Here is a 72,089-nt window from a genome sequence, read left to right as displayed (position 1 = left end):
TAGCAAAATCCTAAGTCCATGAAAACGGCAACATTGCGGAGGCTACTATGCATGCTTGTGCTGGTCACCACATAGATCACAAAAATGCAAGACAAGCACCCCTGTAAAGATGGCATGATGTAGTTCAAAACTCATGTGGACCTCAGCCTCATATGATCCACACATCAAATGTGACAAAAATGACAAATCACCATGATATGATAAGTAATAGCAGTTAACATTTTATAGCACTCTTGCATCAATGAAAATGGCATCATAATGAACATGAACATGCATGGAAATGCTTCTATCATGGAGAGCTCAACGAGACAAACGATTTGATATATCATATGTATGATTTGGAGCTACGGTCACCGAGATACGACATGATGAACATGGCATGAAAATTACAAAGACCTCCGGGACTTGGTGAAATTTCACCTCGCGAAAAGTCAACGCGGGACGAGGTGGAGCGGGATGGGGGATCCGGGTCGTGCGACGGTGTTTGGTTGGCGGGGGTGGTGGATCTCGTCCCGATCCGGGGAACCTCGCCGGAGTTAGCCGGGAAGGTGGCCGGACGGAGTGCTGCCGGGGTCGGGACGACGAACTCCGGCCGGATCCGGTGCGGCGGCGGCAGAAGACGGAGGCGGCGGAGGACGGAGGGCGGCACCGGCGGAGGCTCACAGACGGCGGCGGTGCGGGCGCGTGGTGGCGGCGGCGCGGGCGCATGGAGGCCGCGGAGCGGGCGGCGCGTGCGAGGCGCTTCGGGCAGCGATGGGCCGGCGCGGGTCCACAACAGGCCTGGCGGGCCAGCAGTGGGTGGCGGCGGAGCGGGACAGGTGGCGGCACGGGATTTGCCGGGCGGCGGCGGCGGATGTATCTGGCCGTCGCGGACGCGTTCGGTGGCGGCGGGGGAGGCTAGACTAGGGTTTTGGACTGCGAGATTTTCGGAGGGGATCACATATATATATAGGTAGAGGGAGTTTGGAGTGTCCAAATGGGGTGTAGTTTCCGCCCACACGATCGTGATCCGACAACGGAGGACATAGAGATGGTTTAGATGGGTTATTGGGCCGTTTTGGAGGGGTGTTGGGCTGCAACACACAAGAGGCTTTCCCGGTTACCCGGTTAACCGTTGGAGCATCAAACGGACTCCAAATGGAAAGAAATTTGACAGGCGGTCTACCGGTGGTGTACCAAGGCCACTTGTCAAATCTCGGTCCATTCCGAGAACGTTTAACACCCGCTCACGAAAAGAGACAAGAGGGGTGCGCCGGTGCATGTAGGAGTGTCGGATTGCGAAACGGACAACGGGGAAAATGCTCGGATGCATGAGACGAACACGTATGCAAATGCGATGCACATGATGACATTATATGAAATGCATGAAATGAACAAAAAGCAAAACAAAGAAAAAAACCCAACCACGAAGGGAATCTCATAACTTAAAGCCGAAAATGGCAAGAGTCGGAGTTACAAATATGGCAATTTACATCCGGGGTGTTACAAAAGCTGGATGCGATTTTGCTTTATGTATAAAGCATGGCAAAAGCCTGTTTCAAGGTAAAGTTGGATTCGATGAGTTATTAAAGAAATGAGCGCATGTTATTGTTGATCCTTTGGCACATGTTATTCTTGATTTTTAAAGAATTAGGTAACTAGAGTTTGCTTAGGCAAGTAGCTTTACTACTGGTCTTTAGAAGCTGGAAATGTCTTATGTCAGCTTACAAGTGTTTCTATTTTGTACTGTAGATACTTTCTTGAGAACCACTAGCTAGGATTTGCACTGCTGCAATATGAGCTTATCACTTAAGATGGATATGTAGTGAACTATGGAAAAACAACTTATATAGCCTGCCTCATGTCATGAATAAACATACAAAGAAAAGGATTTATCGTTTTGTCTGATGCTCTGCTTCAGGATTTCTTGCATTGCATTTCTTACTATTTCATGCTACCTCAAAGGAGTTGATGAATGCAGAAAATACTTCTCTGGATATTTGAACTTGACGTCGAACCTACTATGTTGTTTAGATTTGTGATCCATCTCATGTTGAACTAAACTTGACATTGACCCTACTATGTTGTTAGATTTGTAATCCATCTCATTCTAAACTTACGTGTACATATTCTCAACAATTTCTCCCTCCCTATGATTTGCAGGTACCTATGTTAAGCTAAATCTCCTATGAATGTACATTTTATTATCGACATAATATTGACATGCTTATATATGAACATACGCATGCATACTTACTCATCTATGTATTCGTCCTTTAAGATTGTTATTCATTTTGGTTTGCCCATCACTTCTATCGGCAACGCGTCGCAAGCCGCGCTTTCCTACTTTGTGGGATTGGAAAAGGTAACTTGTATTTGCGCTTATTTTGTTCAGATATTTCTTTTTGTTTCTTCGGCCTTTATTTGCATGAGAGCCTTAGATAAATCACAAAATCACAGTTATGGTCTGTCAAGTAAAGGACCATTCTTCACTTCCCCCCTTTCATATTTTTATCTATGAACCACAACATCACTTCTATAGACATAGTGCACACAAATAATTATCTCACACTTCTAATTTGGTTTTAGATCTAGCATCTCAATTCACACAATGTATTTTCTAAATGCTTACCTTTTTCCACGTGTAGCCTTTCTTGATTCACTTTCTACCATCTTATAAAAATAATGCATGTTGATGGCATCATATGGATTTCTTGTTCGCTTTTGTTACTTCAATATTAATAGTTATGTTTATTGCTCGGTTTTGTTACTTCAATCTCTTAAGATTATGGTCTGGAAGGCAGTTCTGGTTTTGACGAGTAGAAGAATGGTCGATATTAATATTTGGACATAGTTTCTGGGTGTGGTTACATTGGCTGATATGTATTTTTAAGCATACTGCTACTTGCGTAAATACAACCCATTCAAAGTATTGTTAGGTCACCTTCAGCTGTTTTCATTTTATCATATACATCGCTTTCAAATCAGGAGATACACCGACCTCCATTTTACATAAATAATCGTGATTATTCTTATACCATGTCCATGTGGCGTTTGTAGAGTGTCTCAACCACACAAGCTAAACGACGTTTATTTCTCGGTTTTCTTACTTTAATCTTGATAGTCATGTTTAAATTAATTGTTGTTCTCTAGAACCTTACACATGATGTTTTGGGTTTACAAGAAGTACTTTCTTATGGTTGGTAATATCAAGGAGCTCACAACAATTCAGGAGAAGATTCTAAATATTTAGTCAATACATTAGCACGCATGAAATCATTTTTGTGATTTTGCCTTCTAATTTAGTTGTCCCGACAATATATGTTTCAGTCAATATAATTCACTTTGCTTAATTTTCTAGTGGAGGTTACTGTGCTTGCTTCATTTTGATCCTATAAATTGCACTTGCCAGGCACAATGAATAACCAATTTGCAAATAGATGAGATTTATATAGTGTGGTGATCTGTCTTGCATATAACTTAAGAAAAAACACACCAAGTCAATTATTTTTCCAACCGTTTTTATCATTTCTTCTGGCTTGCTGTTTGGTGAGCAATGTGTGGCAAGTTGTGCCCCTTATTTGCTTACTGCTCTGCATCGAAGTTTCTTTACTTTCCTTGCTGCTCTGCATCGAAGTTTCTCAGATTTAGGATCCTTAACTTTTGTAACTCCACAAGACTTATAGCTGGCTCCATGTATATCTTGATCATGCCAACCTCCTTATGTATGCCAGGTAAACCAACTAATATATTACATACAAACTTTATTATCCTCTGAACAATCGTTGTTTTGATATATGTTTACAAGATGCTGATATCATGTCCATCGCAATCTCAATGTCCTGCTTATTTGGCCCGTTGTTCGGCGGGCAACACGCGGCAAGCCGCGCCCCCTATCTAGTGTTATGAAGTTGGTCCTGATATGATAGGTATTCAAGAGGGATATAATAAAACTTTCATGTAGATCACTGAATATGATAAGTTTGATTCCTTGCAATAGTTTTTTGATGTTAAGATGGTAATATGTGGGAGGTACTAGTAAATAATTGTGGTTTAGTAAGAATATTGTTGTTAATGTTTGTGATTACTGAAGCATGCACATATAGTCTCTGGTTATGATAAGAAGTGGGATCAGATTTATAATTGGGTGTCTTCCTTTGTGTGAGGGTCAGGGGTGCGTGATTAACTCCTACCAACCCCCCTAGGAGCATGTGTAGTAGTACTTTGCTTCAAGGGCTAATAAAATTTCGCAATAAGTATGTGAGTTCTTTATGACTAATGTGAGTCCATGGATTATACGCGCTCTTTCCTTTCAGCAATTTCTAGCCTCTTCGATGTCGTGCATAGCCCTTTCTCACCTCGAGAGTCGGTGCAAACTTCACAGGTGTATCCAAACCCCGTGATATGATACACTCTATCACACATAAGCCTCCTTGTATCTTCCTCAAAACAGCCACCATACCTACCTATAATGGCATTTCCACCGCTCGGTTATTCTGACATACACCTTCATTGTCATATTTCTTTGCGTGATCATATAGCTGACATAGTACTTGTGGCTCAGCCACCATTCATCATTATCATACATGTTACACTAGCATCATTGCATATCCCGGTACACTGCCAGAGGCATTCATATAGTCATATTCTTTCGGTTTTATCGAGTTGTAAGTAAATAGAAGTGTGATGATCATCATTATTAGAGAATTATCCTAGCGAGGAAACAAAAAAGAGGCCAAAAAGAGCCCAACGAAAGAAAATTGACAGAAAAAGAGAGAGGGGCAATGTTACTATCCTTTTCGACACTTGTGCTTCAAAGTAGCGCCATGTTTTTCATATAGAGAGTCTCCTATGTTGTCACTTTCATATACTAGTGAGAATTTTTCATTATAGAACTTGTCTTGTATATTCCAATGATGGGCTTCCTCAAAAGCCCAAGGTCTTCGTGAGCAAGCTAGTTGGATGCACACACACACTTAGTTTTCAGTTTAAGCTTTCATACACTTATAGCCGTTAGTGCATCCATTGCATGGCAATCTCTACTCCTCGCATTGACATCAATTGATTGGCATCTACATAGCCCGTTGATTAGTTGCGTCGATGTGAGACTATCTTCCTTTTTGGCCCTCCCCTTATTAATCTCTACCACTGCATTCTATTCCACCCATAGTGCTATATCCATGGCTCATGCTCATGTATTATGTGGGGGTTGAAAAAGCTGAAGTGTGTTAAAAAGTATGAGCCAATTGCCCGGCTTGTCATTGGGGTTGTACATGGTTTATATTTTTTATTAAGAAGATGAAGCATGACAAGACTATAGGATTTTGTAGGGATAGCGTTCTTTAGCATTTATATTTTGAAAGGCATGATTGTTTGTACACTACTGCAGGATGCTGCTAACGCGACACTACAATCAGAGACCCTTCGACAAAACTGTGTGTGATGCATTAATCGCGAACGGTGATGTAAAAAACCGTCAAAAAGATGCAAAACATTTGTGATGGTGGATACATCAAACATGGTTCATATTCTAATTTCGTGTGCGATGCGTGACATACAGTTAATCCATAAGAACTGTTAGCGATGAGACAGAACAACAGAAACGGGCAACTATATCATTGTGTGTGCAATACATGGCATACAGTTCGCTCGGATGAACTGTTTTCTATTAGGGAATGCAACAGAAACAGGCAGCCAGATCAGGGTGTGTGCGATATATGGCATACAGTTCACTCGGATGAACTTTTTTGGATTAGGAGCACAACAGAAACGGTTCAGTTTAACAAGATGTGTGTGATATGTGGCATGCAGTTCACATAGATGAACTGTTTTCTATGAGCCAAAAGAACACAAACGATTCGTGTAAACAAGATGTGTGTGATACACTGCAAACAGCCCACTTGGATGAACTGTTTGCGATGAGAAAATATAACACATACGGTTAGTAGAGTTAATTCGTGTGTGATTTTGTGTGTAGTAAAAACTTTGAAAATGCATACTAGTTGCTTGCGATGGCTAGGAGTATCACACATGATGCGTGTGCAAGTACTCGTGTGCGATGATTAGTAAGTTTCACATACATTTCCTTATGTTAACACATGTGTCATAACATGTGACACCGCATATGGTTGTCGGGTTGTGTGCTCCACTTAGTCTTCCCGCGCTCTAGTGAAGGCTTCTCGCCCTCCAGCGAAGGCTTCCCGCGCTCCACATGGGTGAATTGTAAAATCCCCAATCTCCTAGCCAGCTGCTAGCTATAAATAACCACAACAATGGTCGCCATCAGCGACTCACTACTGATCTACTTGCTAGATAGTTACCCACACATACCGGCATACCCCCCAACGGCCGACGATGGGGTGGATTTACGCGACGGGAACGAGCACCGGAGATCATAGTTTAGGTTAATTCATTATACCTCTAGAGCCGGATGATTCCGGCTCTAGAGGTATAGTTAATTAACATAATCTAAGATCAAATAACTAAAGCTTCCCCAACGTGATTGTGCATCGGCCCCAGCCGCTAGCAGAGCGCGCGCGGAGGGACACGACCCGAGCAAGCCTTGGCACCTAAACGACAAGCAGAGCGCGTAGAGGGCCGCGAACCGAGGGCACCTAAATGGCGAGTAGAGCGCGTGGAGGCACGCGAGCAGAGCGCGCCGCGGACGCTGTCGGTGCTCTAGGAACGGGGGTACCCAGACTTGCCTGCCTGCGGCCCGCGGCGTGGCCCTGTCGACGGCCCGGCATGGCCTAGCTTCAACATCAACAACTCAAGACCTTCGCGAGGGGCCAAGCCTCGCTAGGCGGACGACACCAAGACCTCCCTGGGGGCGGCTTCCCAAGCTGGCTCCCAAGGAGCGGAGATATCTATACAAGGTGCACCTTGTGAGGTTCGGATGACGTGATCCATGATGACCAAGGCCAGGCGCGCGCCAGCGGGTGTAGTGTACCAGTTTCCTTTTTGGTGCTAAGGAGGCAAGTGCAGGCGCGGAGTCCCGAGGAATCAGCTAAAGGTTTCCATTCTGGTGCAACAAGACCAAGACCGCCAGGACGGCAGGACGGAGGTCATCACGGAGCCCACCGTGGCGTCACGACCAGGAGCTTTTGTAGGTGAAGACTACTTTTGTCAGCATAGCATGTACTAGTTGTCTCCCTTCAAATTTGGCCATTGTGGGATCCCTTCCCGCCTGGCATTTGGGAAGAGGACCAAGGCCATTATAAATAGTACTTAGCCACCACCATAGAGGGGGATGGATCAGTGAGATCATCCTCTAACCCACCAGCTCATCGAGCACAAGAACACCTCCCCTCCTGAGGCTGTTCTACCCTTGTACTAGTTCTTCCACAGCCCCTCGAGGCCAATCCACCACAAAGCAGGAGTAGGGTTTTACACCGCAAGGTGGCCCGAACCTGGGTAAACTATTGTGTCTCTTGTTTGTTAGGTTCGTCGAGCTAGGCCATGGGATCGGTGGGCAGGCTGACTAGGGAGGACGAGTTCTTCGCACGCACCCCAGTGTTCGAACCTCTCAAGGGTCTACGGAACCCCAAATCCGACATTTGGCGCGCTAGGTAGGGGTGCGTCGGAGCCTCTCTTACGCCGACCGATTCGCCACCGCTTCCATGGCTGACGCTCGTCGAGCCCATGCTAAGCGTCGAGCCTCCCTCGCCACTCGCATTGCCTAGAAGGCGCCTACTGGTGGGCCTCCTCGTCGTTCCTCGTCACCCGCCGCCAATGCCGCCACCGGCTCGGTGGGGCACGAGCAGCAAGCTTCGTCACTGCACCCCTCTGTGCGGTGTGATGGGCGCACCGCCACCCCTTCGTTGACCCCGGCCGGTTCGTCGTCTCACGCTCGTCATGGCCCAGCAAATGCACAGACTGCGTTGCTCATGGTGCGCGAGGTCCTGCGCTATTGCCCCATCGACGACCTCTACGATGATTGGCTGGACCGCATTGCAGAGCTCGTCAGTGCCGCCAGGGGCTCTCCTACACCGTCTCTCCCGCTGCCTCGCCAGCCGCCTGCTGCGGGTGACGTAGCCCACGGAGCGCCTCCTTCGCCTCCCCGACAAGATGCCATCATTGAGCCAAGGCATGAGGCCCCAAGGTGTGACCCACCGCGCAGGGCGCCCGCGCGGGAAGAAGAAAGCTGCCAGGTGGTTCAGCAGTCGCAAGCAGAGGCGCGTGCGCTCCCAGCACCACCACGTCAGGATCGCGCGCCACACCCACGATGAGCACCCGTGACCACAGCGGGCTGCCGCGCCTTCACTCCAGAGCTACGCAGCAACGTCTGGCTGGGGAAGTTCAAGCCTGGCCTGCCTCCACGCTACGACGGCACCCCCGACCCTACTGAGTTCTTGCAGCTCTACGAGCTGAGCATCGAGGTGGCCAACGGCGATGAGAAGGTTATGGTGAACTGGTTTCCCATGGCCCTCAAGGATGGGGCACGTTCTTGGCTCCTGAACCTGCACGTGGGATCGATCTCCTCCTGGGGCAAGATGCGCGAGCATTTCATCGCCAACTTCCAGGGCACTCGTGACCGCCCGCTTGCCGCAGGTGACCTGCGGCGCATCAAGCAGCAGCCAGGGGAGACCCTGTAGAAGTACATCTAGTGCTTCAACAACATTTGTCTCAAGATCCCCAAGGTGTCTGAGGAGGCCATCATCTCCGCATTCACTAATGGTGTCTGTGACGTCAAGATGAAGGAAGAGCTCACCATACATGAGGACTTGTGCACGGCTCTGGAGATGTTCAATATGGCGACCAAGTGCGCGAGAGCTGAGGAAGGACGCATATCCCTCCTCGAGCTCCCAAAGACCGACCCGGAGGACAAGAAGTCCAAGGCCAAGGACGTGAAGCACAAGGGGGTGGCCGTGCTCGCGGCTGAACCAGAGATGAAGCGCAGCTGTGACCACCTGGAGTCATCCAAGAGCAGTCGCATGTTCTACATCTTCCACAATGTGCACATCCACAACACCAACGACTGTCAGGAGCTCAGGGCCATCCGTGACGGGCGCCTTGGTCGCCGCCCCGAGCGAAGTGACTGGGGCTACGACCGTGGAGGAGGCCGAAGCGGAGGATGCTGGGACGACCGCGGACCCCGCCAGGAGTGGCGCGACCAGCCTCGTGAGGAACGCTGGCAGGGCCACCCTCGCGAGGGAGCCTGGAGAGACTAGCCTCATGAGGATCATCCTCAGGGCAACGCTGGCCTCCCTCCACTGCCACCAGTGCCAAGAACGAACGACGGCCACCACCAGGACGAGGGGGCCAGGGGATTCCAGGAACCTCGTGCCATAGCCTGCATCCTGCGCGGCGCCCAGGCCCCAGCCTCTCATCCCATCTTCAAGCAGTTTGCCCACAAGGTGAATGTGGCCTTTCCCAAGCTTGAGGCTACACGTCCTCTCAGATGGTCCCAGTGCACCATCACCTTCAGCTCATCCGACCAGCTCAAGTGTGCGGCAACTGCTGGTGCCCTCCCGGTGCCCTGCTCACCCGTCATCAGCAATGTCCTCGTCACCAAAACCCTCATCGATGGCGGTGCAGGGCTCAATGTTCTGTCTATCCAAATATTCGACCAACTCCAGGTGCCCTATGACCAGCTGCAGCCCACTAAACCGTTCTCAGGAGTTACTAACAGCTCCACCACCCTGATAGGGCAGATCCGCCTCCCTGTCACCTTCGGCCAGTGCGACAAATACTGCACAGAGCTCATTGACTTCGATGTTGCCCACATCTGTCTTCCATACAACACCATCCTTGGGTACCCGGCCCTGGCCAAGTTCATGGCAGTGACTCATCATGGTTACAATGTCCTCAAGATGCCAGGGAGTCATGACGTCATCTCGGTCGCTTGTGAAGAGAAGGATGTTGTGTGCTCCCTCGAGCGGGCCTACCAGGCTGCGGCTGTCAAGAACCCCGACGACGAAGGCGCCATCTACCCTCCAGAGGCTCGAGTCCCCAAGAAGAAGAAGCCGCTGCTCCACCAGGAACCTCAGGGGAGCGAGGCGTCCGGCGGCACTACCTCACGACCTGCGCCCACGGATGGGGCGCCTCCCGCCCTCGCATAGGAAGGCGCGCCCGGCGCCCCCTCAGGCTGGGCTCGAGGGCTCTCTTCTAGAGGGCCTTTGACTTAGCCAATGTCATGAGGGAGGCGCTCGGGGCACCACGTGGAGACGTGCTTCAGCACGCGTTTCCGCCAGGAGGGCACAAGGCACGGGACGTCGAGTGCTCAGGAGTTCATCACCAAGGCAACCTAGGAGCTTCAGGAGGCAGGAGCCATGTGCGGTGACCATCGCCCGCCACCAGGCGTGGCTCCCTGCCCTGGCAAGGGCAGCGAGCTGCGTGTCTGCATCAATATCCCAGGACTCAGCAGGGTCGCCTCTCAGTGGCTCTACTGGTCGTCCCGTATTGGCCGGTGCGAGGGCCCCCCTCACAGCTACGTTTGCATGCCCTTGGGCTTGCCAAACGTGGTTGTTGCATCTCAGCGCTACATGCGAAGCGTCATGGAGGCTCAGGAGGCTAGGCACCAGGCGGTCCTGGCGGTGATGGCGAAAGTTCTTCACGAGCCCCCTAAGCCTCCAAAGCCCCCCGAGGTTCAGGATCCAGATGTCTCGTGAGGAGCGACTTCTTCAGCACGCGTCCTTAGCTACTCCAACATCTCTTCAGCAATGGTGCCAGGTGACATTTTCCGGTTTATTCTGTTGGGGGTGCTCCTTGGGCCACACTACCCCCAGATCGCATGGGTCTGTCCCTGCGGCATGTATCATTTTGCGTCTTTGGTTTACTCAGATGGGGGCGCCCCTCAGGCTGCATCATCCCCAGGCCGCATGGGTCTGTCCCTATGGCATGTACCATTCTTCGCATCTTTTAGAGCTGGTTTACCTCTTTTCATGAGATTATTTATGTTATCACCCGCTTGCCTGATGTTTTTGCCCTCTGCGGCCTCCCGCGTTGCTGACCGGCCTCCTGCTCATCCCGCAACGGGGGCTACATATGTTGGCATGGCGCTTGTGCTCGGGTTCGTCACTGCAACACTGACAAATCTAAGAGATTGAGCTCTAGCTCGTGGCCCATACCGCGCATGTCACCTCACCAGATCCTTAGTGCCTTCGTCTTCTTGCGGAAAGATCGGCGGCAGGACAGCAAGCGCACTCATGAGTTTCTCCCTCCTCTCAGACTAACTAGCAGGAATCCTTGGAGTATGGTAGCAGGCGGCCCCACTGGCTGCCCCTTTTCACGCAATTTGCTTGCATGTTAAAGGGAGGCTCCTGAGCACCGCGCCTCAGGAGCTCCTACTTACTGTCCAGCCCTCATCCCCTGGCCTTGACCACGGCATCACGACCTGGCATACCAGCGGCGGCTGAGTCCCGCTTGAGGGTCGGGACCCGAGGATGTAGAGCACTCAGATGAGCAAGGAAAGGGCAGACCAGCATGAGCCCTACCTGGAAGCATCACTGCTAAAGCACGATCAGGTGTCGTGCGAGGAAATCACCGTAGGCCTGTAAAGATAAGTGACCTACACATATCAGTGTGAACCCATCGCCTGGAATTTTGAATCTCGCAATCTCGCCTCGGCAATGCAATTTTCCTTTTCGACCTCTAGGAAGTTGCTTGCACACCAAAGGGGACCTCTTGAGCATCGGGCCATAGGAGCTCTCATCGGACCTCGGGCCGGTCACCTCCTGGCCTTGACCACGGCATCATGACCTGGCATACCAGCGATGGCTGAAGCCCGCCTGGGGACTGGGACCTGTCGATGTAGAACGCAAAGCTACCGCGAGAACAAAAATGGGGAGCAATGCCAAAGCGAGACACACAATTGCAAGCCTATACTAGGAATAATAAAATTCGAAGCAAGGCATTACAAGTTCTTTACATACCCCCACGGGGTTTGTCTCGATTCCTCGCAGGGAACAAAAGAAGAAGAAAAAACTTCAAGGAGCCCTGGCTGCTGGGCATCACCAACAACGCCGACCAGACGCCGCTACTGCGCTCCAAGCACGGCGAGGCTCGGTGGCACGTAGCTGTCGTCACTTGACTTCGGAGTGTCGCTAGGCTCGGGAGAGTCGCTTGACTCCCAGGAGTCGCCGCTATTTCTGGAGGAGTTGTTCACAAGGCCGGGGGCGGGCTCGATGCCTGCAGCCATGCCACAAAGGTTGCTTCCTCTGCGGCAGCACTCTAGTTGTTGGCCTTCCTCGTCGAAGACCTTGAAGAACAGCGTAGAGGCGCCATCGTACTCGAAGTGGATGGCAAGGGCTCCCTCCGTGCGGCAGGCGCGGGCGACCTCGCCCCATCCTTAGGTCATGAAGATGTCGCCCGGGGGGATGACCTCGACCTCCGCTCCCGTGGCCAGGTTGCAGCACCCGGTGTGCTGCAGCCACAGCTCAAGTGGCCCCCTCGGCGGCATCTCCTCGGTGAAGAACTGCGGGAACCGGATCCAAGTGCGTAGTGGCATTGCCGCCCATATCACGAACTCACGTGAGGAGCCCTCGGCGTGGGTTCACAAGCCGGCCGGCCGCACGGCCCTGGCCTGGGCACCGTGGTCGTGGCCCGTGCAGCGCTGGGCGCTGCCGCAATCTCTGGAGCCCAGCGCACGGGCGTGCAAAGGGAGCGGGAAGCCAGACGGTGGCCGCTCGTACCAAGGCCGCGTCACCTCCTGCCTTTCGCCAGCATCGCAAGGGCGGCTGAACCTCTTCTTCGGCGGAAGCGGTTCGGGCTCCTCCCGAGGGGCCTTCCCCTTTTCCGTCATGGAGAACCTCCTGATCGGCACCATGGGAGCTACATCAAGACGGCAAGGCAAGAAGGAATAAGGAGAAGCAAGTGGCGAGAAGACAGAGATGAGCAAAGGGGGCTCTGCCCCCCCCCCTCATTTATAGCCAGAGGAAGGCCAACCACCGACCTCCACAATCTCATGCAATGATGGTCTCTCTGCATGCAGCAGGGTCTCGTCAAGTCGGGCAGTTGCCAAGGCAGCATGGGGAAGCGGAGGCACCCACGTCCCATTAATCTCCACGCGTCGACCAAGGCCGCAGGCAGTTAGGGCCCGCGGAACTCCGCACTTGCCCTTTAGCTTCGCCTCGAAGCCAAGTTCGAGTGCACCTTGGGCCCGGGGTTACTGTCGGTGTTCTGGGAACGGGGGTACCCAGACTTGCCTGCCTGTGGCCCACGGCGTGGCCCTGTCGACGGCCCAGTACAGCCCAGCTTCAACATCAACAACTCAAGACCCTCGTGAGGCAGACGACACCTAGACCTCCCTCGGGGGTGGCTTCCCCAGGCTGGCTCCCGAGGAGCGGAGATATCTATGCAAGGTGCACCTCGCGAGGTTTGGATGATGTGAGCCATGACGACCAAGGCCAGGCGGGCGCAGTGCACTAGTTTCCTCTTTGGTGCTATGGAGGCAAGCGCAGGCGCGGAGTCCCGAGGAATTAGCTAAAGATTTCCATTCCAGTGCAACAAGACCAAGACTGCCAGGACGGCAGGACGGAGGTCATCATGGAGCCCACCGCAACGTCATGACTAGGAGCTTTTGCACGCGAAGACTACTTTTGTCAGGATAGCATGTAATAGTTGTCTCCCTTCAAATTTGGCCGTTGTAGGATCCCTTCCTGCCTGGCATTTGCGAAGAGGACCAAGGCCATTATAAATAGGACTTAGCCACCACCATAGAGGGGGACGGATCAGAGAGATCATCCTCTGACCCACCATCTCATCGAGCACAACAACACCTCCCCTCCTGAGGTTGTTCTACCCTGGTACTAGTTCTTCCACAGCCCCTCGAGGCCAATCCACCACAAAGCAGGAGTAGGGTTTTACACCGCAAGGTGGCCTGAACCTGGGTAAACTGTTGTATATCTTGTTCATTAGGTTCGTCGATCTAGGCCGTGGGATCGGTGGGTAGGCTGATTGGGGAGGATGAGTTCTTCGCACGCACCCCAGAGTTCGAACCTCTCAATGGTCCGCGGAACCCCGAGTCCGATAGAAGCCTAAACGATGAGCAAGCACATGCATAATTATTGCATATAGCAGATGAACATAGTCGGGAATAGCCATCCAACAATATTATTTTCGATGACATGCATTAATATATTCTTAGTTAAATCTGAGGTCAAAGTTTGGTACTACGAAATACGAAGGGAGCTGCCTCAACGACGAGCAGAGTGCGCCGCGGCCGCCTCAACGAATAGTAGAGCGCACGTCGGCCGCCTCAAGGGCGAGCAACCACACATGCATATTGCAATTCGGGTCAACCTTTTGGCACCCTGTGGGAGGCACGATGGTGCATCCATCGGACACGATGCTGATATGTTGACCATGTGTGATAGTGGGCAGACACGAACATCCGAGAACGCGGGCCATGTATGCCATCCGGGGACCGTTTCAGGCTTCCAATGCGTGGCATACGGTTGATCCATAAGAATTGTTTGCGATGAGACAGAACAACAGAAATGGGCTTCGAGCCTAGAACCATCAATACATTTTGACCTTGTTTCTCGTCACATTCCAGGTTACAACGCAATAAGTAATTGCAAATCTGTTCACACTGATCAAACCTAAATGCGTTCACCCTTAGCATCCGCCCACTCGAAAATTACTTCACAGTTCCTCTCCTCATCACCCACAAAACTGGTCTTTCCTGTCAAGTGGTTCCGCCATGATGGGTAGGAGTTTCAGTTGGACATATAACTAAGGAGCAAAGACCAAGGCCGCGAAAGCACTAGAGAGGTCCTGCCGCTACGCGGCAGCCACAACAGAGATGTCCCTGTGCACCGTGGGGTCCTCGAACAAGCTCTCACTGGCACGCGAGGGCTCTCACAAGCGCACTCGCCGCGTCGGCGATCGCGACGAGCTGGCGTTCATGAAGTCCTTGGCCAGCGACGATGACATTCTTGCTGGCCTAATTAAGCATGAGGAGCTGGTCGACGGCTTGATGAAGCTGCTCGAGATTAGTGATGGCTCGGTTGAGAAGGCGACCGGCCTCGTTGAGCAACTCATGGGTGATAATGCGAAGCTCCTCAATGTGCTCGCCGAGACGAAGGAGGAGGCCACCGGCTAGAATAAGCTGCATGAGCAGAGCAGTACCTCGAGGATGACGCTAAAAGTGGTCGTCGAGGGACTGATGGGTGACTTGAGGAAGCTCCAGATCGATTGCGAGCGGGAGGTGGAGAAATTCATGGCTGTTGTCAAGCAAAGTCGTAAGGAATTGAAGGAGCTAGAGGATGTCGTCGCCCGGCGATCCATCGAGGAGTAGAGACAATAGCAACCCAAATTGTTGTCTGTGATTTCTTTCTTCTCTTGCCCCCGTGTCTTCCGGGCTTTTCCGCATGTGGCATTTTAAAGTATCCGGAATATGTAAGACAATTATTATCCGCACCATTGTAAATTTGTCATTGTATTATCTGTTGCCATTTTATTTGTCATCATATTATCCGTTGCCCTATGTGGCATTTTAAATCATCCAGAATACGAGTTGAAAACATGAACAAAGCAAATGCTAATGTTGAGGGGGGCCATGGGATCACAAGCAAACACCCTCCGTCCAGGTGCTTTAATTAACCGCACGTTAAACAGCAGCTCGGCCGCCAATAATGGAGAAGTTGTGAGCGAGGCAGGCGGTTGGTGGATGGAGGTCAAAGAGCTCGCTTCTTGGTGAGCATGGGCGGCCTTGCTCCTCGCACATGTCCCATCGAGCCTGCGAGGTGGACAAGTCGCACACGTCCCATCGAGCCTGCGCGGTGGACTGCTCGCACATGTCCCGTCGAGCCTGCACAGCAGACTTCTCGTGCTCGTCCAGTCTAATCAAATAGCTGCACGCACGCCACCGAGTATGGTTAAATTTTGAAACAAAATACAAAGATGACCAATGAACAAGGACCGAGGTAGTACTATCCCATAAGAAAAGAGGGACGTGTGGCCGCACCTAAATGGTTACGAGAACACACATGGTTCATATAATACAATTGTTTGCGATATTAATGTGTCAGCTATTTGTTTCAAAAGGACTTCGTTGGCTATTAATGTGTGCACCTTGTCTTAGACTGGACGATTTTTTACCACGGCATATATGTGCCATGTCATGAAACCATGCCAAGTTTCATGTTTTTTGGATGAGTTTTCGATTTACTAGGATTTAAAAACCGAGATTCTCAATGTTGCAGGACGATGAAACGTTTGTAATTCATTCCCATTCCTTCAGTGAGACCTAAACATGCACCCAATGACACATGTACGATTTTCCACCCATTTTGCTTCACTGCAGCATGTGCTTGTAGTTCAAATTTGAATTATCGACTACATTAAAGGCCTAGAAAACTCAATTAATACATAAAATTGCCAAAAGAATGTTGGACAGTTTCACATTTCAGCACGACACTTCCGTTATTCTATGTTGCCTCTAGAAAACAAAATACAAGGCGAGAAGAGGCAGCGATTATCATTTTGCCCACAAGAGGGGCATGTTTACCTACCGGAACCATGAGGGTTGTGAGAAGCTTCGGTTTTTAAGAGGCTTGTAATATAGCTTGGCCCAAATTGGGAAAAAATACGACGACATATTTGTGCCATGTCGTGACACCATGCCAAGTTTCATGATTTTCTGGTGAGTTTTGGATTTACGGAGATTTAAAATCCGAGATTCACAATGTTTGAGGTCGAGCTAGGACGCCGAGATGGTTAAATTCATTAACATTCCTTCCATGGGAACTAAACATGCACCCCAAGGACACATGTATGATTTTTCTAGCCATTTTGGTGCACTGGAGCATGTATTTGTAGTTCGGATTTGAATTATGGACATTAAATTTCTAGGAAACTCAATTAATGAATAAAAAAGGTTAAATGAACCCTGAATAATTTCAAAGTTCAGCGTGAATCTCCCATTGTTCCATGTTGCGTGTAGAAGAAAATACAAGGCTAGAAAGGGAGCGATTATCATTTCGCCCACAAGCAGACACATTTCCCTATCGAAACCATGAGGGTTCTTGCGAGAGGCTCCGGTTTGTAAGAGGTTTGTAATAAATCTTGGCTCAAATTGGATAATGTTTTCACCACGACACATATGTGACATGATGTGACACCATGCCAACTTTCATGACTTTCTGGTGAGTTTTGGATTTATGGGGATTTAAAAAACCGAGATTCCAAATGTTTGAGGACGAGCCAGGACGCCGATACGGTTGTAATTCATTCCCATTCCTTGCATGGGACCTAAACATGCACCCAAGGAAACATGTATGATTTTTCTAGCTATTTTGGTGAACTGGAGCATGTATTTGTAGTTCAGATTTGAATTATGGACATTAAATGCCTAGGAAACACAATTAATGTATAAAAAGGCCAAATGAACCCTGAATAATTTTAAATTTCAGCACGGATATCCTATCATTCCATGTTGCCTGTAGAAAAAAATGCAAGGTGAAAAGAGGCAGTGATTATCGTTTCGCCCACAAGGAGGACATGTTTCCCTATCAGAACCACGAGGCTTCTTGAGAGAAGCTCCGGTTTGTAAGAGGCATGTAATAAAACTTGCCCCAAAATGGACAAATTTCTTTCCTCAACATATATGTGCCATGTCGTCACACCATGCAAGTTTCATGATTTTTGGGTGAGTTTTGGATTTATGGGGATTTAAAAACCGAGATTCTCAATGTCCGAGGTCGAGCCAGACACCGAGACAGCTGTAATTCATTCTCATTCTTTGCATGGGACCTAAACATGCATCCAAGGACACATGTATGATTTTTATAGCCATTGTGGTGCAATAATTTGAATTATGCACAATAAATTAATGCTTATAAAACTTAATTATAATGTATAAAAAAAGGCCAAATGAACCGTGAATATTTAAAGCAGTTTTGGTCAACCGCTTGTCACCCATGGGTAAGCACTGTGCGGATGCGTCGTGCTAGCTCACGCTTCCTTCTCCACTGAGTTTTCCATATTAATGTTGTTATATATCCAAACACACTACCGTTTCCCGCCACTCCTCCCATCGGTTCCCCGCCTCTTCTCCCATCAGTTTCCCGCTGCCAGTGTCAGTTCTCATAGAAGGCTAGGTGGCGACACAACGGCCATGTAAATATTGCACATAGTTTCTAAAAGCATAAAATTGTGTGTGATAGTAGGGAGTAGGTCCCACAGGGTGACCAATGTGAAATGCCTTAGAGGAAAGGAGGCAATTCTTATCAGCAAGGGGTGGCTTCCCATCCGCTAACCTAGTCGAATAGAACGCAGAAGTTAAGCGTGCTCGGGCTGGAGTAGCCTATGGATGGGTGACCCGGTGGGAAGTTGCATATCTCAAGCTTCATTTAAATGCCATGATACGATCATTATAGACATTTATCATCTAAATATCTCTATAGTGACCTATCATGATGATTATATAAACCTTGCGATCCTTGTTTTGCTAATTTGTAGAATATGTTTTATTGGCTATATTTTGTTCTCAAAAATCGAAGAATGATCGACATGTGTAGGCTCACACAAATTATCCCTTTGACCCAACGCATGAGAAGGGTTTACTCTTTGCTTCGTGTGCTATGTTAGAGCAAATCAAGTTTCAGCACATGCGTTGGACGACACCCCTACCCCCACCCACCTCAAAGTTGGGGAACCGATATCGTACGTCTTTAACCTGGCTGTGGGGGTACAATGTTTAGTTTGTAATGTTACTGATGTAGTTGGTGCCCATCGAACTTGTGCTTTCGGGATTTGAACAAATCACACACCAGACCCATATTTTTTTAGGTCGCATGCAGGGTATACGGGGCCGGGTGTTCTGATCAAGCATGTCTCCGTTGTGCGGTTTATAGACGCCGCACATATCTGTGGGCTCCCCGATATATATGTATATATATATATATCATCGTTGACCTATAATGAGGGGGCCCACACAATCTATCCCTTTGACCCAACATACGAGAAGGGTTTGACCATGATGGTTTCCATTGCTATGTGTGCCACGTTAGACCAAATAAAGTTTGAGCGCATGCGTTGGACAACACCCCCGCCGCCGCCGCCTCAAAGTTGGGGAACCGACATCGTATGTATTGAACCTAGCTTGGGGTCGGGTACAGTGTTCGGTTTGTAATGTAGTTGGTGCCCCATCAAAGTTGTGCATTGGGGATTTGAACACATCACACACCACTCATACATATTTTCGGGCCGCATGCAGTGTATAGGGTGTATTTTGATCGACCACCTCTCCCTTGTGAGGTTTTTTGTGACGACACGCATATCTGTGGGCTCCCCGAGTGTATATATATCATCCCTTTGACCGATAACGAGGGGTATGTGTTGGCCATGAATGGATTCCTCCTAGATCCTAGTTTGTGTTAGGGCCGGTCATCGTCACATGTCGTTCAACCAAAGTTCGATCACGTGCGTTGTCAGGATTCCCTCCCACACGCTCGGATTGGTGGGTTCGACCGACACCCTACCCTGCGTATCTCGTCCTTAATTACCTGGCTTTCATGGTTGTTGTCTATATCGAGAGGCAAGCGCCACATATAAATTGTACATTATTCGATATTGAAAACACACATCACCCCTTCCAACGTACATCATTTTGGGCCCCATGCAGGCGGTGTTGGTTTTGTGGTATCTCTCGTGTGATTTTTTATGATGGTTCAATCTATTTGCCCAAGCGGTTTATATATATATTCTATCCATTTTTTATCGACAACAATAGTTGTTGCTTGGCCAAGCGACAGATTCACTGGTCCGTCTTATGGTAGGTCATGGCGAGATGCATGTATGACCAAAGTATCATTTCATGCATCCGCCTCCCTGACACAAAGTGGAAGGTGGGTCAAGCACCATAGCTAGGTAGCTACGACATTATGTCATTATAGATATATCCAAGGGTGCTTTCCGGTTTGCGAGGCAGGTGCCACCAAAGTTGTGCATTGTGTATTTAAAGTTTTAAACATCACACCCTATATTCCTACATATATTTGGCCACTTCTAGGTGGTTGACTTCTTGCCCCTCTCATCGATCTTCGTCGACGCGCCCAACCGTGGGCCCGTGCGGTCAAAGTTGTGCATTGGAATTTTGATCACACACTACCCTTTTCACTCATACATATTTGGGCCACATGTTGGTGTGGCTGTCTTCTGACCCTCTCTCATGTTTTTGCTGCAAAGACTCGGATGACGCTCAACGGACACGGGTGTACTATCTTAACCATGTGGGATGCAAAGTGCGCTGTGAAATCACCACGACTGCGCAAGCGTGATCAAGGGTGTAGGTAGTGGATTAGCCATGTGCGATTCTAGTGGGCTGTGAAATCACCATGACTACGCAAGCGCGGGCAGGGATGGAGGTAGTGGTTTAAGCGTGTGCGATGCAAGTGCGTTGTGAATCACCACGACTGCGCAAGTGCAAGCAAAGGTGGAGGTACTGGCTTAACCGTGTGTCATGCTAGTGCAATATAAAATCACCACATGTGCAAGCTAAAGGCGGGTAGTTTATTTAGATTGAATTCCACGTCCGCATCTGAAAATTAGGATGAACTGTGTGCGGTAGATCAGATAGCTAGAAATCTAAAAACAAACTACCCACCTTGAGTGTTGCCAAAATCGGTGGTTCCGTCGCTTTTCCTTATTATCACACACGCATATTCTTATTGGACTGTGTGCGATCTTGGGTGCTCTCGCCCCGCATCAATTCCTTATCCAAATTTTAGTAGCCGCGGTACTTCAACCGTCGCCCCCACTCCTCCAGCACCGACCTTATAGTAAAATTGCAGTAGCCAAGGCATTTGAACCGCCGCCCTCCCTCGTCCACCACCATCTCTACCCACCATTCCTAAAATTTTCAGTAGTCGCAGCATATCCTCAAACACCACCCCGCCCTCCTTCCCCCTCAAACCCTAGCTCGCCGCCGCCACCAACCCCTGCCGGTCTTCCCGTTCCTCCTAGCATAGATAATAAAGTTCAGGTTACCCAGTGATTCCTTATACGCCATTGAGCCCATTTTGTCATTTCCGAAGGACACGTTCTACGGCGGCGGCTTGGGATACTCAATTGCCAAGTCAGATCTCATCGACAATGACCACGAGGAGGGCACCCACAGAGGTTCTTCCAAGGTGAAACAACCCATCTGTGACATCAGAGAGTGCACTGATAATCCACAAGTGCAAGGAATCATCGTAGCAATTTCCAAAGGTGGAAGTGATAAGTATGGAGTGTCGAACCCACAAGGAGCTAAAGGTAAGATCAATATTCTCTCAAGTCCTATCTGCCACTAATACGACTCTACGTACACCAAACATTTGCTTCCATCTAGAAACGAAAAATAAAACTACGTTGTGGGTATGTGTAACATCCCAATTTTCAATTTGGATGTTAATCATTAGGTCATCATATGCATCCATATTTTGAGCATTTTGAATTTGCTTTTTTTGGATATTTTGATCCTAGAAGACCTTAAGCAACTCAAGGACCATGTGAGAGAGTTGGAGGTTTTCATAAAATTCCATTTTGAATTTACAAAGTTGGTAATTTGGATTAAAGTGATTTTATTTGAAATTATTTTCCTAATTATTTCCAAATAAATAAAAATAGTGAGAGAGGATAATATGACTTCTTCAAAACAAAGGAAATAATGGAAATTTAATTTTGAATAAAAATATATTTTTATTTGATATTTATTCGATTAAATTAGGGAAAATTTCATTTTTGAAAATTGCATTTTAGCCCAGAAAAATGTTCACGTGGTCCTAAATATTAGAAAGGACCGTGAAATTTATTTTTGGAATTTTAGGGGTTTTATTTATTTTATTTTTGGATTTTTTTTCTCTGTGGTGAAATTATTTTAAAAAAGAGTTTCCGCGCGCCGACTGGGCCGGCCCAGCCGAAGCCAGGCCAAGGCCCAGCCCCGCCGACCGCCTTCCCCGCGTCGCTGCCGTGTCCTCGCCGGACTTCGGCTAGGAGTCCGGGTTGGACTCCACCCCGCCGTCATGGCCCCTTGCTCAAGCCGGTCACCGCCTCCCCTTTATATAGCCGCCGAGCCCCCCCCCCCCTCCTCCTCAAGCCGTCGCTGCCGTCGCCGCCGCATCCCATCGCGCCGCCGCCGCCAGCTCGCACCGCTGCCTAGGCACGCCGTTGCCTCGCTTCACCGCCGCCCGCGCCGCCTCCCGCCGCTGCCGACGCCGCCCGCGCCACACGCCGCCGCCCACCGTCACTGCCGCCACCCTCGCCGGAGTAGCCGCCGCCGCCGGGTTTTCTCCCCGAACCAGTATAGAACCGCTAAAAACTGTCCGGTTTTTTTTAAGTTCAGTTTTTTATTAGATAGGTTATGTTATTTAGTGAACGTTCACCCGATTCGTTCTTTTAACGAACGAATTCGTTCGTTAGTTTCTGTTAGCCAACGTTCGTTCGTTAGATTTTTCTTTTTAGTTTAATTTTCGTCCAGGGACCTATCTGTAATTATTTTCATCGCAGATTAGTCCCTATTCTTCAAACCCTCACTACTTTTTGCTCGTTTATCCAAATCCAGTGAAACTAACGCCAATTTCTTCGTCTTGATCCCCTTTGTCCAGATAAACAACTTGAACATGATTTTGAAAATTTAAAATTTGGTTTCAAGCATATTTGAATTTGAACTTTCTTTCATCGTAGTTTGAGTTTCGTAACTCTGATTCGAGTGATTCTTTTTGCAAATCGAAGCTCTTCACTTGAACTTTCTGTTTAGATCTTTTCTTTTGGTTTTACCTTTGCATCTTATGCTTGAGTGCTTATGTATGCTATTGTTTGTTCACGATAGAGTTTCCGGAGTGCGAGGCTTGGTACTACGAATCTCTAGGGTTTTCCGATCGTCAGCAAGGCAAGTAACACTTTGATCATATCCCTTATTTACCCGGTTTTTATGCATTAGTTTCTACCCTCAAACATTTCATAAGTAGGACTTTGATAACATGCGGGTATTGAGAAGTAGTTGATGAGGTAGGAACCTATTGTCTTATATCAAACCCCGGGTATTATTAGCGTTATGCTTGCACTACTTTGCTATGCTCGTAGACATGGATTGGTATGTGAGATTCGTGAAAGATGTGAGAGTTATTTATAACTAGGGGAAACTTAAGGTGGTTACTTTAATACACATCTGGATGGATTGGTTGCGGGCACCTGGGGAATCCAGTGTTGTCCTAAGAGATCCTGGGGTACCCGTGTGATCATCCTACGGAATGCCACCCAGGCTCAAAGGGATCATAAGATTATTCATGCTATAAACTTCCGTGTGCAGCCACAAGCCATTATGGGCTCTGGCATAGTTGAGTAAGTTGTGGGAATCCTTTTCATGATAGGCTAGCAGATGTAGGGGAATTGTAGGTGTACTAGCCTATCTATCGGTTAAGGGGACCTCTTCGAAAAGACTGTGTCACGATCATCCGTTTCTCAAACATCATGCAGTGCGAGAAATACAACGTAGGAGATCGAGTCTTGTGGGGAAAAGTGTGCAAACCTCTGTAGAGTGTATAAACTAATCATGGTTAGCCGTGTCCCCGGTTATGGACATCTTGAGTATCTGGTACTTGAATTATTGTTTTGATCTCATCACTTTACTTATTGAATTGTTGGGTTATAAATTTTAATTTGGGATTGAGTTGGGGGTACCTTCTCAATAATGTCATCAAACTCTGTAGTTAAATAAAATACATTCCTTTGTTGTAGGGAAAAATTTAGCTTTATGCAAATGATAACCGTAGAGCCTCCACCAGCCAAATATGCATGTAGTGATAGCTGTTATTTGTTCATTGCTCTATAGTGTTATCTTGCCAGCATATTCCATGTGCTGACCTAAACGGCTGCAACGTATCATGTTGCAGAGTTTTTAGACGAAGAGTAAGGTGCGATAGGTCGTTGTCATGCACTCAGTTCTGTCGTGGAGTTGGATGGACTCAGTTATCTTCGAAGCTTCCGTAATTATCTTATTTAGATGGCCTTCAGCCATTTTATTGTAATTATTTCTCTATTGAGACACTCGTTGTAATAAGTGTGTGATTGAACTCTGCAATAAATCCTCGAGTACTATGTGTGTCAGCAATACCGATCCAGGGATGACACTTAAGCACAGAGACTAAGGTCCATTGGGATCGGGTCCCTACAGTACGAAAAGGATAACTTTGCATGATAACGGAGAACTAAAATATAAAAGTAGGTGATGTTATCATAAAGTTAGAATATATTACTATATATTATAGATAGCGAGTGTGGAATAATTATGGATCGGTGTGCAGAATTATCCTATGCAATTGTGAACAAGATCGGTAGTCGTCATTGCAATTTCATATGAGGGAGAGGCATAAGCTAACATACTTTCTCTTCTTGGATCATATGCACTTATGATTGGAACTCCAGCAAGCATCCACTACTACTAAAGATCATTAAGGTAAAACCCAACCATAGCATGAAAGCATCAAGTCCCCTTTATCCCATACGCAACAACCCCCTTACTTGGGTTTATGATTCTGTCACTCAAGCAACCCACTATAAGCGAATCATGAACATATTGCAACACCCTTCAGCAGGAATCCTTCACGTGTGCATGGCACGGAAGGCACCATAGGACAGCACCAAAATAAAACATACAACACAAACCAATCTAGATCATCGATCAACCCAAAAGACAAAATAAATCTACACAAAACATTATAGATGGCAACACATCATTGGATCATAATATGTGGCATAAAGCACCATGTTCAAGTAGGGGATTACAGTGGGGTGCGGGAGAGTGGACCGCGTAAAAGAGATGAGGATGGTGATGAAGATGGTGATGTTGATGAAGACGATCACCGTGGCGATGATTCTCCCGGTGGCACTCCGGCGCCACCGAAAGAGAGGGGGGAGGTTCTCCCCCTTGTGCTTCCTCCTCCATGGCCTCCCCCTAGATTGGGAGAGGTTCTCCCTCTGGTCCTTGCCCTCCATCGTGATGATGGCCCCCTCCGGGATCCTCCTCCATGGCTTCCAGCGATGATGGCTCCCTCCGGCAGAGTGCTAGTGTAACGCCCCGGACACACCCACCGGTGGTCGTTACTCCTGGCGGGATCTAGACTGGCCCCACAGATCAATACTAGTCTTTTCTGCACACTTTGTCCTCACTCATGCGCACCCGGGAGCAACTTCCCGGTCGGTCACCCATCCTGACACTACTCCAAGCTAAACTTTGGAGTTCTGTCCGAATGGGCTACCGGAAAAGAAGGAATTCCTTATTGATATGAGTAGTCTATCATCCCTAATAAGCCAGGCCATCACATACACCCCCACTCAGAGGAACCAACGTCCTCGTCGGGCCACAGGAACGTTCCCTCTTGGCACATACGTCTGTGCTTCCAGTCTAGTACATGTGCCATGCCGTGTGCCATGACGGGTCACAACCGTCATGAACAACATGACCACGCACCTGTCCGCAACCATCTGTGTAACCGCGAGGGTCGGCTCTGATACCAACTTGTAACGCCCCGGACACACCCGCCGGTGGTCGTTACTCCTGGCGGGATCTAGACTGGCCCCACGGATCAATACTAGTATTTTATGCGCACTTTGTCCTCACTCATGCGCACCCGGGAGCAACTTCCCGGTCGGTCACCCATCCTGACACTACTCCAAGCTGAGCACGCTTAACTTTGGAGTTCTGTCCGAATGGGCTATCGGAAAAGAAGGAATTCCTTATTGATATAAGTAGTCTATCATCCCTAATAAGTCAGGCCATCACAGCTAGAGAGGGCCTAGATTGGTTTTTCATGGCTACACAGGCTTACGGCGGCGAAACTCCCAATGTAGGTTTCTTTTCTGGAGTTTCCTCAATATATAAGAGCTTTTGGCCTCAGGGGCAAGTCAAGAGGGTCCACGAGGTGGTGACAAGACCGGAGGGCGCGCCCCTCACCCTTGTGGTGGCCTCTGGACTCCCCTCTGGTATCTTTTTGCTCTAGTATATTTTATATTTTCCAAAAATATTCTCTATAAATTTTCAACCCATTCCAAGAACTTTATTTCTGCACAAAAACAAAACCATGGTAGTTCTACTGAAAAAGCATCAGTCTGGGTTAGTTCTAATCAAATCATACCAAAATCATATAGAATTGTTGTAAACATGGCATGAATACTTCATAAATTGTAGATACGTTAGAGACATATCAGCATCCCCAAGCTTAATTCCTGCTCATCCTCGAGTAGGTAAATGATAAAATAAATAATTTATGAAGTGTGAATGCTAGAACGTGCACAAGTTTGATAAATGATAATTTCAATCACTTTTTATAGCATCATTCTTTATCATAAACAGTAGCTCATCTCATAAAACTCCTCATGATCAAGTAGCAAGCTATTCACATGCTAAAGCATAGACCATAAACTTTCTCTAAAACTAACAAACTATGTTCTCGGTCATCAAACAATTGCAATTCATCTTATTTCTAGGAAGGGTCTATGTAAGAGCTTTGATTTAGCAGATCGCACATACTCAACTATCATATAGTCTTCCATGATTGCTACCACTCAAAGCATATTTTTAGAACAAATAGCATCCATTGAACCCAGAGAAAGATAGGGGCTTAATGTTTCGCCTCCCAATTTATTTATCATATAGATAATTGTCAACAATAAGAATTCATGATCAAATATATTTGAGTGGCCATATATGCTTAGATCTTTCCCCACCACATGATGCTTGCCAACCAAAGAGTAGGTTGGAATAGGGAGGGATACTATTGACTCTTGCATAAAAGTAAATACATGAAAGTAAAAGATAGGCCCTTCGTAGAGGGAAGCAGAGGTTGTCATGCGCTTTTAGATGTTGGATGTGCAAACCCTTAATGCAAAGGAACGTCACGTTGTATTGCCCTTTGCGATAGCAACCTTTATTATGCAGTCCGTCGCTTTTATTTCTTTACCACCACAAGTTCGTACAACGCTTATTTACCCTTACAATAAAAGATCGTACATATTTAGGAGCAATTTTTATTGCTTTTTGCACCGATGACAACTTACTTAAAGGATCTTATAAAATCCATAGGTAGATATGGTGGACACTCATGGCATGAAACGGGGTTTAAGGGTTTTTTACAGCAAGATCACATTAACTTTCACCCAAGTATTCCCAAAGGTTCTACTTGGCACTTCATTGAAACAAAAGCTATAAAACATGATTACTACAGTAGCTTAGTCATGTGGGCATGCAAAACAGTAGGGGTAAATATTGAGTTGTCTCCCAACAAGCGCTTTTCTTTAATGCATTTTTAGCTAGGCATGACGATTTCAATGATGCTCACATAAAAGATAAGAATTGAAACATAAAGAGAGCATCATGAAGAATATGACTAACACATTTAAGCCTAACCCACTTCCTATGCATAGGGATTTTGTGAGCAAACAATTTATGGGAACAAGAATCAACTAGCATAGGAAGACAAAACAAGCATAACTTCAAAACTTTTAACACGTAGAGAGGAAACTTGATATTATTGCAATTCCTACAAGCATATATTTCTCCCTCATAATAATTTTCAGTGGCATAATGAATAAATTCAACAATATAACCATCACATAAAGCATTCTTTTCATGATCTACAAGCATAGAAAATTTAGTACTCTCCACATAAGCAAAATTCTTCTCATTCGGAATAGTGGGAGTATCATAAGAAACTCGAATACTATAAATTGTTTCCACATTAAAAGAGTAATGTTCAGAAAAAGGGTAATCATAATCATGACAAGTTTTGTAAATATAATCATCACTACTTTTTATAACATAAGTATCATCACAATAATCATCATAAGTAGCAACTTTGTTCTCATCATAATCAATTGAAACCTCTTCCAAGATAGTGGAATCATTACTAAATAAAGTCATGACGAAATCCACTTTTATAATTATCACAATAAGATTCAACATCCTCCAAAATAGTGGGATCATTACTTCCTAAAGTTGACACTCTTCCAAACCCACTTTCATCAATATAATCATCATAAATAGGAAGCATGCTATCATCATAATAAATGTGCTCATCAAAACTTTGGAGACTAAAAATATCATCTTCATTAAACATAGCATCCCCAAGCTTGGGCCTTTTCATATCATTAGCATCATGGATATTCAAAGAATTAATACTAACAACATTGCAATCATGCTCATCATTCAAATACTTAGTGCCAAACATTTTAATGCATTCTTTTTCTAACACTTGAGCACAATTATCGGAATCCTTATTTTCACGGAAGATATTAAAAAGATGAAGCATATGAGGCGCCCTAAATTCCATTTTTGTAGTTTTCTTTTATAAACTAAACTAGTGATAAAACAAGAAACTAAAAGATTCGATTGCAAGATCTAAAGATATACCTTCAAGCACTAACCTCCCCGGCAACGGCGCCAGAAAAGAGCTTGATGTCTACTACACAACCTTCTTGTAGACGTTGTTGGGCCTCCAAGTGCAGAGGTTTGTAGGACAGTAGCAAATTTCCCTCAAGTGGATGACCTAAGGTTTATCAATCCGTGGGAGGCGTAGGATGAAGATGGTCTTTCTCAAACAACCCTGCAACCAAATAGCAAAGAGTCTCTTGTGTCCCCAACACACCCAATACAATGGTAAATTGTATATGTGCACTAGTTCGGCGAAGAGATGGTGATATAAGTGCAATATGGATGGTAGATATAGGTTTTTGTAATCTGAAAATATAAAAATAGCAAGGTAACTAATGATAAAAGTGAGCACAGACGGTATTGCAATGCTTTGAAACAAGGCCTAGGGTTCATACTTTCACTAGTGCAAGTTCTCTCAACATGGATAACATAATTAGATCACATAACTATCCCTCAACATGCAACAAAGAGTCACTCCAAAGTCACTAATAGCGGAGAACAAACGAAGAGATTATTGTACGGTACGAAACCACCTCAAAGTTATTCTTTCTGATCAATCCATTGGGCTATTCCTATAAGTGTCACAAACAGCCCTAGAGTTCGTAGTAAAATAACACCTTAAGACACAAATCAACCAAAACCCTAATGTCACCTAGATACTCCAATGTCACCTCAAGTATCCGCGGGTATGATTATACAATATGCATCACACAATCTCAGATTCATCTATTCAACCAACACAAAGAACTTCAAAGAGTGCCCCAAAGTTTCTATCGGAGAGTCAAGATGAAAACGTGTGCCAACCCCTATGCATAGATTCCCAAGGTCACGGAACTTGGCAAGTTGATCACCAAAACATACATCAAGTGAATCAATAGAATACCCCATTGTCACCATGGGTGTTCCACGTAAGACATACATCAAGTGTTCTCAAATACTTAAAGACTCAATCCGATAAGATAACTTTAAAGGGAAAACTCAATCCATTACAAGAAGGTAGAGGGGGGAGAAACATCATAAGATCCAACTATAGTAGCAAAGCTCGCGGTACATCAAGATCGTGCAAAATCAAGAACACGAGAGAGAGAGAGAGAGAGATCAAACACATAGCTACTGGTACATACCCTCGGCCCCGAGGGTGAACTACTCCCTCCTCGTCATGGAGAGCGTCGGGATGATGAAGATGGCCACCGGTGATGATTCCCCCCTTCGGTAGCGTGCCGGAACAGGGTCCCGATTGGTTTTTGGTGGCTACAGAGGCTTGCGGCGGCAGAACTCCCGATCTAGGTTTCTTTTCGGGGGGTTTCTATATTTATAGGAATTTTTGGCATCGATCTCACGTCAGGGGGGTCTCCGAGTCATCCACAATGTAGGGGGGCGCGCCCAGGGGGGTAGGGCGCGCCCTCCACCCTCGTGGATGGCTCGGGAACTCTTCTGGCCCAACTCTTTTACTTCGGGGGCTTCTTTTGGTCCATAAAAAAGCCATAAAAATCGGCAGGTCAATTGGACTCCGCTTGGTATTCCTTTTCTGTAAAACTCAAAAACAAGCAAAAAAACAGAAACTCGCACTGGGCTCTAGGTTAATAGGTTAGTCCCAAAAATCATATAAAATAGCATAAATGCATATAAAACATCCTAGATGGATAATATAATAGCATGGAACAATCAAAAATTATAGATACGTTGGAGACGTATCAACAGCTTATTTTTTACGAAATAGACACGATGTGTTTTCCAGGGTAGACACCTGTATCAAGTTTTTGAGGGACCATTAGAAAACCTCTATGTTGCGATTTCTCTTCATGGAAACTGTTTTGCACGTGAGTACCTTCATTGAGATTGGTTTTCTCATGCTGGGCCGCAAGGTTCAAACCCTCTTCTTCATGTACACCGCGTGCGTGGGTGAGAGGTTGCTACTGCTGGTGGTGGTCTGTCGTGAAAGGTTGGGCCGCAACAACAGATCGGATCTCGCCATGAGATTCGGTCCATATCAGGTGGTATCAGAGCATCAGGTTGTTCATGACACTATGAAGAAGATGGCGAGCACGTCGTTATTCAGTAAGTTAAGCTATGGATTTCAGTTGGAGGAGAAAGGCCGTTGGACTAGGTTTTTTCACACCCATGTGATGGTGAGAGAGAGATCATGTGCATTGACCATCGATCACAAGAATTTGATCAACGCCGCAAGCATCGAGATGGTGGAGAAGTTGGATCTATCGATGGCACCACGAGCACGACCGTACTTGTTTCGTTGGGGTCATGAAGAGCTCACTGTGACGCACCAAACAAAGGTACCGTTTTTGTTGGGAAATTATTTTTGCGAGGTTTTATGCGACGTGATTCCGACACCTATGACTTCATGTCACTTGTTATTGGGTGAGCCATGATATAAAGAGCATGATGTTACGTATGATTGCAAAACACATAGATATACTGTCAAGAAGGGTAAGAAGTGCAGCCTCGCACCAATGGGCGAGGAGCATTTTATTTCTTGGAGGAAAGAACATCTTGAGATGATAAAAGAGTGGGAAGAAGAAAAGAAGAAGGTTGAAGCTACTGGAATTTTTTATGGCTGTTGTTCAGTCCGTAGATAAAAATATTGCTGAAAAGATTAATTCAAAATCGGGGATGGTTTCGTTTCAAGGAGGAGAGGATGATACGACCGTGTGTTCTGTCACTACCAGTGTTACTGTTATTTCACCTTATCCTAAGGATGTATATGCACCATATATACCAAGGTACATGCCTATCATCTACGCTATGAGCTAGATTGCTAATTTGCATTGTACTGATGAGAGCAAGATTATGCACGTCAAGGAACGAGTTAGCCACATGTTACCAAGTTATGTATGCATGCAACCAATAACGTGTAGAACTAGGTCTGAGCAAACAAAAGAATCTGCATGCAACATTGATGCGCCATAGATAAGGAAGGTCACGTGCATGCATGGGAAATTAGTCCATTACGTAGCTACAATACAGGAAAGAGTCCTGACCAAATACAGGTTTCATCAGGTGCGCCCACCCAATCAGGAATTGTACTCCGTGGCGTACATGAAGATTCAAGATTTGCTTTCTTTGAAAGGAACCGGGTGGGGTCCACCTGCAGACTACATGAGAAGCCTCACCACCAACCAAACAAGTCACCGTTATTTTTGTTTCCTTAGATTAAATCAAGTCGGTTGTTATCTTTTGGTGGGACAAGTTTGTTTTTCCTTTGAATTAGAGGTGTGCCTAGCGTGTTGGTCAAACCATGGTAGGGTCGGCTATACTAGTCTAAATAGCCAGAGTATGGTCATTGTAAAGACATGTTATTTTTTTATGAAATAGACACGATGTGTTTTTCAGGGTAGACACCAGTATCATGTTTTGGAGGGACCTTTAGAAAACCACTGTGTTGTGATTTTTCTTCATGGAAATTGTTTTGCACGTGAGTACCTTCATTGAGATTGGTTTTCTCATGCTGGCCGCCAGGTTCAAACCCTCTACTTCATGTACATCGCGTGCGCGGGTGAGAGATTGCTACTGCTGGTGGTGGAGTGTTGTGAAAGGTCGGGCCGCAACAACGGATCATATCTCGCCACGAGGTTCGGTCCATATCACATCAACAACGTCTACATATGTCTTTAGCAAAGCTGCTGATGAAACATGCCCTTTTAGAAAGACAACACTGCTTTGCACCACCAACAGAGGCATCCTGACATAGGAAGATGCAAACTTGTATAAAGACCTTGCTTTTTCCCAATAAACAACAACATGGGAAAACACCCATCTATAAAAACAGGTATACTAAATCAATAGAAATTACTTGTTGAAAAACCCTAAAACAACTACACTCTATGTTGTCAAAATGTCATCTATATGAAGCCAAAGAATGAGCTGGACAGGCCATGGTAAACAAGGCATGAAATAAACACAACCCACTTTCTAATGGCAAAAAACTAACTTTTCACGGTTCAAATTAGGAAAATCAAATCAAATTGAAGCCATAATAATCAACGATATCTCATAATCCTTTTTTTACTGAAAATCCTAAAAGAACCAAAGCAATCATCTGAATTGAATGGTAGGATGAATGGACTCACAAACTAATACTAACCAGCATCCCTTGCACAGTGCGCATAGCGACCGCCATGTATCCCCACGCACCGGAGTCATTTACCTGTACAACAGCAATGATAAAAAAGAACTACAGAAATCACAAACCACCAAGCCGATAGAAGAAGGACGAAGGAAACACAAACCCACCATCAGACGCACCCCACAACATCCCTCCCAAGAAACTGATGCAGAGGAAGAAGAAACCGGCAATAGCAGATCTGCCGCCCACCCCCGGCGAAGAGGCAGGCATCGGACACCCTCCATCCAAAGAGGCAGGCACCGGACACGTAGCCGAAGACCACCAAACACCCCGCTCACCAAAAACACCGCCACCGCCAAGTACAAAGGATAAAAGGAAGGATGACGACCCTCATAGCAGTAAAAGGAAAAACGCCACCTACACGTGGGCGCGTACACAAGCGCCACGAATATATACAAGCCAACCGACAGAGTGAGACCAGCGAGCCAGCGAATACACTTACAAAGAAAATCCACCCTATAGGCCACACCCCTCGCTCAACTAGGAGCCTCCCCATCAAGGGAGCTTAGAGAGAAGATATTGGCCGATCTACCAGCGCCTACTACTCCCCAAAAAGAAAAGGATCGTACGCAGGGTCGCACAACCCCACGTGCAATTGTAAACAAAGCTCAGCCGGTACAATAGCTGAATCTTTTTTTGAACAGGGGAAAGGCCCAGAAGGGCCTAGTGTTGTCTTTCATTCATCGTCGGTGGAGTACAATACACAAACAAGATCCCGAAAGAACTAGAAGTTACACAATAGTCCTGGAAATTAACACAAAGGACCCTAAAAAGTAACACCGAAAAGCAATCAAGTCCTTCTCCACCACAACAACAGGGACTCCACCGCCGGTCGTCCTCCTTCTTGCCGGGGACGAAACCACTTGGGAGAGGAAGGCCGCTGCGCGCCGCTAGGAGTCCCCCAGAGGCCCTCTGCCTTGGAGGTTGAGATGACGCTCTCAACGGCGTCTGGAAAGGCTGCCTTCTCAGCCAAAGGTCATCGCGGCAGATCGTGGCCGTCGTGTGGTGATCTCCAACCCGCAGCAACAAATCCTCTGGGAGCTTCTGATGAGGACATCAATACCATTTTTACACCCACAGCCCCTACTGCTACATATACTGGACCAATTACTAGAGCTCGCGCACGCCAATTAAATTATCAGGTACTTTCATTCCTTGGTAATGATTCTAATGTTCATGAGAATATGATGTTGCCTAAATTGGACACATTTGTTTTGCTTACAAATGAAGGGCCTGGAATGGATAAGAGGGATGAACACTGGAGCAAGACCAAGCATGGAGATGATGGCATGCGCGAGGGGAACAAGAACGGGGTTGCAAGTGATGATTTCGGGACTTTGAAGCCACCATAAGGAGTGCATGAAGCCTTGGACAAAATATACAAGATGCCACTTCATAAATTTCGTCCAGAGGCTATTCTAGGTGCTGCGTCACCTTATTATTGGGCCAGGCCCATGTAATTTCGAAATACTTAAGTATAGGCTGTTTTTAGAGTCCGTATGTGTGGGGAAATAAGAGTTAGGGTTGGTTTCGGACCCCTCCTCCAAGGGCCACGAAATTCCCCCCTCTTCCTCCATATATACAGCCCTTAGGGCGTCGTTTAGACTTTGGGTTTTGTTTATATTAAAGTTCGCCATAGCTGCAACTTCGCATACTTCGTTTGTGTTCAACGACCAGACAAAGGCGTCACACAACCCCACCTTGATCAATAAAGCTTTCGTCTTATATTCGCAATATCCAGATTGCAATCTTAGTTTCTTGTTTGTTTTTCGTTTGCTCGCAGGAAATAGACCCTTGTGGTCAGGTTGATCAGGGGTGGCAGGTTGCACTATAGCCACGCCCGTCTCATCGCCATAATGTGGTGCAAATTTCAAGGGGCGGAGGGGGGCCGACTTCTAGGAGCCGGACTCTCTGGAGGCCGTCTGCTAGGAGTCGGCCCACCTCATGGCCGTCTTCTTGGACCAGCCGGCCCTGAGAAGGCAGCTCTTCCTCTTTGAGTCTTGAGGGCCGCAGCCGCAGCCGCCCCCGATGTCTTGAATCACCATGGGGAGCAAATGAAGCTACCCGTGGTTATTTACTCCGACAGTAGCCCCCGAAGCTGTGGGGTGATACGTCTCCAACGTATCTATAATTTTTGATTGCTCCATGCTATATTATCTACTGTTTTGGGCAATATTGGGCTTTATTATCCACTTTTATATTACTTCTGGGACTAACCTATTAACCGGAGGCCCAGCCCAGATTTGTTGTTTTATGCCTATTTCAGTGTTTCGAAGAAAAGGAATATCAAACGGAGTCGAAACGGAACGAAATCAACTGGGGAAGTTATTTTTGGAAGGAAACCTACCGGATAGACTTGGACCCTACGTCAGAAGATGAAGTAGGTGCTCATGAGAGTAGGGGGCGCGCCCACCCCCCTGGGGCGCGCCCCCTGCCTTGTGGCCCCCCTTCGGTCCACGACGTACTCCTTTCACCCATATATACCTACGTATCGTAAAACTTCCAGAGAAGACAATAGATTGGGAGTTCTGCCGCCATAAGCCTCTATAGCCACCGAAAACCAATCTAGACCCGTTCCGGCACCCTGCCGGAGGGGGCAATCCCTCTCTGGTGGCCATCTTCATCATCCCGGTGCTCTCCATGACGAGGAGGGAGTAGTTCTCCCTCGGGGCTGAGGGTATGTACCAGTAGCTATGTGTTTGATCTCTCTCTCTCTCTCGTGTTCTTGAGGTGACACGATCTTGATGTATCGTGAGCTTTGCTATTATAGTTGGATCTTATGTTTCTCCTCCCCCCTCTACTCTCTTGTAATGAATTGAGTTTCCCCTTTGAGGTTATCTTATCGGATTGAGTCTTTAAAGATTTTAGAACACCTGATGTATGTCTTGCCGTGGATATCTGTGGTGACAATGGGATATCACGTGATTCACTTGATGTATGTTTTGGTGACCAACTTGCGGGTTTCACCCATGAACCTATGCATAGGGGTTGGCACACGTTTTCGTCATGATTCTCCGGTAGAACTTTGGGGCACTCTTTGAGGTCCTTTGTGTTGGTTGAATAGATGAATCTGAGATTGTGTGATGCATATCGTATAATCATACCCACGGATACTTGAGGTGACATTGGAGTATCTAGGTGACATTAGGGTTTTGATTGATTTGTGTCTTAAGGTGTTATTCTAGTACGAATTCTAGGGCTGTTTGTGACACTTATAGGAATAGCCCAACGGATTGATTGGAAAGAATAACTTTGAGGTGGTTTTGTACCCTACCATGATCTCTTCATTCGTTCTCCGCTATTAGTGACTTTGGAGTGACTCTTTGTTGCATGTTGAGGGATAGTTTTATGGTCCAATTATGTTAGTATTGTTGAGGGAACTTACACTAGCGAAAGTATGAACCCTAGGCCTTATTTCCACGCATTGCAATCCCGTTTACGCTCACTTTTATCACTTTCTACCTTGCTGTTTTTATAATTTCAGATTACAAATACCTTTATCTACTATCCATATACCACTTGTATCACCATCTCTTCGCCGAACTAGTGCACCTATACAATTTACCATTGTATTGGGTGTGTTGGGGACACAAGAGACTCTTTGTTATTTGGTTGCAGGGTTGCTTGAGAGAGACCATCTTCATCCTACGCCTCCTATGGATTGATAAACCTTAGGTCATCCACTTGAGGGAAATTTGCTACTGTCCTACAAACCTCTGCACTTGGAGGCCCAACAACGTCTACAAGAAGAAGGTTGTGTAGTAGACATCAAGCTCTTTTCTGGCGCCGTTGCCGGGGAGGTGAGTGCTTGAAGGTATATCTTTAGATCTTGCAATCGAGTCTTTTAGTTTCTTGTTTTTATCACTAGTTTAGTTTATAAAAGAAAACTATAAAAAATGGAATTAAGTTTGTCTCATACGCTTCACCTTTTTTATATCTTTCGTGAGTATGATGGAAAGGATAATTGTGCTCAAGTGCTAGAAGAAGAAATCTATAAAATGTTTGGCACTAAATATTTGAATGATGAGCATGATTGCAATGTTGTTAGTATGAATTCCTTGAATATCCATGATGCTAATGATATGCAAAGCCACAAGCTTGGGGAAGCTATGTTTGATGAAGATAATATTTTTTGTCCCCCAAGTTTTGATGAGAAAATTTATTATGATGAAAGCATGCCTCCTATCTATGATGATTGTTGTGATGACATGTATGCTTTAAAGAATAATAATAACAATGAACCTTGTCATCTTGATCTTAATTTTCAATCACATGATAGTTATTTTATTGAGTTTGCTCCCACTATTATTCATGAGAAGAATTTTGCTTATGTGGAGAGTAGTAAATTTTCTATGCTTGTAGATCATGAAAAGAATGCTTTAAGTGCTGGTTATATTGTTGAATTCATTCATGATGCTACTGAAACTTATTATGAGGGAGGAATATATGCTTGTAGGAATTGCAATAATATCAAGTTTCCTCTCTATGTGCTTAAAGTTTCGAAGTTATGCTTGTTTTGCCCTCCTATGCTAGTTGATTATTGTTCCCACAAGTTGTTTGCTCACAAAATCCCAATGCATAGGAAGAGGGTTAGACTTAAATGTGCTAGTCATATTCTTCATGACGCTCTCTTTACGTTTCAAATCTTATCTTTTATGTGAGCATCATTGAAATCATCATGCCTAGCTAGGGGCGTCAAACGATAGCGCTTGTTGGGAGGCAACCCAACTTTATTTTTATTCCTTGATTTTTGTTCTTGTTTAGTAATAAATAATTCATCTAGCCTCTGTTTATATGTGGTTTTATGCTTTTAATTAGTGTTTGTGCCAAGTAGAACCTTTGGGAAGACTTGGGGAAAGTCTTGTTGATCATGCTGTCAAAAACAGAAACTTTAGCGCTCACGAGAATTGCTGCCATTTTTATTTGGAGAGTGATATTTAGTTAATTCTTTTTGAAGATGATTAATAGATAAATTCCTCAGTTCCAGCAATTTATTTTAGAATTTTCGGGGTTCCAGAAGTTTGTGTTAGTTACAGATTATTACAGACTGTTCTGTTTTTGACAGATTCTGTTTTTCGTGTGTTGTTTGCTTATTTTAATGCGTCTATGGCTAGTAAAATAGTTTATAAACCATATAGAAGTTGGAATACATTAGGTTTAACACCAATATAAATAAATAATGAGTTCATTATAGTACCTTGAAGTGGTGTTTTGTTTTCTTTCGCTAACGGAGCTCACGAGTTTTCTACTTTAAGTTTTGTGTTGTGAAGTTTTCAAGTTTTGGGTAAAGATTCGATGGACTATGGAATAAGGAGTGGCAATAGCCTAAGCTTGGGGATTCCCAAGGCACCCCAAGGTAATATTCAAGGACAACCAAGAGCCTAAGCTTGGGGATGCCCCGGAAGGCATCCCCTCTTTCGTCTTCGTTTATCGGTAACTTTACTTGGAGCTATATGTTTATTCGCCACATGATATGTGTTTTGCTTGGAGCGTCAATTTATTTTGTTAGTATTTTCTTGCTGTTATTTATAATAATGTTTTGCATCTTTTATTTCAATAAAAGTGGCATTGATAGCCTTTACTATGCCTATGTTACAAGTATACATGTTGCTGTTTGAAAACAGAAAGTTTACCGCTGTTGCAATAATTCCCTAGAAAAGTCAGAATGTGATAAAATGTTGAAACCTTTTGAATATTAATCTCTGATAAATTTACTACAGTGGGAATTTTCTTTCATAATTTTTGGAGCTAGGGAAGTATGGATGTTGCTGCATTCTTTACAGACTATCCTGTTTAGGCAGATTGCTGTTATGTTTGCATTGTTTGCATATGTTTGCTTCTTTAATGATTCTATTTGAGGATAGGACTATTAAATATGCAGAGGCATTTAGTATTAAATATTGAATAATAATTTTAGTGATTTGCTACAGTAGAGTATGATAAGGTTTTTGCAATGGTTTATACTAACTTATCTCACGAGTCCTTGTTGAGTTTTGTGTGGATGAAGCTTTTGAGATTTAGGGAGACCGTGATATGAGAGGAATTAAGGAGACACAAAAGCTCAATCTTGGGGATGCCCAAGGAATCCCAAGATATTATTTCAAGAAGTCTCAAGCGTCTAAGCTTGGGGATGCCCCGGTTGGCATCCCACCTTTCTTCTTCAACAATTATCGGTTAGTTTCGGTTGATCCTAAGTTTTTGCTTCTTCACATGATGTTTGCCATTCTTAGAATGTCATTTTATTTTGCTTTGCTTGCTGCTTGAATAGAATACCAAGATCTGAAATTACTAAATGTCATAGATTCTTCACATAGTTGCATAATTATTCGACTACTCATTGATCTTCACTTATATCTTTTGGAGTAGTTTGTCGTTTACTCTCATGCTTCACTTATATTATTTTGAGAGTCCTAATAGCATGGTAATTTACTAAAATCCTAATATGCTAGGTATTCAAGAATAATAAAATTTTCTTATGAGTGTGTTGAATACTATGAGAAGTTTGATACTTGATAATTGTTTTGAGATATGGAGATGGTGATATTAGAGTCATGCTAGTTGAGTAGTTGTGAATTTGAGAGATACTTGTGTTGAAGTTTGTGATTCCCGTAGCATGCACGTATGGTGAACCGTTATGTGATGAAGTCAGAGCATGATTTATTTATTGATTGTCTTCCTTATGAGTGGCGGTCGGGGATGAGCGATGGTCTTTTCCTACCAATCTATCCCCCTAGGAGCATGCGCGTAATACTTTGCTTTGATAACTTGTAGATTTTTGCAATAAGTATATGAGTTCTTTATGACTAATGTTGAGTCCATGGATTATACGCACTCTCACCCTTCCACCTTTGCTAGCCTCTCTAGTACCGCGCACCTTTCGCTGGTATCATACACCCACCATATACCTTCCTCAAAACAGCCACCATACCTACCTATTATGGCATTTCCATAGCCATTCCGAGATATATTGCCATGCAACTTTCCACCATTCCATTTATTATGACACGCTCCATCATTGGCATACTGCTTTGCATGATCATGTAGTTGATATCGTATTTGTGGCAAAGCCACCGTTCATAATTCTTTCATACATGTCACTCATGAGTCATTGCACATCCCGGTACACCGCCGGAGGCATTCATATAGAGTCATATCTTGTTCTAATATCAAGTTGTAATTCTTGAGTTGTAAGTAAATAAAAGTGTGATGATCATCATTATTAGAGCATTGTCCCATTGAGGAAAGGATGATGGAGACTATGATTCCCCCACAAGTCGGGATGAGACTCCGGACGAAAAATAAATAAAAGAGGCCAAAGATGCCCAAATAAAAAAGAAAGAAAGAAAGAAAGAAAAGAGGCCAAAGAAGCCCAAACAAAAAAAAGAGAAAAGAGGTCATAAAAAAAGAAAAAGAAAAGGCCCAAATAAAAAAATAAAATAATGAGAGAAAAAGAGAGAAGGGGCAATGCTACTATCCTTTTACCACACTTGTGCTTCAAAGTAGCACCATGATCTTCATGATAGAGAGTCTCCTATGTTGTCACTTTCATATACTAGTGGGAATCTTTCATTATAGAACTTGGCTTGTATATTCCAATGATGGGCTTCCTCAAAACGCCCTAGGTCTTCGTGAGCAAGCGAGTTGGATGCACACCCACTTAGTTTCTTTTTGAGCTTTCATACATTTATAGCTCTAGTGCATCCGTTGCATGGCAATCCCTACTCACTCACATTGATATCTATTGATGGGCATCTCCATAGGCCGTTGATACGCCTAGTCGATGTGAGACTATCTTCTCCCTTTTTGTCTTCTCCACAACCACCATTCTATTCCACCTATAGTGCTATGTCCATGGCTCACGCTCATATATTGCGTGAAGATTGAAAAAGTTTGAGAACATCAAAAGTATGAAACAATTGCTTGGCTTGTCATCGGGGTTGTGCATGATTTAAATACTTTGTGTGGTGAAGATAGAGCATAGCCAGACTATATGATTTTGTAGGGATAACTTTCTTTGGCCATGTTATTTTGAGAAGACATGATTGCTTAGTTAGTATGCTTGAAGTATTATTATTTTTATGTCAAAATGAACTTTTGTCTTGAATCTTTCGGATCTGAATATTCATATCACAAGTAGGAAGAATTACATTGAAATTATGCCAACTAGCATTCCACATCAAAAATTATCTTTTTTATCATTTACCTACTCGAGGACGAGCAGGAATTAAGCTTGGGGATGCTTGATACGTCTCCAACGTATCTATAATTTTTGATTGCTCCATGCTATATTATCTACTGTTTTAGGCAATATTGGGCTTTATTATCCACTTTTATATTACTTTTGGGACTAACCTATTAACCGGAGGCCCAGCCCAGATTTGTTGTTTTATGTCTATTTCAGTGTTTCGAAGAAAAGGAATATCAAACGGAGTCGAAACGGAACGAAATCAACTGGAGAAGTTATTTTTGGAAGGAAACCTATCGGATAGACTTGGACCCTACGTCAGAAGATGAAGTAGGTGCTCATGAGAGTAGGGGGCGCGCCCCCTGCCTTGTGGCCCCCCTTCGGTCCACCGACGTACTCCTTTCACCCATATATACCTACGTATCGTAAAACTTCCAGAGAAGACAATAGATTGGGAGTTCCGCCGCCATAAGCCTCTATAGCCACCGAAAACCAATCTAGACCCGTTTCGGCACCCTGCCGGAGGGGGCAATCCCTCTCTGGTGGCCATCTTCATCATCCCGGTGCTCTCCATGACGAGGAGGGAGTAGTTCTCCCTCGGGGCTAAGGGTATGTACCAGTAGCTATGTGTTTGATCTCTCTCTCTCTCGTGTTCTTGAGGTGACACGATCTTGATGTATCGCGAGCTTTGCTATTATAGTTGGATCTTATGTTTCTCCTCCCCCCTCTACTCTCTTGTAATGAATTGAGTTTCCCCTTTGAGGTTATCTTATCGGATTGAGTCTTTAAAGATTTTAGAACACTTGATGTATGTCTTGCTGTGGATATTTGTGGTGACAATGGGATATCACGTGATTCACTTGATGTATGTTTTGGTGACCAACTTGCGGGTTCCGCCCATGAACCTATGCATAGGGGTTGGCACACGTTTTCGTCGTGATTCTCCGGTAGAACTTTGGGGCACTCTTTGAGGTCCTTTGTGTTGGTTGAATAGATGAATCTGAGATTGTGTGATGCATATCGTATAATCATACCCACGGATACTTGAGGTGACATTGGAGTATCTAGGTGACATTAGGGTTTTGATTGATTTGTATCTTACGGTGTTATTCTAGTACGAACTCTAGGGCTGTTTGTGACACTTATAGGAACTAGCAAAAGGGCCCGTGTGTTGCACCGGGTGAAAAAAACCACACTTCCCTAACCCAATTGCTCAAGACCCCCTCTCATTCCACGACACACCGCCAGCCATGATGACATGAACAAACTCTTTGAAATCCTCTATGTTGCCATGAAAATATGTACTGCAAAAAAAATATGAACGTATTTTAGAAGTGTACTAAAGGTGTGTGGAATTTAAATCATAGAAATATCAATCTAGTTGTGAGTATTTCTTCAAGCCTTTGTTGGAGTTGCTTAGTGATGCCCAAAACATATCGCATTATACCGTAAAAAGTAGAGTCCATTTTAGTATACAATGTTTTTTGCTTCACTACGGAGGTAACACAAATTTTCACGAACCAATGTTGGCTAGGTTGAGGGACTATGTAGCATAGCACTATTTGTGTCCAACTATCAAGCACCTGTTATTAACGGGTACTATCTTTTTCATTATAATTCTCAAAAAAATTATTGTGCATGAACAATTAATAAACAATTTTTCTATTATGATTTAGACATAGTAATATTTTTGTAGGTGTTAAACAATTCTAACATAACTAACAATTGCACGTGCCTTGCAACGGGAGTATAAACATTCTAGTAGATTAGCCCCTGACTGCACGTCTATTATTGTATTATTGTTTTTTAGAATCCACGTATATTATTATATTGATACGCTAAAATCTTACCAAATCTTTGTATGCAATCACCGTGATTTATCTGTCATTTTATTGTTAAGCACTTATTTGATAAGAATTTAATGACATGCCAGCAAAATATGTGTTTATTTTGGTAAGGTAATAAACATGAGACAAATGAATAGATGGGAGAAAAATCAAATATGGGAGGAAAAATCAAAGAGGATAAGGAAAGAGTGGGACGTATATATGGAAGGTTAGATGAAAGAGAGGTGAAATGGGAACTTTACATTCTTTTTAAGTAGTAGAGATTTTCTCTCGAGTTATGGACGGGGTAAAACTGCGTTCGTGGGATGATAGCTAGTGGCAGAGGATGATTTTTTTAGGGGGACGACTTTTGATTGATTTCTAGCTGGTTTACTTTGTTCCCACAATCTTTTAAATATCAATCAAGTCATTATGGGACAAAACAAATGACAAAAAATCACCAGGCTATTTTTTATCAATCCCAAAAATCCCTCTCTTTCCTTCTTTATTATCAGTTCCCAAAATCCCTCCTTTTCTTCTTTGTTCTCTCCATTCTTCCTTATTAGGACACTTTGTTCTTACTATTACGGGACAGCTGGCTTCTCACTTTTTTCCCCCAAATCCCTCCTTTCCTTGTTATTACGGGACAACTTTCCACTTTCCTATTTTTTGCTTTCAATCCCCGAAATCCCTCCTTTCCTTCTTATAGCACAAATGCCCGTGGGTTGCAATGGGCAATTCTTTTTTAGAACGTGCTCCATACCATTACGCGCCATTTATTATATCCAACTAGTAGAGTGCCCGTGCATTGCCATGGGCTATTAAAAAGTTTGCAAGAGTTACATGTTAAATTTCACATATACAAACAATATAACACAAACACAATTATTAAATAATTGAAATCCATTTTTGCAATGTAAATTGATAACAAAAAGAAAGATTAACAACATGTCCATGTAACAAACTGAGCAATGTTCCAACTAAACATCTATTACAAAACTATCAATATCTGGATGATGTGTTTAAGAAATTCTTTCACAATATCAAGAAAGTTGTCTTTAGCTTCATTCCCACGATGTTTTAGCAAGTATAATAAAAACTGCTTCCTCAACTCATACACATCCTGCACAAACAATATATGTAGTTAGTATGAAAATTTCACGCCGAAAGTCTTAAAACATGTAAAGACAATACTCGTCGCGCAAACCGGCTTGACCAATTCTTTAGCATTCCACCAAAGCATAAAATGGAAAACAAAATAGCCAGACACGTTCCTGCAATTTTTTAAATTGATAATATAAAGAATGTAGTGATAACAAAAATAAATGTTTTTATTATGAATTCATGCACCGGTCTATACACGTTGGAATACGAAATGGAAATAAACGTCGCCATTTAGATATATTGGAATTCCAACCAAGCAGCTTTATTTCGAGTGCTTCTTTGAAATCCCTTGCAAAACTTTTTAATTTCAATGCATGCCTCAAATTCTAGTAGATTGCATGTGCGTTGTCACGGGCTTTTAAAATATTTTGGTGGAGTTAAATTTCACATGTAGAGACAATATAACACACACACACAATTGCATAATAATTGAAGTCCACTTCACTTGCAATGTAACAAAAGGGAAAATTGACTATGTATACATATAGAGCAACGATCCAACTAAATTTGTTACCCCTATATGCTTGTTGGAATACAAATGTTACCATCTGGAATTCTAGCCGGGTTGCTTTATTTCGAGTGCTTCTTTGAATTCCCTCACAAAACCTTTTAATTTCACTAAATGCCTTCGAGTTTTACACTCTGGCGACTATGATGTATGAATAGGGACCGGAATATATAGAAGAGTGCATCTTTGTCGGTGACGTACAAGATGTATCATCCGATGAATGCATACAAAAAATGAATGTACAAGTGATAGCTATTTGAAACAACAATAAACCATGACAACAACGGACAAAAGACCATACTTACCATCATGCACGGTGAGATATTGTCTATCCCAGGCCAACTATCAAACAAAGTTGCCAATATTTGAACAGTTTCCTTCACATGAAACTTTTGATCTCATGTTGAATCTACCATCATGGTGCGAGTAAAAAAACTAAAAGGCATAGGACAGAAAATAGATCCTAATCAACCCAAAAGGCACATGATGAAAATAGATCCCTCTCAAGTGCATACCACAATTGCGTAGGACAAAAATTGATCTTAATCAACCTAACAAAAAGGCCCAGGACGAAAATAGATCCTAATCAACCTAAAAAGGAATATGTCTTATCCCACACGCACCCTTCTCTTTTTCTGTCAAACCCTCCCCTTTCTGCTCGGTTTCATGTCGTAGTGGGACACTTCTTGCTAGAGCCCCCTCCTTTGGAACTGGTTAGATATGCCGACCTCACCCTCACCACACCTTACTTCCCCATAGACCTCACCCTCTAATAAAATGCCCGTGCGTTGCTATGGGCTTTTGAAATATTTTACAGAAGTTATATGAACATAATGCATGTGAAATTTTCATCTATTGAAAAAGATAGCTAGTAACAATCGGATAATAATTGAAGTCCACTTCCCTTGTAATGTAATTTGATAAAAAAAGGTAACTAAATGATGTATGCATAGAAATCAATGATCCAACTATTAATCTGTTACAAATTAAGATCTGATTGATGGGCTTAAGATATTCTTGCACAATGTCAATGTTGTCTTTAGCTTCATTCGCACGATATTGAGCAAATATAATAATAACTTCTTACTCAACTCATAACCACCTGCACAAGCAATATATCTAGCTAGTACAAATATTTTATGTGAAAGGTCTAAAAATATGCAAGGAGAATACTCAACGTGCAAACCAGATGAACCAATTCTTTATTATTTCATGAGAGCATAAAATTAAAAACAAAAATAGCCAAACACATCCCTGTAATTTCCAAATTAATGTTATCTTGAATACTGTGATAACAATTATAAATGCGTGTATCTTGAATGTTATGGTAATGAAATATATAAATGTATCCATCCATGCTCATTGGAATACTAACCAGAAATATACTTTGTCATCTAGATATGTCAGAATTTCAGCCGAGTTGCGCAATTTTGAGTGCGTCGTCGAATTACCTCGCAAATCTTTATAATTTCACTAAATGCTTCAGAGTTTTAATCTCTGGCGACTATGATGTATGGATAGGGTCTAAAACATACACACACCATGCATGTTTGTTGCTGAATGTACAATATATTTCGGTTGATGGATGCATATAGAAGATATAGAAAATAAATCTACAAGTGATAGCTATTAGAAACCATAAATCATGACAGCAATGGACAAGAGACCGTACTTACCAAGTCGCCCCAAGCATGCTATCAAACAGTGTTGCCAACATCTGAATATTTGGCTTCACGCGGAACTCTCTCCCCTCGCATCCACGCGTTTCCCTGCCGCCGCCCTTCCATCGACGGTGTAGCGCATCCTCCTCTCCGCTTCACGGCGTCGACCGACCCCCTCCTCCCCCACCATCTCTCCTCCCCCTCTTATCAAGCCCGTCCCATGTTGTCCCCATAGCCTACCTTCTCTCAATAGTGTCACCCACATCCTCCTCTCCCTGCCACGACATAGTTGGCCTCCTTCTCTGATGACAACCCCTACCGTCGCCACATCAGCACCGAACCCATGCGCCCTCGTCATCTACAACGGGCACAAAGGTGTGACGCGGCGAGGGAGAGGGGATGGCGCCCTCGTCGTATACATAGTCAGATCATTAATCCCATAAAAGGTATACATAGTCAGATCATTACAAGTCCAAACTATATCATCAACAGGGCTTGGATTGGTACAAACATGTGTGTTGACCGATACTGAATTTATCATAGGCAGAGATAGAGAGACTCCATAGAATTAAAAGCTAGCAGCATGATCAACCTCATTGAGCAGCAAGAGAAGGGGAGAAAACGACAATTGGGAGGGCTGAGGCAACAACGACAATAGAGCATCATCCAGCGGAAGCAATACACATACGGGGAGAAGCAGCATAGTTCACATCTTCAGGTTGAGGGGAACATCTGGTTTTGTGGCTTTCCCAAGCTTCAAAGCTTTCGATGAGTGCAGGCCACTGCACCGCTGCGGATGCACCCACGGCAAGCACCGACCCGCACCTCGGTCAGGGTCGTCCATGGGGCGGCGTGGGTGTGACAGTTAGTGTTGATGCTAGAGCAAACAATGACTAAACGTAGAAGATCAAAACAAAATTGAGCTATTCAACACACATCAGAACTGGCCTGCATGAAAATTATTTGTTTACTCATTAAAGTTATCTCTACACCTATGTTGATAAAACATGATCATCACTTAATTTTTCGTTTTGAAAAACTAACACGGCAATCCCACAACTAAGTTTGTCTCTAAAATAAAAATAGAAAACCTAGATGTATGCATTGCTCACAACTATCCCCCTTATGAAACACAAACCTGCACTCCCTCTATCGACAGGTCTCTGACGCATGCCCTCCTCACTACTCCAAGGAGATGATTGCATAATTATTAAGAGGTTGAAGAATTGTATAATTTTTTTAACCCACTCTGAATCTACTGCTGCAAAAACTTACACATTCATGCCTTTCCCTTTAATTAGTATTTTTTAAATGCATAAAGAACAACATGGACGACCTGCTAGTTGCATGAGAACATTGGGCAGATAAAGGTCCATCACCACCATGAATTCTACAGACAATCAACTAAATTAATTAGTCAATGGGCTTGGAGAGAACGAGCAAGCCAAAATTAGTGGTTTAATGGCGGGTCACCCAACTATTCAAGAAGAAGGCGTCGAGCAACTCGCGTGCATCCGCCTGTTTCCTCCCACATTGGGGCGGCTGGCACTGATGTTGATGCCCTTCTGCTTCCCTATAGGGCATGGGGCACCTGGATCAAGAAATTGTTGGTTGACGCATGGATAGGGCAAGAAACTTGCTCACATCAGACTGTCCAGGTTGAAAGCATTATTAGAAATCTGATGTTGGCGAATTAGACTGGTATGAACAACAGAACTCAAACGAAACAAAGTCGCGGGAAACCCAACGGTGCAGCCAGGAGCAAATCAAGAATCCCTAGAGTGGTCGTTTTGAACACATACACACAAATAATAATGGCAGATTGATGATAAGCTACAAGCACCACTACAATTTGTACGCACTGCTTGGGTATCCCGCAAATAAAACAGAGGTAATAAATTCCTCATAGCTAATCACATGAATATAGCAAATTGATTACCCGTGGTTTGATTCCATGTGCTCTATCCAAAATAGATCAAATCTGCAGGACATCCTAGGCTATGAGTGGTCAGCTGTAGATGCTGCTTGTGCTTTTGCACCAAAGGGGCCTGAAGAGCCCCATCTCCCTTCAACAACCTCTGAATAGTAAAGAACATCATATAACAAGTAATTAGGAAAAACATAGTCTAATGGAAATCAATTCGTTCGAATAACCATATGTGCATAGTGACAAGAGTATGTTTCACAGGGGGATTGCAAAGTATGTTGCAGCCTCAGAAGCAAGCTTCATGCGTTGCCGATGCTCAAAATTGATGTATATATATTAACCCCACCGTCCCAATAAGGTGAATAAATCTGCAAAAGAAATAAACTCGACTTAGACCCAAAAGTAAGCTAGCTTAAAAGAAATCCTTACTGATGGCGCCAGTCATATAGGATTGCCCATAGCTTTTGCACTTTCTCTCTGCAATCAAAATCAATCACCATGACATAAATCAACAATATATACACTCCATTGCGAACATACAGAATGGGGAGAACCAAAACACCTTGATGTATTCATATCATCCATAAGTTGTAAGGATGGAGCTCCCAATGCAATAGCAAACATGAATCGTATTTCTTAACTGTGGTAAGACAAAAAAATAGGATGATTAAAACGAATTAGGAGGACAAACCTGGTGGGGGAGGGTGTCGTCCAGAGTGGTGCAGAGTGGTCACTGGAGGTCAGCCTCCCTCCTCAGCTTCTTGGCGGACGAGAGCGGCTATGGATGGCGATGTATATGGTGAGCAGCCTCTGGCCTCCCCTGCTCCCCCATGATCCTGCTAGACGCCCACGCTGCCCATTCACCGCCGCCATCGCTTGCCAAGTTGAGATTGAGTGAGAGAGAGAAAGAGAGAGAGAGGAAAAAATAGTGGAGGGAAAGCTCAGAAACTACTGCTCACACAAAGAAAAGCAATCAGATTATAGGATACATGTGGTTTTAGAAAAAGCAAAAATGTAATACATACAACAGCCACTAATAACTGTAACAATGTTTGCTCGATTGATGCCAAACCTACTGTGAACTTCAAGCTAGGCACAACAGTATTCCCTCTTTTTTCAGTTCAGAGCAACACAAAATGAATTGTAAGGATGGAAACCTACTATGAACTCGTTTTCTGATAGCTAGCAGCAACATAAAACAACAACCACTTATATAAACTGAACCAAAAAAGAAAATGATCCAGAACTGAACCAAAACGTCATGTTTCCGATTTCTGATATTTTTTCCTCCAATCTCCTGCAGACATGAGAGCAGTATTGCACTAAAAATAAATAAACAAACTTGAGAATCTGAATACTACTGTAAGGCATAAGATGTCCTTGGCATAATTATAATAAAGAAGGGAAAAACTGAACCAAAATGTGGTGTGCACCTCACGTCCTCAATGGATGCATGCACAAGATGCTGCTGCAGGTGATAGATATTGTGAGCCACCTGGGGGTGGGGTAGATAAGATTGGATGGGGGAAGCTCACCTCACGTCCAGGCGATGGCTGCTCCACCTCCTCTCCTCTCATCTCCTCTCCTCTGGCCGCTGTACCACCTAGAGACAAGTGAAGAGAGAGACACGCGGGGGTCAGAGGAAGAAGAAGAAGCCTGCACATCACTCACTCACGCATCACAGGAACAAGGAAGAAAACCAGAGGAAGAAGAAGAAGGAAGGGGATCTGACCTAGGGTGCAATGGGTGGGGCTCGATTGCTAGGGTTTTGGGCGGCGGCTACGGGGTGGAAGGAGGTTGCTTCGTGGTGGAGGAGCCGAGCCGGCGGCGGTCCTTTGCTGGTCGACGCAGCCAAATCCATGAGATCCAAATCCTTTGCTTTTGCTCGACGCACTAGGGGCGACTACGTTGGCCTCCCCACCTTCAGATCCAAATCCATCCCGTCACCCCTATTCCTCCCAACTGCTCCATTAGGAGTAGAGATTGATGTGTAGCACAACTCCCGTCTCGCACCATCTGCCTTATTTCTGCCCCTCTGGTTTGGAGAGCGTGCGCTCTCAGCTCCGTCGGGCCGGCCGTGCTCTCTAGTTTTAATATAAATCGACTCTTAAGATTTATCTTTTACGAAATAGGATTTTTTTTACTGTTACATACTCAACTCTTACTTGAAATATTCAATTCAAGTGTAGACTTGAAAACTAAAATCATGTGTAAGGTATCATGTAACCATATTGATGACCCATAAATTCGTTCAGTTAATTGAAAGTTTTTGACTTTTGATCAAGATAGGTACCCAAGCTCTAATAATTTCAGCGCATCCGAACTTTGACACATCCTTTTATTTTAAAATTGTGATTATATTTGTCATCTAAAAACCAGACTCATGGGCAGGGATCTCCAAAGGGTTCTTTGTTATTTTTATTTTTATTAAAACGAATTAGGAGGATGAACCTGGTGGGGGAGGGTGTCGTCCAGAGCGGTGCAGAGTGGTCACTGGAGGTCAGCCTCCCTCCTCAGCTTCTTGGCGGACGAGAGCGGCTATGGATGGCGATGTATATGGTGAGCAGCCTCTGGCCTAGGGCTGGGCGTTCGGTATAAACCGAAAATTCGGTTTCTACTGTTCGGTGTTTATTAAATTTCGGTTTGTAAAACTGGAAACCGAAAATGTTAGCTAAAACTAGCTAACCGAATATTCGGTATGGTTTTCAGTTTTGTACCGATGTACCACGCCAAGTATTTGTGCTAGGATTTTAGAAGTGGTACCCTCTTATATAGGCAGCAGATCTGAATCATCCCATCCGTCTAGCGAGGTGGGACTAAAGGAGTTGATGCCTGGTCGGCTGTGCGTGCGTGACTATCAGGAGACGTTGCTGAGATGGGCCTTGCAACTTTGCATGCACTTTGGTCAGGTAGGCCCATGTGATGTGTACGATGCATTGGTGGCCGATGGTGGGCGCGTGTGCAACATAAAACAACAACCACTTATATAAACTGAACCAAAAAAGAAAATGATCCAGAACTAAACCAAAACGTCATGTTTCCGATATCTGATATTTTTTCCTCCAATCTCCTGCAGACAGGAGAGCAGTATTGCACTAAAAATAAATAAACAAACTTGAGAATCTGAATACTACTGTAAGGCATAAGATGTCCTTGGCATAATTATAATAAAGAAGGGAAAACTGAACCAAAATGTGGTGTGCACCTCACGTCCTCAATGGATGCATGCACAAGATGCTGCTGCAGGTGATAGATATTGTGAGCCACCTGGGGGTGGGGTAGATAAGATTGGATGGGGGAAGCTCACCTCACGTCCAGGCGATGGCTGCTCCACCTCCTCTCCTCTCCTCTCCTCTGGCCGCTGTACCACCTAGAGACAAGTGAAGAGAGAGACACGCAGGGGTCAGAGGAAGAAGAAGAAGCCTGCACATCACTCACTCACGCATCACAGGAACAAGGAAGAAAACCAGAGGAAGAAGAAGAAGGAAGGGGATCTGACCTAGGGCGCCATGGGTGGGGCTCGATTGCTAGGGTTTTGGGCGGCGGCTACGGGGTGGAAGGAGGTTGATTCGTGGTGGAGGAGCCGAGCCGGCGGCGGTCCTTTGCTGGTCGACGCAGCCAAATCCATGAGATCCAAATCCTTCGCTTTTGCTCGACGCGCTAGGGGCGACTACGTTGGCCTCCCCACCTTGAGATCCAAATCCATCCCGTCACCCCTATTCCTCCCTCATCTGGCCATGGAGATCAGATCATCCTCTCCCGCGGCGGTGGGATCGGCGGCGGCGAATGGGTAATGCGGGGATCGAGGATACTCTGGAGGCCTCGATCCTTGATGCGAGCGCGAGGGTGGCGGCGAAGGGATGGATTTGCGAGGGCGGCGGCGGATCCTGGACATGTTCAGCGCGGATGGAGGGCGGGGAGTGAAGCGCGGCGGTGAAGGGATGAAAGGTTTAGGTTTTTTTGTCGCTGGTTAACCTTCATGGGTCTTTTTTTGTTGGTTAATCTTCATAGGTCTTTTTTTGTCGTACATGCATGGGTGCGGGTTGGGGCCTTAGCACGAGGTTTTTTCGGTTTGTGATGGCTAAGTCAGAGATGGGAGGAGGTACCAAAAAACCATGGAAGGTGGGACTAAAAAAACCTGGAAGCGAGACTACCAACTGCTCCATTAGAAGTAGAGATAGCCCAACGGATTGATTGGAAAGAATAACTTTGAGGTGGTTTCATACCCTACCATAATCTCTTCGTTCGTTCTCCGCTATTAGTGACTTTGGAGTGACTCTTTGTTGCATGTTGAGGGATATTTTTATGATCCAATTATGTTAGTATTGTTGAGGGAACTTACACTAGCGAAAGTATGAACCCTAGGCCTTATTTCCACGCATTGCAATACCGTTTACGCTCATTTTTATCACTTGCTACCTTACTGTTTTTATAATTTCAGATTACAAATACATTTATCTACTATCTATATACCACTTGTATCACCATCTCTTCGCCGAACTAGTGCACCTATACAATTTACCATTGTATTGGGTGTGTTGGGGACACAAGAGACTCTTTGTTATTTGGTTGCAGGGTTGCTTCAGAGAGGCCATCTTCATCCTACGCCTCCTACAGATTGATAAACTTTAGGTCATCCACTTGAGGAAAATTTGCTACTGTCCTACAAACCTCTGTACTTGGAGGCCCAACAACGTCTACAAGAAAAAGGTTGTGTGATAGAGATCATGGAGCACCGCGACTGAAGAGGCGAGAAGCCCCGACAGCTTCCTACTCCGAGGGGTTTGATGGATCTTGCTTCGTCCGCCTTCTGAGGCGCCGACTGCTAGGAGTCGGCCGTGGCCAGGAAGGCCGCCTGATGATTTCGAAATGTCGCGGCAGGAGCCTGGTGGCGCACCAGCCAGGCGCCAAACTTGCCACCCGCTGCCAGCGCGCCACGCGGCGCCAGCCAGTCGGGCCGGCCAACCAGCCCACGCGCGCGACGGTACATCGCCATAGGCTGGGGCCCGCCACTACCAGGCCTTAGTGCGCACACGGATCCGGTGCGACCGAGGCGGGCGGTTGGGATTCTGTGGAGCAGTAACTACACGCCATTACTGCGTGGTTAAAGTGGGGACGTGGGGTCGTGGGCACAGTTAATCCCACGATCCCCACATTCTCGCCCCCTCGGCTTAGCCGCCTGGGGCTATAAGTAGGGGGAGGAGGGGTGGCAGACGCACGCGCGCCCTCCTCTCCCCTCTTCCTTCCTCTTCTCGCTGCCGCCACCGCACTCTCGCATCTTGCCGGAGTGCCGCCGCAGTTCACTATTGCCGAGCGCGTCTCCCCCGCAGCGTTGCTGCTCCACCACGGGTCCGCTCACTCGCCGTCGTTCTGCGCCTCCATCGAGCCCAAACCCTCATGGTGGTGGTCGGTGCTTGGGATGGCTCCAATGTCCACGAGGACCACATCACCTTCCTCCGCCAGACGCGGCGGCTGCCCGGTGAGAACTACGTATGGGCACGTCCTCCGCCCGAAATGGAGATCTCACCGGTGCCGCAGGATGGCGAGCGCGTCGTCTTCCAGTCGCACTTCATTCGCGGCCTCGGTCTGCCGGCGAGCGACTTCCTCTGCGCATTTCTTCAATTCTACCGGCTCCAGCCGCACCACCTCACGCCGAACATGGTGGTGCTGCTGTCGGCCTTCGTCACACTCTGCGAGGGTTACCTCGCCATCCTCCCCACCCTCGAGCTCTGGGGGGGGAGTTATTCTACACTAAACTCAGCACCGCCGTCAAGAATGAGGCGGCCCAGTGCGGAGCCTTCATCATGGTGCGACGTCCGGGTGCTGGGAACTGCTTCCCGGCCATCAACTTGACGCAGTCGGTCAAGTTGTGGCAAAGGTCTTATTTCTACGTGAAGAACGTCCATCTGGACCATGACTTTGTCAACCTGCCGACTTATAAAGCTGGCCCGCCGGCTAAGCCCCGCACCAACTGGACCTTCAAGCCGAAGACGCTGTCGGCCGCCTCCACAATCGTCGTCGCCCGGCTCAGGGAGATGACGGAGTCGGAGGGCCTCAAGGCTTCAGACCTGCTGACCACCTTCGTGGTGCGCCGGGTGCTCCCCCTCCAAACCCGGCCTCACATGATCAGCCGGATGAGTGGGCATCAAGACCCGTGCCGGATGTGCACCAAGGAGATGCCGGACGCAGAGGTGGCCCGTCTAGTGAACTTCATCTCGAACTGCAAACTCTCGGAGGGGGAGTGGCAGTTCGGCAAGCGGTCATACTCCCGCGCAAACCCACCGCCCGCGGTAAGTCCTTAACTCTTTTTTCTCTTTATCTACCGGGTTCTGCTTTTGCCGCCTGATCAGTCAGTCACGGCGCGATCCTCATGTCCCAGCCGGCAGCCGACGCCCTGGAGGAGGGCCAAGAGTACCTGCCGGACCGGACCGCGAGTGACGCGGACGACCCCGACTTGGGGACGACCGCCTGGGAGGACGACGCCACAGGAGGTGGCGGCGGAGCAGGCGGCTCCGGAGGAGGCGACGTCGAGGCGTGGCCAGATGATGACGAGGAGGAAGACGAACCACACCGCCCGCATGGTGCCGATAAGGCGGGGCGAGCTCCTCAGTCGTGCCGGCTGGACCAGGCAGCACGCCAAAGCGTCGCGCCGACTCGCTGTTGTTTGGTAGTCGACCGAAGAAGCCGAAGAACCCGGCCGCCGCGACCAAGCGGCGAGAGGCTGCCGCGAAGGCGGCCCAGTTCAAGAGGGCCCCGAAGCAGCCGCCGACGGTGTCCGTGTAAGCGCTTGACTCTTCTTGTGTTTTTCCTTTTGTCTTACTTGTGAAACTTCTTCTGAATTTCTTCTTGTCTTGCTTGAACAGGGCCCCGCTCTCTCTTGAGCGGTCAGCCTCTGCTTCCATCATCGGGGGGCGGAGGGCTCCGCCAACACCCGCCGCATGGACCCGCACGCCGAGTGAGGGAGTCCTGGATTAGGGGGGTGTTCGGGTAGCCGGACTATACCTTCAGCCGGACTCCAGGACTATGAAGATACAAGATTGAAGACTTCGTCCCGTGTCCGGATGGGACTTTCCTTAGCGTGGAAGGCAAGCTTGGCGATGCGGATATTCAAGATCTCCTACCATTGTAACCGACTCTGTGTAACCCTAACCCTATCTGGTGTCTATATAAACCGTAGGGTTCTAGTCCGTAGGACGACTTCAATATACAACAATCATACCATAGGCTAGCTTCTAGGGTTTAGCCTCCTTGATCTCGTGGTAGATCTACTCTTGTACTACCCATATTATCAATATTAATCAAGCAGGAGTAGGGTTTTACCTCCATTGAGAGGGCCCGAACCTAGGTAAAAACATTGTGTCCCTTGTCTCCTGTTACCATCCGCCTAGACGCACAGTTCAGGACCCCATACCCGAGATCCGCCGGTTTTGACACCGACATTGGTGCTTTCATTGAGAGTTCCTCTGTGTCGTCACTTTTAGGCCCGATGGCTCCTTCGATCATCAACGACGATGCGGTCCAGGGTGAGACTTTTCTCCCTGGACAGATCTTCGTCTTCGGCGGCTTCGCACTACGGGCCAATTCGCTTGGCCACCTGGAGCAGATCGGAAGCTACGCCCCTGGCCATCAGGTCAGGTTTGGAAGCTTAAACTACACGGCAGACATCCGCGGGGATTTGATCTTCGACGGATTCGAGCCACAGCCAAGCGCGCCGCACTGTTTTGAGAGGCATGATCTTGCTCTGCCGCTGAACAGTGCCCTGGAGGCCGCACGCGCACCGGTTCCTACCCTTAATCCGGAGCCTATTGCGCTAATTGAGGATGAGCGACTGGACGTCACCTTAGGGGCTACGATCTCAAAGGCGATCGAGCCGAACGTCAGCCCCGCGTTCTGCGTGACCCGTGACTCCGAGGATCCGGATTCCTTTCCGGACTCCGAACCCCCCGCGCCCCTACCAATCGAATCCGATTGGGCGCCGATAATGGAGTTCACCGCAACGGACATCTTTCAACACTCGCCCTTCGACGACATCCTGAACTCACTAAAGTCTCTCTCTTTATCAGGAGAGGCATGGCCGGACTACGGTCAGCAAGGATGGGATGCGGACGACGAAGAAATTCGAAGCCCACCCACCACCCACTTTGTAGCCACTGTCGACGATTTAACCGACATGCTTGACTTCGACTCCGAAGACATCGACGGTATGGACGACGATGCAGGAGACGAACAGGAACCAGCACCTGTAGGGCGCTGGAAGGCCACCTCGTCATATGATATATACATGGTGGATACTCCAAAAGATGGAGATGGCGATGGAACAGCGGAGGATGACACCTCCAAGAAATAGCCAAAGCGCCGGTGTCAGCGGCGCCGGTCTAAATCCCGCCAAAGCAAAAACGGTGATTCCGGCACGGGAGAGAATACTACCCCGAATAGCGCCGAAGAACACCCCCTACAGCAAGATTCGGCACGGGAAGATGGAGAAGCCAGCCCTCATGAGAGAGCGGTAGACCGAGAGGTTGAGGATGATAACTATATGCCTCCCTCCGAAGACGAGGCAAGTCTCGACGACGACGAATTCGTCGTACCATCGGACCCCGCCGAACAAGAGCGTTTCAAACGCAGGCTTTTAGCCACGGCAAGCAGCCTCAAGAAAAAGCAGCAACAGCTTAGAGCTGATCATGATTTGCTAGCTGACAGATGGACCGAAGTCCTTGTAGCCGAAGAGTATGAACTCGAACGCCCCTCCAAGAGTTACCCAAAGCGCAGGCCGCTACCCCGATTAGAGGAGGAAGCACCTGCATCACCAGCGCACGACATGGCCGACCGGCCACCTCGCGGCCGCGACAGAGAGGCCTCTCGGCCCTCCACCCAAGCCATGCCCCGGCGTCGTTCAACCAAGGCACGGGAAAATGCGCCAGACCTACGAGACATACTGGAGGACAAGGCAAAACAAACAAGATCAACCTACGGATCGAGCAGGTGCCCCATGGCACGTGACGGTGATCTTCATTCCGGATACAACAAATCCGGCCGGGCCGAACACAACAGACATAGCCCCTTCGAGCTGCGTCGTGATATAGCCCAGTATAGAGGCGCCGCACACCCATTATGCTTCACAGACGAAGTAATGGATCATAAAATCCCAGAGGGTTTCAAACCCGTAAACATCGAATCATATGATGGAACAACAGATCCTACGGTATGGATTGAGGATTATCTCCTCCATATCCACATGGCCCGCGGCGATGATCTACACGCCATCAAATACCTCCCGCTCAAACTTAAGGGACCAGCCCGGCATTGGCTTAACAGCTTGCCAGCAGACTCAATCGGTCCTTGGGAGGACCTGGAAGCCGCATTCCTCGACAACTTCCAGGGCACTTATGTGCGACCACCGGATGCCGATGACTTAAGCCACATAATTCAACAGCCAGAGGAATCGGCCAGGCAATTTTGGACACGGTTCCTAACAAAGAAAAACTAGATAGTTGACTGTCCGGACGCAGAGGCCCTAGCAGCCTTCAAGCATAATATCCGCGATGAGTGGCTCGCCCGGCACCTGGGACAGGAAAAGCCGAAGTCCATGGCAGCCCTCACAACACTCATGACCCGCTTTTGCGCGGGAGAAGACAGCTGGCTAGCTCGCAGTAACAACTTAGCAAAGAACCCTGGTAATTCGGATACCAAGGACAAAAGTGGCAGTACACCTCGGAATAAGCAAAAGCGTTGCGTTAGCAGCGACAGCAACGAAGACACGGCAGTTAATGCCGGATTCAGAGGCTATAAATCCGGTCAGCGGAAAAAGCCATTCAAAAAGAATACTCAGGGCCCGTCCAGTTTGGACCGAATACTCGACCGCTTGTGCCAGATACATGGCACCCCCGAAAGGCCAGCCAATCACACCAACAGGGATTGTTGGGTGTTCAAGCAGGCAGGCAAGCTAAGAGCCGAAAATAAAGACAAGGGGCTGCATAGCGATGACGAGGAGGAGCCCAGGCCACCGAACAACAGTGGACAGAAGGGTTTTCCCCCACAAGTGCGGACGGTGAACATGATATACGCAACCCACATTCCCAAGAGGGAGCGGAAGCGTGCGCTACGGGACATATACGCGATGGAGCCAGTCGCTCCAAAGTTCAACCCATGGTCCTCCTGCCCGATCACTTTTGATCGAAGGGACCACCCCACTAGCATCCGTCACGGCGGCTTCGCCGCATTGGTTCTCGACCCAATTATCGACGGATTTCATCTCACAAGAGTCCTCATGGACGGCGGAAGTAGCCTGAACCTGCTTTACCAGGATACAGTGCGGAAAATGGGCATAGATCCCTCGAGGATTAAGCCCACAAAAACGACCTTTAAAGGCGTTATACCAGGTGTAGAGGCCAACTGTACAGGCTCAGTAACACTTGAAGTGGTCTTCGGGTCCCCGAACAATTTCCGAAGCGAAGAGTTAATCTTCGATATAGTCCCGTTTCGCAGTGGCTATCATACCCTGCTCGGGCGAACTGCATTTGCAAAGTTCAATGCGGTACCGCACTACGCATATCTCAAGCTCAAGATGCCAGGCCCTTGAGGAGTAATCACGGTCAACGGAAACACTGAACGCTCCCTCCGTACGGAGGAGCACACGGCGGCCCTCGCAGCGGAAGTACAAAGCAGCCTTCTTAGGCAATTCTCCAGTCCGGCCATTAAAAAGCCAGACACTGCCAAGCATGCCCGGAGTAACCTACAACAAGACCGCCTGGCACATTCTGAGCAGGCATAGCAATGCGGCCCCAACCCCAGCCCTCGCGACATAGCGAAACCAGTGCCTCACGTACATAACTACGCTCTTGAAATACCATGGGCGCAGGGGAAGGGGCACAATAACGGCAAACCCAAAATACAGCTTAAAACGTACTAGGGGCTGCCGAATTCTTTTTTTAATTTTCTCTTACTTTCAGGACTCCATACTTCGGATGACCTATTCGGCAATTCAACTGCCGCACAAACGATGCAAGATCCAGGGAAGCAGACAAGCCATGCCGCATTATGGAACTCCCAGGTGGTCTCTGTTACGAGCAGTATACCTATTTTGGCATACAATTCCGCGGCCTGCTCCTGGCCAGGACATGTTAAATAGCCCGATATCTTTTGCTTATCGCACTACTTGTATCGTTCTGCTTTGATAGCAGCCTTTCTATTAACAATGCATAGCTTTTTGTCTATTTTTTGCATTATCCTCCTTTCATATATATGTTTATTAAATGACATGTTGCACCCGTACACCATGGTACGGCAAACACGCCAGGGGCTTCAGTACCCCTCAATATGGTGTGAGAAGCCCGTACACTTTCACAAGTGCGGCACCCCGAACTTATAACACTATATGCATCGGCTCCGAATCATGATTTGGGTCAATAGTAGGGTTTGCCCGGCTCCTATGTTTTGGTGCCTTACGTTCCGCTATATCGGCTAAGGTAGCACTAGGAGAACCACTGCGATTGTGCCCCAGTTGAGCTGGGTTAAGCACCTCAGTGGAGAAAGCTAAAATTGACTATCATGATGAGACGAGAGACCGGTCGCTGTTCGAGAGGTTTTTCGAGTCCCTAAAGACTTATGCCGCTTCGAGCAAGGAGCCGGCTTTGTCCGGCCAAGGCGTGGATAGCGCCCCGAACTCGGTCTTCCGAACTAGGGGCTTCGCCGAAATTTAAAATTATAGAGTTCTATGGCTAAGTGAGAGTGTTCAAGCATTATAGTCCGATTGCCTGGTTCGTTGTGCTGAGCGCCTCCCTCGAAGGACCCAACTATGGGAAAAAGAGCGCTCAGGTTTATCCCGAACACCCCAGCACTAGTGGCATGGGGGCAGAAGCCGACGACTGGCCATCTCTCAATTCTTTGATAAACGGCCGCACAGAAAGTAATATTTTAAATTCAACAAGCATTGCTTAGCGCATATGAACAAGTTTTCAGCGCACAGGATAAACACGAGCGAGTTCATTCAAAAATTACATCCTTGGTACACTCATCCGCCACACCCGCAAGAACATCCTTATAGTAGTTCTCGGGCTTGCGATGCTCCTTCCCCAGCGGCGGCCCGTCCCTAACAAGCTTCTCACCGTCCATCTTACCCCAGTGCACCTTTGCACGGGCAAGGGCCCTACGGGCACCTTCGATGCAGACGGAGCGCTTGATGACCTCGAGCCTTGGACAAGCCTCCACCAGCCACCGCACCAGCCCGAAGTAGCTCCCAGGCAGGGCCTCTCCGGGCCACAGCCAAACTATGAAGCCCTTCATGGCCTGTTCGGCCACCTTGTGGAGCTCGACCAGCTATTTCAGCTGGTCGCTCAAGGGCACAGGGTGTCCGGCCTCAGCATACTGAGACCAGAACACCTTCTCCGTCGAGCTGCCCTCTTCAGCTCGGTAGAATGCGGTAGCGTCGGATACGCTGCGGGGAAGATCTGCGAATGCCCCTGGAGAGCTCCGGATTCGGGTAAGTAACAAGTAGTTTACTTTTATATTTCTGCTTTGCATAAAGAATGCCTTACCCGCTGCTATCTTTTTCATCTCCTCCAACTCTTGGAGGGCCTTTTGGGCTTCGGCCTTGGCAGACTTGGCAGTCTCAAGGGCCGTCGCGAGCTCGGACGCTTGCGTCTTTGACTCAAGCTCCAGACTCTCATGTTTTTTCATGAGAGCCTGAAGCTCTTGCTGCACCTCGCCGACCCGGGCCTCAAGTTTCTCTCGCTCGGTGCGCTCCGCGGCCGCTTTCTTTTCGGCCTCGGACAGCGCCTGCTTGAGGGTCGCCACCTCAGTCGTGGCCCCTACAATAAGCAGTACAATCCTGTTATTTTTTGCAATCGCGTCTTTTTATAGGCACTTTTTTCTGTAAGGTATTTCTTACCTTCTTTCTCCTCGAGCTGCCGCTTGGGAAGGCCGAGCTCTTGCTCGGTCCACTCGAGTCCCTGTTTCAGGGCACCCACCTCCGCAGTCAGTGCGGCGGTGGCTAGCAGTGAAGCCTGCATACGCATATTGACTCTTTGTTGTTAGACTCCTGCGAAATTTAATAGATCCTCTATTCGGCTTTTCTTTCCGAACACCAAACAGAGCATCAGGGGCTACTGTCTATGCGGTTATATTCTTACATATTTTTTACTTACCTCGAAGCCTGTTAGAAGGCTAGCGCAAGCTTCACTCAGTCCGCTCTTGGCGACTAAACCTTCTGGATCACCGTACTCATAATAGTACGGTGCTCCTCGTTGATGGAGGCGCCGTCAAGCACCTCTAGCAGATTGTCCGGCACCTCTGGTTGGACGGAGGCCGCCGGCTCAGAAGGCTTGCTCCTCTTGGAAGGAGTTCGCCTACCGCGGTCCGGAACTGTTGAAGATTCCGGTGCGGTGTCCGGCACAAAGCCGGACTTGGAGCCCTGGGGGGTCTTGTCCCCTTTACTCCTGGAGTCCGGGAGGTCGCCTTGCGGCTCCTCCAGGACCACCTCCTCCTGCCCCGGAGCTCGTTGCGACGCCACTTCGGCGTCATCCGCAGTGCAGGGGGAGACAGCGGGCGGAACTGAGTTCACGTCCGATGAATCCAGGGAGTCGCTCGATGACTCGTTGAGTTCGGCCCGGGGCGGGCTGCATAATTATGTTCGACATTAGGGAAGGCTGTGCAACAAAGGAACGTCATGAGTTACTCTGATATCCGAATACTTACGATTTCGCCGGACGCTTGGCCCTATCTGGTCACTCCTCTTCGTCCTCTTCGGCGTCAGGGGAGTAGTTCGGCGGAGGGGTCTTCCTCTTCCTGGACCCTTCGGCCTCCCCCGTTGGGGCGGCCTTCCTTTTCTTTCCTCCCCCCGCTGGAGGGGGAGAGTGTTCTTCTTCCTCCTCCTCGTTCTCACGGGAGGAGAGCGTCTCGGACTCGTCGGATGACGAGTCTGACACCACCACATTACGGGTACTCTTTCGAGTCCCCGTGGCCTTCTTCTTCTTGGCCTTCTTCTCTGGCACCACATAAGGTGCCGGAACCAGCAGCTTCACTAGGAGAGCAGGGGCTGGGTCTTCGGGCAAGGGAGCCGAGCAGTTAATCGATCCGGACTGCGCCTGCCAAGCCTGTCAAAGGTGAGGGAGTTTAGATCCCACATAGAGTCAAACTATGAAGAAACTTAACATCCTGTAAAAGGTGAAAATAGCTTACCTCGCTAGCGTGACGCTGCGAGCTGTATCCGCGGTCCTCGGAAGCGGATGTGGGAGCCTCGGCGCCTTTGGTTAGCACCTTCCAGACGTCTTCATACATCGTGTCAAAGAGCTGGTTAAGGGTTTGGTGCTGCGCCGGGTCAAACTCCCACAGATTAAAGCCCCGTTGTTGACACGGGAGGATCCCACGGACGAGGATAACCTGGACTACATTGACAAGCTTGATCGGCTTGCTCACCAGGGACTGGATGCATGTCTGCAATCCGGTCACCTCTTTTTCGTCGCCCCACGACAGGCCCGTCTCTTTCCAGGACATAAGCCGCGTGGGGGGTCCGGATCGGAACTTGGGGGCTGCGATCCATTTCGGATCGCGCGGCTCGGTGATGTAAAACCACCATGATTGCCACCCCTTCAGGGTCTCCATGAAGGAGCCCTTGAGCCATAGGACGTTGGCCATCTTGCCCGCCATGGCGCCTCCGCACTCCGCCTGGCTGCCGCGCACCACCTTGGGCTTGACGTTGAAGGTCTTGAGCCAGAGGCCAAAATGGGGGCGGATGCAGAGGAAAGCCTCGCACACGATGATAAACGCCGAGATGTTGAGGACGAAGTTCGGGGCCAGATCGTGGAAATCCAGGCCATAGTAGAACATGAGCCCCCGGACAAATGGGTGGAGTGGGAAACCCAGTCCGCGGAGGAAGTGGGGAAGGAATACTACCCTCTCATGGGGCCTTGGGGTTGGGATAAGCTGCCCTTCCTCGGGAAGCCGGTGCGCGATGTCCTTGGACAAGTATCCGGCCTTCCTTAGCTTTTTAACATGGCCCTCCGTGACGGTGGAGACCATCCACTTGCCTCCCGCTCCGGACATTGCTGGAGGAGGTTGAGGTAGGAAGCGCGGGCTTGGGCGCTGGAGCTCGAGTGCGCAGGAGATGGATAGGCAAAGGAGGAAGAAGGCGTAGGTAAAAAGGTGGATCCTTATCCCCTTATATGGGCGGATGCGGTTGTGCGTCCCCACCAGCCTAGTAAAACTCGCTTGCCTCCCAAGCGCCGTGATAAATGGCGCAGTTGGGTTACCCACGTCCGTATTGATGAGAATCCCGTAAAAGGGGGCACACGATCTCTGCTTTGACAAGACGTGCCAAGGAAACCGCCTCGCTAAACGTGCTGAGGTGGAAAAGTAAAAACGATTCGAGTAAAGGACTTGGCCGTAGTATGATGTCACGCTGCGGAATGCGTCAGCAGATTAGATTTGTGTTGATATTATTCTCTCTATGGAAATATGGGGAAACTTATTTTGCAGAGCCGGACACTATCCTTGGTGTTTAAAATCTTCTTGAAGGACTTGGAGGAGGAACCCGCCTTGCAATGCCGAAGACAATCTGCGCGTCGGACTCGTCGTCATTGAAGCCTGGTTCAGGGGCTACTGAGGGAGTCCTGGATTAGGGGGTGTTCGGGTAGCCGGACTATACCTTCAGCCGGACTCCAGGGCTATGAAGATACAAGATTGAAGACTTCGTCCCGTGTCCGGATGGGACTTTCCTTGGTGTGGAAGGCAATCTTGGCGATGCGGATATTCAAGATCTCTTACCATTGTAACCGACTCTGTGTAACCCTAACCCTATCCGGTGTCTATATAAACCGGAGGGTTCTAGTCCATAGGACGACTTCAATATACAACAATCATACCATAGGCTAGTTTCTAGGGTTTAGCCTCCTTGATCTCGTGGTAGATCTACTCTTGTACTACCCATATTATCAATATTAATCAAGCAAGAGTAGGGTTTTACCTGCATCGAGAGGGACCGAACCTGGGTAAAAACATCGTGTCCCTTGTCTCCTGTTACCATCCGCCTAGACGCATAGTTCGGGACCCCCTACCCGAGATCCGCCGGTTTTGACACCGACACCGAGCGCCAAGCGGCAATGGAGCGGAATGCGCGGGAGGAGTGGGAGGAGGCGGAGCGGCAGAAGGCGGCGGCAGCCAAGGCGGCGCAGGAAGAAGCCGACGCGGCCGCCAAGGCCCAGGCCGACGCCGCGGCCAAGGAGCGGGCGGACGCGGTCGCCAGGGCGCGGGCGGAGAAGGCCACACGCGGCCAAGTGCCGCAACTTGTCATTCCTCTACGCGCCGCTTCGCCAGTGCCAGGGACCCAGGCGCCGACTGGAGGAGCCGGCGACGAACAGCCGGTTGCGGAGGGCGGAGGAGGCGACTGCACCTGACCGACGGCTATGGAGAGATCGAGGACATGCTCGACGGTGAGTTGTTCTTTCCTTTCTTCTGCCTACCGACATGTCATATGAGCCGGCTTCTGACTTCATACTTCTTTTTTCTTCTTGTGCAAAGTATTTTCCTGATCACGCCATTGCCGCCAGCCAAGCCATCGAGGCTCGCCGCGATGAGCGAAGGCTGGCTGGTGCAGAAATCGCGCCTAACGCCCCACGGACCCTCGCCGAGCAGCTTCTCGCCGTTCAAGCTCGTCTCCAACCGGCCCATCAGGCGCTCCGCCGTCTGCAACGCACCGGAGCCCAGGTGGTCTCCTCCCTCTGGCCAGGTGCTCTGATTCTGCTCACCCCCATTCGGACCTCTGACTGGTTAGAGGTGGCTGTCGGCTGCCTCAAGGCGTGGAAGGGCTCCGCAGCCCGGGCAGGTGCACGACGGGCCTTGGAGTTCGTCAAGGGGTGGTACCCTGGGCTGAACCAAGCCCAGTTGGCCACTCTCCGTACTGAAGCCAGCGAAGAGTTGGCGACGGTGGCGCCCGAGCTCTATCATCGCGTCGCGGCGATAGCCGAGTACACGGACACCAGTGTCTTCCTCCCCAAGCTAAATGAGGAGGGCGCCGAGGCGCCGCCTAACTGGTTCGGGATGGACCCAGAAGACGGCGAGGACTCAGTGGAGGAGATCGCCTCCGGCGATGGAGGGTGTGGAGGACGAGGACGAGGACGGCGAAGACGATGCGCCGGATGATGGAGACGATAGCCGGCCTCAGCCTGACAAAGTCTCGACCAACGAGCAGCGCGCCGGTGAGCCCACTGTCGTCGGTGCTGACTAGGCCAAGACCAACCAAGCGGCCGTTCCACCACCCAGAGCCTCGACCTCCGCCGACCCCTGCGATCCGGCTTCTGCTCCTCTGGCCTAGGCAGCCAAGTTATCTTTCTTTCCTATTTTGTAATCTCTTTGAACAAACTTGCTAGATTTGCGCAGTTTCACCCGCTGGGGGTGTATTCAAACTCTGTTGAATGTTGGCCAAGGGCCTTTTGCTATGTAAATTATCTTTGTCGATTTCCAACTTGTCTTGCTTTTCTGCTCCTTTGGCTTTTTCCTTTGCCGCCTTCCCTTAGCTGCCGTCTTGCCAACCGGAACGTCGCTCTGCGGTCTGTGGCTGGGTCAAGTACTTGGCCATTTTGGGAAGGCAAGTACTTTAGCCGTTTGTAGAGCATGGCAAGTTAAGTTAGAAACCAGCCGGTCGACTACTCAACAGTCGGTCGGCGAGGCGAGGAACCGGCTTGGCCTATGCGAATGTTTTGGTACTTAGCCATTTTTCGTGTGGGCACCATTTCCTGCCTTTAACTCTTGCCAGCCGGACAGTCGCTCTACGAGCTACGGCTGATGGCAAGAGAGGGCTTAGGTGTCGGCACACTACTTGTCTGACTGTAGGTAGCATTGACATAGCACAAGGCGGCAAACCCCCGGGCTGACTGGTCGAACCCGGTGCCAGGCAGAATAACGAAATAACACATTCATAGGCATAGTACTTATCGTATAGATAAAAAAGGGGTAACCCCTGAGCACTCCTCGAGGGATCCGATGTCTTAACACTTAATACAAAAGGTAGCGTGGTACATACTGCATCAACTGTAAAATCTTCGGAGGCGATTTGCATTCCATGGGCATTCCGATTCCTTGCCGGAGTCGTCTCTCTTGCGTGCTCTGGGCTTCTGTGCATCGATGAGGTAGTAGGAGTCGTTGCCCAAAGCTTTGCTGATGATGAACGGCCTTCCCAAGGGGCCGAGAGCTTGTGCTGGCCGGCTGTTCACTAGATCAGCCAGAGCACAAGGTCTCCCTCTTAGAACGATCTTGGCTTGACCTTCCGACTATGGTAGCCGCGCAGACTCTGCTGGTAGATGGCGGACCGGTTAAGTGCTAATAGTCGGCCCTCTTCCAGCAGATCAACGCCGTCTTCTCTTGCTTCTTTCACCTCCGCCTCCATGTACATGGTGATGCGAGGTGAGTCGAACTCGACGTCAGTTGGGATGACGGCCCCAGCCCCGTACACGAGGAAGAATGGAGTGAAGCTGGTTGATTTGTTCGGAGTGGTGTGGAGGCTCCAGAGGACGGCCGGCAGCTCATCGATCCAGCAGCCAGTCGAGCGCCCCAGTGGCTTGGCCAGTCGGGGCTTGATGCTGGAGAGGATGAGGCCGTTTGCTCGCTCGACTTGGCCATTTGACTGCGGATGGGCAACAGACGCTAAGTCCGGTCGGATGCCCTGCGTCGCACAGAAACGGGCCAAGGCTCCCTTAGCAAAGTCCGTGCCATTGTCGGTGATGATGTTGTGTGGCACACCGTATCGGACGGTGATATCTGTAATGAAGGTCACAACAGTCGGACCGTTCAGTTTCTTGATTGGCTTCGCTTCAATCCATTTGGTGAATTTTTCCACAGTGACAAGTAGATGGGTCATGCCGCCGCGTGCTGTCTTGAATGGTCCCACCATGTCCAGCCCCCAAATGGCAAATGCCAAGTGAGAGGGTGGTCTTGAGTGCAGAGGCCAGCAGATGTTGCTTGGAGCTGAATTTCTGGCACCCCTTGTAATGCTTGATCAGATCCTTGGCGCCTTCCAAAGCAGTCGGCCAGAATAAACCATGGCGGAAGGCTTTGGCGACAAGGGATCTAGAGGCCGTGTGGTGGCCGCACTCGCCTTGGTGGATATCTTTGAGGATTGCTTGACCCTTCTCTGGTTCTATGCAGCGTTGGAAGACTCCAGTCACGTTGCGTTTGACAAGCTCTCTGTTTACTATTGTGTAGGCTCCTGCTCGGTGCTGCACTTGCCGGGCCAAGATCTCGTCTGCCGGCAGTTCTCTGGTCGCCAGAAACTTGAGGATGGGTTGTGCCCATGATGGTGCTTGAATTTCTTCTACTGCCACTACGGCCACTTGTACTAGGGCGGTTGGGTTGCGAGGTGGCGGGTTGGGGTCGGCCGCCGCTTGCTCCGTTGTTGAAGTCTCCGGGCCAACTGCTGCAGCCCCCGGGCCGGGTGCGACTGCTGCAGTCCCCGAGCCCCTTGCCGAAGTCCCCGGGCCGGCTGTTGAAGCTCTTGAGTCGGATCCGACTGCTTCAGGAGCAGCCGGCACGAAGATGGACTCGGATTCTGGAGAAGTCTTGATTGACGGCTCGCGGAGGCACTGAAGGGAGACACCGGCTGGTATTGCTTGACGGGTGAAGTCGATCCATGCCAGGGTATCAGCTGGCTCGTTTTCATTTCATGGCACGTGAAGGAACTGACACCCCTCGAAATATTTGCTGAGTTGTTGAACGAGGAAGCGGTAACTTGCCATGTTTGCATCCTTGGCGTCCCAGTCACCAGACGACTGTTGGACCACCAAGTCGGAGTCGCCGTAGCACAGGATCCGGCGGATGCCGATCTCTTTGGCCAGCCGAAGGCTATGTACTAGCGCCTCATACTCGGCCACATTGTTGGAGGCGGCGAAGTGAATTTGCAATGTGTATTTCAGCTTGTCGCCTTTGGGAGAGGTGAGGATAACGCCGGCTCCCAAGCCGGTGCGCATCTTCGAGCCATCAAAGTGCATCCGCCAATGGGTGGAGTCCAGAGCTAGCGGCAGGTACTAGGTCTCAGCCCAGTCAATGAGGAAGTCGGCTAGTGCTTGGGACTTGATGGCGGTGTGTGGCTGGTAGAAGATGGTGTAGGGGGCCAACTCGATGGCCCGTTTGGCCACCCGGCCAGATGCATCTCTATTGCCTATGATCTCGGCAAGTGGGGCAGTGTAGACAACCGTGATAGGGTGCTCTTGAAAATAAGGCTTCAACTTCTTGGCAGCAAAGTGCACGCCGTAACACATTTTTTGGTAGTGGGGGTAGTTCTGCTTTGAGGTTGACAGCACCTCGCTCAAATAATACATAGGCCTCTGGACCGGCTGTGCCCTGCCGGCCTCTGGGCGCTCTACTACCATGACAGTGCTGACCACCCGGCTAGTAGCGGCGATGTAGAGGTACATGGGCTCTTTAACAGCCGGGGCCACCAGGACAGATGGGGTGGTCAGCATCTTCTTTAGCTAGAGAAAGGCCTCGTCCGCCTTGTCGTTCCACTCGAAGTGAGTGGTTTTTCTTCATGAGTTGGTACAGGGGAAAAGCCTTCTCACCCAGCCGACTAATGAAGCGGCTGATGGATGCCAAGCAGCCGGTGAACTTCTGGATGTCTCGCAGTTGGGTGGGTTTCTCCATCCTCTCAATAGCTTTGATTTTCATAGGGTTGCACTGAATGTCGCGTTCTGAGACCAGGAAGCCAAGGAGTTGGCCGGCTGGTACCCCAAAGACGCACTTCTCTGGGTTGAGCCTGATTTGAAATTGGTGCAGGTTATCAAAGGTTTCCTTGAGATCTTCCAAGAGGGTACCGCGCTTCTCCGTCTTCACCACAATATCGTCTACATAGACGTGGGCATTTCTGCCGAGTTGCTTGAGGAGGCACTTCTGCATGCAACGCTGAAAGGTGGCACCGGCATTTCTCAAGCCGAATGTCATAGTCAAGTAGCAGAAGGCTCTGAATGGTGTGATGAAGGAGGTCTTCAGGCGGTCAACCAGGTTCAACTTGATCTGATGGTAACCTGAGTAGGCATCCAAGAAACTCAACAGCTCGCATTCGGCTGTGGAGTCTATCACTTGGTCAATCCGGGGCAAAGCAAACGGATCCTTGGGACAGGCTTTATTGAGACTGGTGTAATCAATGCACATGCGCCACTTGTTGTTCTTCTTCAGTACAAGGACTGGGTTGGCAAGACATTCTGGAAAAAATACTTCCATAATGAAGCCGGCTGCTAGAAGCCGGGCTATCTCTTCACCAACAATTCTTCTCTTCTCCTCCGAAAGTCGGCGGAGGGGTTGTTTGAATGGTTTTGCATCTGCTCTAACATGTAGCTTGTGCTCAGTGAAATCCGTCGGAACACCCGGCATGTCTTTGGGAGACCATGTGAAGATGTCTCGATTCTCGAGGAAATCAACGAGCTCGCTTTCCTATTTGCTATCGAGGTTGGTACCTACGATAGCATGCCTCTCCGGGTGCTCGGGGTCCAAGGGGACCTTCTTTGTTTCTTTAGCCGGCTGGAAGGAGCCCTGGGTCTCTGACTCTTTGGGTTCTGGTGATAGGTCCGGCTGCTTGCTGGCCATGGCCACCACCCGGTCTAGGAGCTTCTTCTCAACAGCAATTACAAGGGACTCGGCCAGCCGACTGCTAGCTGCAGCACAGGCGGCCAACTTCTCATAGTCTCTGGCAATTGTGATAATGCCCTTAGTTCCCGGCATCTTGATCTTGAGGTAGGCAAAGTGTGGCACTGCCATGAACTTGGCTAGAGCCGGCCGGCCTAGAAGTACATGATAAGGGCTCTCGAGGTCCACCACCTCAAACCAAATCGCCTCACGGCAGAAGTGATCTTTGTCTCCGAAGAGGACATCTATCTTGACCTTGCCGATTGGTGAGCAGGAAAGGTCAGGCACAATACCAGGGAAAACAGTCTGACTGGGCTGAAGCTGCCTCTCTTTGATGCATAACTTCTCCATGATATCATGGTAAAGGATGTTGATGTTGCTGCTGCCATCTATCAGAATCCGGGAGAAGCAAGCAGCTCGTCTCTCTGTTGCAAGTGTGGCATCCAACACCAAAGCATAGGAACCCGGAGAAGGCATCACCTCCAGTGGTCAGCACGGCTCCAGCTGATGGGCTTCTCGGACCAGTGCATGAATTCTGGGGCACTTGAAGCAACGGCATTCACCTCTAGGTGCCGCTAACGCCGGTTGCGCCGGTCGCCAGCCACACTGGTGAAGACGACATAGGCTCCGTGCTTGCAACACCCACAATGCGGCTATATCTCCCACGTGTCGGGGCACGACTTAGAGGCATAGCCGCATGGTAGGCTTGTCGCAAGAGGGGTAATCTTCACACATCCCATGTACTAAATAAGAGAGGGATAAAGAGTTGGCTTACAATCGCCACTTCACACAATACATAAATAATTCATACATCATCCAAGGTACAATCAAAGGTGCGACTACGGAACCAAAATAAAGGAAGACAACCCAAAATGCTAGATCTCCGATCGTCCCAACTGGGCTCCACTACTCATCATCCGGAAAAGAAACATAGTAACGTCCCGAATCCTCGTCGAACTCCCACCTGAGTTCGGTATCGTCACCTACACTGGTATCCTCAGCACCTGTAACTGTTTGGAAGTATCCGTGAGTCATGAGGACTCAACAATCTCACACCCGCGAGATCAAGACTATGTAAGCTTATGGGTAGAAAAGGGTAGTGAGGTGGAGCTGCAGCAAGCACTAAGCATATATGGTGGCCAACATACGCAAATAAGAGCGAGAAGAGAAGCAACGCACAGTCAAGAAGCTAGAAGTGATCAAGAAGTGATCCTGAAAATTACTTACGTTCAAGCATAACACGAGACCGTGTCCACTTCCCGGACTCCACCGGAAAGAGACCATCACGGCTACACACACGGTTGATTCATTTTAATTAAGTTAAGTGTCAAGTTCTCTACAACTGGGTATTAACAAATTCCCATCTGCAACATAACCGCGGGCATGGCTCTCGAAAGTTTATACCCTGCAGGGGTGTCCCAACTTAGCCCATCACAAGCTCTCACGGTCAACGAAGGATATTCCTTCTCCCAGGAAGACCCTATCAGTCTCGGAATCCTGGTTACAAGACATTTCGACAATGGTAAAACAAGACCAGCAATACCGCCCGGATGTGCTGACAAATCCGATAGGAGTTGCACATGTCTCGTTCTCAGGGCACACCGGATGAACACTATGTACAACTAAAACCAGCCCTCAAGTTTCCCCTAGGTGGCGCTGCAAGTGGCTCTGTTTTGGACTAACACCCAGAGGAGCACTGTCCCGGGGTTTGAAATAAAGATGACCCTTGAGTCCGCGGAACCCATGGGAAAAGGCTTAGGTGGCAAATGGTAAAACCAAGGTTGGGCCTTGCTGGAGGAGTTTTATTCAAAGCAAACTGCCAAGGGGTTCCCATAACACCCAACTGCGTAAGGAACGCAAAGTCAAGGAACATAACACCGGTATGACGGAAACTAGGGCGGCAAGAGTGGAACAAAACACCAGACATAAGGCCGAGCCTTCCACCCTTTACCAAGTATATAGGTGCATTAAAGTAAATAAGATATAATAATGATATCCCATCAATATACATGTTCCAACATGGAACAAACTTCAACTTCACCTGCAACTAACAACGAGGGGCTGAGCAAAAGCGGTAACATAGCCAAACAACGGTTTGCTAGGAAAAGTGGGTTAGATGCTTGACATGGTAATATGGGAGCCATGATAAAGCAAGTGGTAGGTAGCGTGGCATAGCGATAGAGCGAACAACTAGCAAGCAAAGATAGAAGTGATTTCGAGGGTATGGTCATCTTGCCTGCAATGTTCTCAGAGTTGTCGAAGGCTTGAACCTCGTTAGCATACTCAACAGGTTCCTCGGTCACGTACTCGTCTCCCGGCTCTACCCAAAGCAAGAACGCAAGCAATGGAACAACAATCAATCACGGTGCAATGCACAAGCAACATGATGCAATACATGGCATGATATGCGAGATGTGATATGCAATGCATATGCGTGCTCCGGAAGGGAAAGAAAGATCAAGGCATCAACTTGGAAAACCAAGTATGCTGCTGGAAAGATGAGATGATTTTGGTTGAAATCGATATAAAGATCACCGGAAACGGATGCACGGTTTGCAAATGGCAAGCAAAACAAGAATGGCACAATTCTGTGATTAACAGCATGATGCCATCTAGAATGCAATAAGAAACTAAACTACTGCACTCCAATATAGCAACAAAGCATATGGTAGTGATGTACAAGAGATGCTTGACAAAACATGAACACTGAGCTACGGCTAAAACACAATAGAACATGTTCA

At 47.5% G+C, this 72,089-nt stretch overlaps 1 protein-coding gene and 1 long non-coding RNA gene across 11 annotated transcripts; both read right to left on the bottom strand.

The window, feature by feature from the left end:
• Positions 1-43,396: 43,396 nt before the first annotated feature.
• Positions 43,397-53,153, bottom strand: LOC125536862 (uncharacterized). Of its 10 annotated transcripts, none has more exons than XR_007295256.2 (5): positions 51,245-52,726; positions 49,478-51,115; positions 48,437-49,348; positions 47,758-48,222; positions 43,397-43,608 (listed from the first exon to the last, which is right to left on the bottom strand). It is a non-coding gene; the product is annotated as an uncharacterized LOC125536862 (long non-coding RNA). The 10 variants fall into 10 exon arrangements; XR_007295261.2 differs by lacking the exon at positions 43,397-43,608 and having other exon boundaries at positions 46,235-48,222; positions 48,437-49,213; positions 49,281-49,348; positions 51,245-53,153; XR_015616217.1 differs by lacking the exon at positions 43,397-43,608 and having other exon boundaries at positions 46,235-48,222; positions 48,437-49,210; positions 49,281-49,348; positions 51,245-53,153.
• A 16,003-nt stretch (positions 53,154-69,156) lies between these two features.
• LOC147984758 (uncharacterized) lies at positions 69,157-69,480 on the bottom strand. Its single transcript, XM_087541251.1, has one exon. The coding sequence runs from the start codon at positions 69,478-69,480 to the stop codon at positions 69,157-69,159; it is 324 nt and encodes a 107-aa protein (XP_087397377.1).
• Positions 69,481-72,089: the final 2,609 nt, after the last annotated feature.

The sequence above is a fragment of the Triticum urartu genome, chromosome 2A, assembly GCF_056163025.1.
Source record: "Triticum urartu cultivar PI428250 chromosome 2A, HENAU_Tu73, whole genome shotgun sequence".
NCBI classification, from domain to species: Eukaryota; Viridiplantae; Streptophyta; class Magnoliopsida; order Poales; family Poaceae; genus Triticum; species Triticum urartu.
This window is presented reverse-complemented; position numbering and strand designations above follow the sequence as displayed.

Bases quoted from the DNA above. Each gene is read 5' to 3' on its own strand.
- LOC147984758 (XM_087541251.1), bottom strand. From the start codon at position 69,480: ATGGCAGTGCCACACTTTGCCTACCTCAAGATCAAGATGCCGGGAACT.